This window comes from Xiphias gladius, unplaced genomic scaffold, assembly GCF_016859285.1.
Source record: "Xiphias gladius isolate SHS-SW01 ecotype Sanya breed wild unplaced genomic scaffold, ASM1685928v1 HiC_scaffold_582, whole genome shotgun sequence".
Taxonomy (NCBI): domain Eukaryota; kingdom Metazoa; phylum Chordata; class Actinopteri; order Istiophoriformes; family Xiphiidae; genus Xiphias; species Xiphias gladius.
In genome coordinates, this window is record NW_024402280.1 from 5,553 (window position 1) to 77,139 (window position 71,587).

Sequence of the window (71,587 nt, forward strand, 5' to 3'; positions counted from 1 at the left end):
CCTATTTCTCATTTTTAATTTAAGAAAATAAAAACAACCCCTAGGCCTCTTTTCAGCACTGTAGCCAGGCTGACAGAGTCGTAGCTGTAGGGATCCGTGTATTCCCGTAGCTCTCAGTAGTAACGACCTTGAGGCGCTCCCTTAATGATAAAACTCTTACTATTAGAGAAAAAAATTCACCACCTTCTGCCCTCAACCGGCACCGACTTATCTTCAAACACAGGAACCTTAGAAGCAGCTTTATGTGAGTGATGTATGTGTCCCGTGGCTTGTTTCAGAGTGATTTCACGGTTTACAGTTTGAGAGGTGAGAGATAAACCTACATTTGAAGTAGTTTGTGTTGTTGTGAGGTGATTGAAATACAAACAAAATGGAACCATTTCTAATTTTATGGAGACCCCTGGTGGTGGTGGAGGGACCCAAAAGAGTCATAGAAGGTACATTGTATCTGTTAGATGTTGAGTATTCTGAGACACACAAACACCAACTACTGGATTTAGAAACTAGTAAAGTACAGTACCTTTTAAACTTTAAGCTGCCATCAGTCTTCCCTACTGTAACTCACAGGTAGTACATGCACCAACACCATCATGCTTATATAGAATGTCAACTTAATGTCATACATAAATCATGGGTATAAATATCCTTCTGGTTTTACGGTAAGTGTAAGTTCTACCACTGCTGGTGGGTTAAGATTTATGTTGGAAGGGAGAGTTTAATGTCACTGCTGAGAGACAAGTTCTTCAGACGGGGACGGCCCGTCATAATGATTGAATCCCTGTTTTGTTGCTGTGATTGCAGTCTGTACAAATGACTGGGAACAGACATAAGGTGTGGTGGTGAAAAAGTCAGATGACTCATTCCGCCACGGGCCAGCTGAACTCATTACATTAGAGTAACTGCAACACAGTGTGTGTTGGATTATGGACTATGCAGCTATAGAAAAACAGGTGTATAAATGAGCAAAGGATCCGCCAAGAAATATGAAATGCTTCTGCTCACAGTGAAGGTCGACACCTTTGGATTCTACCCCGTTTTCCACCTCCATTTTCACAAAATTACTTACAAAATCCCATTTTGTTAACAAGATCAGTATATAAAAGAGACTGAAAATAAAGAATCAGCAAAGTCAATTTGCAGAGCACAAATTGAAAATTGTGTGGATTATCTGCTCTTAAAAATTGACAGCTACTACTATGTGTGTCGATAAGAACCCAATATAAAAAAATGTAACCGAACCGCATTTTTAAAGTACAGAAATATTTTCTTTCCAAGATGACAGCTACGCATAAAAAGTTCATTTAGAAAAGTTGCAAATGATTATGACAAACAATAGAAATGTACAGAAAGGCATGATCATTTCAGTAAAAGCACAGCCACAATTTAGCAAATTCATACATCTAGCAACTCTGCTGAGACATAATGCCAAGAAATTACAGTCAAGCCTTATGAGATTGAAACAGACAAACATTGAGTCTGACCCTGAAAGTGAAACTGAGAAGCGTGTCCAGCTGAACTTTGCTTGGACTATGCTTGGGTTTGAAAGTAGAGAAGTTTGCGGAGAAAGTTAAAGGAACCAGGCATTTGCTTGTAGAGCCCTTTAGCAGAGTTTTGGGAGACCTCATGATTAACCTGGAAATAAGCACATTTTATAATCAGAATCATCTACATTTAAATTTAAAAGCGCTAAATTATCAAGGGGATTTAATACAACCCCAGCTAATTTGACAGTTATAAGAGAAGCTCACCATCATCAACATTGTAACCAAGTCATCAGAGGCAGCATTTTCCTCAAGAATACGGTCCATTGTCTCAACGTACCAGGATCCCGACTGGGTGTCTCTCCAAGAAACATAACCTGTATATGTCACATGGTCAAAGTGGCATTAGGAAGACATACAGCACATAGCAAGTCAAGTCTATCTATAGCTCTGAATTGCATCCGAATGACTACATTTTTAATCGGAATAAACACAGATGCACGAATGCAACGCGCACACACACACACATTCAGACACGGACACACCAGGAAAAGTCGAGTAGGACACCAGAATGTCACTCGGTGTGGGCAGAGTGGCTCTGGCGTCTGGTTCATCGGACATGCTCAAAGAGTCGCTGCTGGATGACATCGGAATGGCGTCTGTCTGGTCATCTGCTCCACTGATGGATGGTTCGACTTCATCAGGGGACACTTCAAAGCCTGTGTCTCTTTCACCTCAAAGACAAAAGCGTTTTCCCTCTGAGAACACTTAAAGTGCATGTATAACCTTTAAATGTTGTAAGTAGGACTACGCATTTTATACATGACTAGTTACTTAATAACAGTATGTTCAGTGCTAGCTACCTCCTCCACATGCCTGGATGAAGAAAAGTTTGGGTTTGCCCTGTAAAGACGGGCAATGCTGGCCGTTGAGGTAGTTTGTGATATGCTGAACTGGGACATACTGTCCGTCCACACCATACACAGCGCCAGGGAAGCGGTTGTGACTCACCTGTAAACATAATTATGAACACACATCAGGTCTTACATTTCATCTGGATCAGAACTTGTGTAGGCCAAAGAGAGCTCTGGTAGGATTTTGTTAGAGTAGGTGTCAGCGAATGCGACACATTTTACGACTGCGGCCTCTCTGGACACAAAAACTGATATTTCAACAGTCACTGGCATATCATTAAACCATGAATAATTACAGTGACCGTTTGTCTAGTGATCTTAAGGTGATGCAACAACTTTTATTATAAATATGTGAAATATGTGAATTGCTCTGCTGTAAAAATAACGGGCAGGTCTTACCTCAGTCCCATGGGACAGCATGATAACCACACAGCAGTCATATTTTGAGTGGTCCTTCTTAGACAAAGCTGACAGTTCACGCTTGATTTGCTGAAATGTGAAGAGAACTCTTAGCTATACAAACAGGAACTCCAGGTTTTACATGTGGTTTGAGACACAGGGGCAGAAGAAATCATTCTTACTCTTTGTTTAAGATTTGTCTTGACTTCCACAATAAAGTTCAGTGCCTTGAATCTTCTCTCCAGCTTGTCACAGTCTATGTTGGACCCTCTGCGATTACTCAGCTCGCTCTGAGGTTCAAACTCCACATTGTTTATGATGAGGCAGTGTCCACATGGGCTGGCATCCATTTTATAGCTCTGACATAGACGTACACAGAAAAGGAAGCAAAGGCTGAGGCCTGATGTACACTAAATATGTCATCTGAGAATAAACAGATTCTACAGTGGCCTTTGTCTTTCTGCTGGTTGTAAAGTGCATCATAAATAAATGGTGCTTACCTGAATACTGTCCCGTCGTGTTCTGCCATGTGGCCTTGGTCTCACGTTCTCCCTTTCAGGTGCTGTGACATAAGCATCAGCATGTGTTAAACATTAAGGAACTTACCAGACTGTTACCAATATGTAAATTAACTGGATGGTTTACATGGACTGGGAGTAGTTCTTGGTCTCTGTATTGGATAGACAAGGACGTCATCTTTTCTTTGCTTATCAATATCCATTGGAGAGGCTATTAAAGAAACAAAGAACATACGTTTGAGTGACAAATGACACCAAATTGTTCACATTACAAGAGCTAGAAATGACCTTAACCATTTTCCTACAAAGTCCATCTTTAAAAACAGATATTAATACTCATGAGATATACCAAAGTAACACACACTTACAAACTGGCAGAGGCTGGACAACAGGGCGAACAACCTCGATGGGTGTTGCAGGCTGTAGATGAACTGTTGGAGCTCCATTTTGTAGGAGCTCTGCCAGACTGTGCTGATCTGTCTCTTGGAGGCACTCCAGAAATAATGGAAAGGCTCGACTCCCGCGGGTCTCTAGGTCTCGGACTAACTCCCTGGCCTGGTCACGTCTTGTCCCAGAGCTCTGAAAGGAGACACTGTGTCAACCTGAACCTCACCTCACAACCTGAACCTGAACGCCGTGACCTACATAGCTGTCCTACCTTAATCTCATCGATCATGTCTTGGGTGAAAACTCCTTTTTCAAGAAGGCCATCATAGAGGTTTGACGGGTCCAGGTCTTTCACCAGATTGGTCCTGTTGCGCTGAAGAATCTTCTTGTGTCTTTCCTCCATTCTCCATCCGACACTAACGACCTGAGTGAGGACGACAGAGGAGGTGTCATAAAAGCTGCAACTAACAAATTACGTGGCTGTTTCAGATTCAGTCGTTATCCTAAAGTGTGTGCAATGACCCAACTAGTTTGTACAGGGAAATGATACCTTGTTCGTGTACAAATGTTAGAAGCTTTTTTTTTTTTTTTTTTTAATTTCGTTTCTCTTATTTGGGTTCGGTTGCACTCGCCATTTCCTTGTTTACATCATCTCTGCCTGTGATTGGTCCACCGAGAGCGTAAAGACAGAAAAAAAAAACCCAGTGTGCATTTGATTTCCTTTACTGCGCGCCGCTGCCACGCGGCTACCGTACCGCAATACGTTCATTCTAAAAAATCGCGGCGCGACGAACATCAAACCAAAAGCACACAAACGAAGCAAAAGGTGTCACCAAATACTCAGACTCTCAAAATTGCTTTCGACACAGGGCGCCTCCCCCTCTACCTCCGCTTCGCGGCAGCAGGTTGTGAGCTTGCCCCGGAGGAGCTGTGGGATGCTGCTGAACACACCCTTCGCATTTCGTTGTCTTTTCACATCAGCGCTAGCCGAGACGCCGCGGAGCATCTAAACCTTTACCCAATATGTGGCGTAGTACCGGTTGACCGCATCCGCCTGAGGTGACGGGGAATGTAGAGCTGTTGCGTGCAGACAGCGAACCACTGTAGCGACGCAACTAACCCTAATGAAAAAAAAAAAAAACCTGCGTGAACGCTTTTGTCCTCGAGGAATAACGTTAATGCGACAGCCCAGTAACATGCCAGCAAGATTATGATGTGTATTAGTTAGCTGACATATATCACCTAGCCTGTCTAGCTTCTGGTTAGCAAGCTATAATGTAATTTTCACCATCTTATGCTGCCCGGTTGTCCTCATCATTTTGCATCACTACAAGGCTAACGTCAGTATGGTGGAAAGGCATTTTAAATTGGTTTTTAAACCAGCTAAAGGCTGCGTCGTTATTTCAGGTCTGTTCATCCTCAGATTTAGTCCACTCTAACTTGAAGGTGACAGTTCCTCTGATGTGTTAAAGGTAACTGTGATGGCAGGGTCAAAGATGTCTTTGCTGCTGGCTGTAGTGTTGGTCCTCTCAGTGCTGCTGACAGGAGCAACGCGTGCTGGGCCTGAAATGGACCCATACAAAGTCTTAGGAGTAACCAGGACTGCAAGCCAGGCTGAGATCAAGAAGGTCTACAAGCGTCTTGCAAAAGAATGGTAAATATTTTCACATGACAATGGCTTGTTATTACAAACCACATGCAGCTCTTAACTAACGAGCATCTTCTTCTCAAGGCATCCCGACAAAAACAAAAATCCAGGTGCTGAGGACATGTTTATCAAGATTACCAAATCTTATGAGGTTAGTCACATTTTAAAATGTGATTCATCAACTGCCTGTGCAACTGATGCATAGCCTTTAGTATCACGTGCATGACTTGAAGATGTTGTGTCTTATTGATGTTTGTTCCACCCGACATTTAGATCTTATCCAATGAAGACAAACGGGCCAATTATGACCGTTACGGGCAGACTGACGACACCCAGCCATATGGCAACGGTCGCTATGGTCATCGCCACGACGGCTTTTACTTTGACGAGTCTTTCTTCAACTTTCCCTTCAACAGCAAGAACCACAGAGATTTTGCTGACAGCAAGTACACATTGCACTTTAACCAGTATATCAGTGACGTGGTGCCTGAGAGCTACAAGAGACCCTACCTGATAAAGATCACCTCTGACTGGTGCTTCAGCTGCATCCACATCGAGCCTGTCTGGAAAGAGGTGGTGCAGGAGATGGAGACTCTAGGTTTGGAATGACATATAAGTCACTCAAATAATCCAACTGTTCTGCCCTCTTTGAAATTGCACAGAGCGAGTGGAACAGGTTGATGTGCGCATGTGTCTTTTCAGGTGTTGGAATAGGTGTGGTGGACGTTGGCTATGAGAGACGGTTAGCCAATCACCTCGGTGCTCATCGCACCCCATCAATACTTGGAGTCATCAATGGCAAAGTGACATTTTTCCATTATGCTGTTGCAAAGGAGCATCTGAGGCAGTTTGTAGAGGACCTTCTTCCTCAGAGACTTGTGGAGCGGGTAATTATCTGCCTGTCTTGTGATAAACATTGTATATGCAACATATTACAGGACAAAGGACATTGCTTTATCCGCAGAGGGATGAATTGCTTGCATATATCAAGATGAATGAAACAGTATTCATTCTTCAAATTCCAGGTCACTGACAAGAACGACCTGCAGTTCTTGAACAGCTGGCATGAGCTCAACAAGCCACACGTGCTTCTTTTCGATCAAGTGCCTGTAGTTCCTCTACTATACAAAGTAGGCTCTTGTCTTGCAGTTTTCTTTACGTGAAATGTACCTCAGGTACCACTGACTTAGTAACTGCATTACTAAAACAAACATATCAATAATTTGTCTGTGCATCTCCATAGCTGACAGCTTTTGCTTATAAGGACTACTTGCAGTTTGGCTATGTGGACCAGGGCCTTTCAGAGACCGCCAATCTGCAGAAACAGTTCAATATTAACACTTATGCTCCAACCATGCTGGTCTTCAAAGAGAACATTGACAAGCCTGCTGACATTATACAGGTAAATCACAGCAATCTGGAGCCAAAGGAAATAAAGTAGTTCCGCTCTCTTTTGCTTTGATCATTCACTGTTATTTATACAGTGATGTAGTTTCACTTATGTTCATCGAAACATCAGCTCACTCTTTTTTTGTGTGGTTATGTTGTTCTCTGCAGGCTAAAGGAATGAAAAAGCAAATTATTGATGAGTTCATGTCAAACAACAAATTTCTCCTTGCACCAAGACTGGTCAATCAAAAACTCTTTGATGAGCTCTGTCCTGTGAAACAGTTCCATAGACGTAGGAAGTAAGAGAATCTAACATTTTCTTTTTTAACAAGTCAGAGAAAATTGAAATATAAAACCAAACTGGATTAATTATTGGTTGTAAATCCCATATCTCATTTTATGTACTTTATGTCACGCAGTTTGTATTTACCTACGTACTGTAATGTCTGTTCTCTTCTCAGATACTGTGTCCTGCTGATCACACGCGACGAAGAGACCTTTTCTTTTGGGAACCAGGCGTTTCTCTCATTTGCCTCCACCAATACCAAGGAAGTTGTGAGATTTGCTTATGTGTACCAACGGCTACAGCAACCATTTTGTGACATCCTCATGCAGAACAAGGACAGTGCACATTCACCACCGCAGGTACACCCACACATGTACAGTACAACACTACAACTGCCAGTTCCCCTATGAATTTACCTTAGAGAGTTGGCATTGCTTTAGGATATGGAATATATGAAATTCATTTGTTTTAATATGTAGCAGAATAATCTATGAGTGCAAGGATTTGAGTAATGATTTCAAGGGTTATTCCTCACTGCCAAAACAAACAGCTGGGGAGGTTTTTGGAAAAACTATAGGACTAATTAAAAAACAAAAATAAAAAGGGGGAACTCAAATGCATTTTTTTCACATGCACTATGTATTTTTAGTTGTCAATGCTTGTCTGTACACTGTATAAAAGTCATTGTTTATTTTTTTTGTTTTTTTTTTTGTTTGGATTTGATTTGATATTTCCGTAAAAATTTTACTATTCAAGACTCATATTACTGGACTGAGTGCCTCTTTGAACATTTTTCTTTGTCCTGTATCACATCTTAAAGTCTCTCTGTTGTTTGTTTGTGTTGTGTGTGTGTGCAGGTGGTGATCCTGGAGAGGCGTAATGCTGCGGGGAAGGCCTTGTTTAAGCCTGCGACCACCTGGAATGGCAGTGAAGAGGACAAGCAGAATCTTCTGGAGGAGCTGGAGCGACTTCAGAAGGACCCGTCCATCCTCATCCATGATGCCATGCTGCCTGAGCTCAACAACGAGTTTGCCTCTGTATGTTCTCTTTGAGTTAAAATAGTGGGTTTGAACAATGCTTGGCTCTGCAACAAGCTGTGTAACCAATATTCTTATAACCAAGTACTGTTTGCTAAATGTCAACCATCACCAGTCCGGTTACTACATGTAATACTCTCACTCTATAGATGTTTGTAATCCGATGGATCTATGCATTTTACGATTACCTCTCTGAAGTCATCGATGATATTCTGCATAACAACTGGTAGGTATAAATCTTTTAACTTTCTAACTGACGTTTCATTCGGTTCAGCAACAGTACTTATTCTTCAAGCAAGCTTTCTTCTAACCGTTGTGGCAGAACACACTCTTGAGACATAAATACAGTGTGCTTCGTGCATTAAGACATCTGTGATGACTTGCAGGCGTGAGATGATGCCTCTTCTGTCCCTCATCTTCTCTGCTTTGTTCATCCTGTTTGGAACTGTGGTCATCCAGGCCTTTAGGTTGGTTGATTTGCCATACACGTTTCACTAGACCATCAAAACTGTGAGTATAGCAACCCCACTTTTCTTGGGATTGGTGTAAAACATAGTATAAAGACATCTTAAGACAAACCAAAGACAACAAAGTTATTATTTGCTATTAATATTACTTTGTTACACATACACATCCCCTCTGGGGGAAAAAAACTTTTTTTGTGTGTGTTTTCAGTGACTCAAATGAAGAAAAGCAGACAAAACCAAAGGCAAAGGATGGAACAAAAGCAGAAAATGGGTCACCAGGGACTGGTACTTCAAGGCAAGATTACATTTCAAATTTTAACTTTTTATTGAGTGCATGATTTATCATTGTCTTTTTAAGCTCTTTATTTTCTGGGTTTAGTCGGCCCCCCAAGAAGAATTTTGTGGAGGTGACAGAGCTGACAGATATCACTTACATGAGCAACCTGGTTAAGCTGAGGCCAGGACACATGAACATAGTGCTGGTGCTCACTGACGCCTCCAAGAACATCCTCCTTAGCAAGTTTGCCAAAGAGGTCTACTCCTTCACGGGGTAAGCTAAACCTTCTTTCAGGGAATAAATAAAGTCCATTATGAGTTATTTTGTGTGTATTAAACAATAGATACTTCGTCACATTCATTCTTTCAACTCTCTCTTAGGAGCCTGACGCTGCATTTCTCCTTCCTGAATATTGACAAGCACAGTGAGTGGATGAACACACTGCTGGAATATGCCCAGGACGCCATGCAGATCGATGCGGACAGGGACGACGGTGAAAACCACAAGATAGACTACACTGGCTACGTACTGGCACTTAATGGCCACAAAAAGTACCTTTGTCTGTTTAAGCCCGTCTAAACTGGGGAAGACCTTGACACTAAGTCATCTGAGGATGAAGGGGGCACTTCAGGGGGGAGAATGAGGTCCGGTTCCCGTGATGACCACCCACCACGCAAATCCAACCGATCCCGCAGCATATCCACCCTGCAGATCCACCACAAGCTGGACCGCCTGGGATTGTGGATGGAAAGACTCATGGAAGGCACTTTGCCTCGCTACTACATCCCATCCTGGCCGGGACTAGACAAGATCACCCCCTGTAAATAGATCGAGGCAAGTTCGGAGGGACTTGGTATTTATCTGCTGTCACACAAAAATGGTTCTCCTCGTTTTCTGCTGAAGTAAGGCTGGAGCTGGCTTTTTTGCACTTGAGATATTTATAGTTAAAGATGTTTTAAAGTTGAGTCTATAGTACAAACTTGGCTTTAGGGCAACTACTGTGGGACAGGTCCTTTAGCATACCCCTTTACACTCATCGCATGCTGTTTTCAACCGTTGGTAGTCTTATTTTATTCAGGCAAACGTGCAGCTACAGCCTTTTGAACAGAAAACAAAGTCACTGTGGCCACATATACTCTCTTGCCTTCATGACCATCAATCATTTTCACGTACTCTAAAGGAGGCAGGATAACTACCTTAGTCGTCATTGATGAAAACTGTGAGAGATGCATGTCTCTAAACACTAAATGACTTTGCCTTTTTATGCATCTGTCCACTTTTTTTTTTTAGGTTTTAGATTATCTCCTGAATGCTGACTAGCTCGTGCAATATAGCATACTGCTGTAATGCCAATGCCTTTTACCTCGACCTTAAGGGTTTCCCAGTGTTCTTCCTGATCATGTGATTGCAGAAAAAGAAAATACTTGTTTTGTGACATGGAAACTGTTTGGGCTGTGATTTAAAATGTGCTTCACTACAAATAAGAATTATTTAGCCCCCTTGGTCTATTTAATAACCTCAGTTAGCCAGTAGCTTTATGTAGCAAGCATAATGAACAGGCTGTCCATTTCATGGTCTGAATTTTTTCCAAATGGCCACGAATAACTGATACATTATCATTATGTCATCTTGAATTATGTAGACAAACACATGAAAGTGAGGTCTAACCTAGTGTGTACTTGCTTGGTTTATTAATGTGTAATGTCCACATTAAGTGTAAAAATCTCATTAATATAATTTAGTTTGTACTATGTTATGTAAATATTATGCTTAATCATGTTATCTATAGGACCTGTATTTTAAAGTATGTAACTTGAAAGATACGGTCAATGTTTTACATGGACTTATCTAAATGCTTTAGTTAAGTTTTTTTTTTTAGTTCTTTAGGTCAAATTTCCTTTTACAAGTTAGTGTAAAAAAATGATGTCTGCTACTGTCAGATGTTTCAGTTGGTCTTCAGTACTGCATTTATCCTCTTGTTGGTTGTGATAAAATGCGTAATGTTTATTAATTAAAGCATACATTTTTAATTGTTGCAGGATTTATTTTCCTTACCAGCTCATTCGGCAAGACAGCCTGGTCATCCTGCATTTAATGAGAAAAAACATGTTCCAAGTACCTGTGATGCCATAGGGTGGAGACACCTTCACTAGCTCAAATCCAACAAGATTTAGACCACAGCAGCCCCGAATAATCTCAATACCATAAATACAATCAACATAACAAAAATGATTACTCTATGAATATTGCATTGAGACAAGACTATAAACCAAGACAAATGAGTTGTGTTGTAAAACAAAAAGAAAACAAAAAGGTACATTTTGCCTTTGGTTTACCATTTTGCTGTTAACTGCTCCTATGTTGTTTCTTGACATATTTTATTATATTTATTTCCTAGTTTGGATTTTTAAAGAGAGTTTGGCAGTGTTTTGTCACACCGGGGGGAAAAAAATAATGTCCAAATTAGGAATGCCACTCTCACCTGAGCATCACCCTGGATGGTCATTTTCGCTTGCCATTATAGGAAAAGCATGTGTTTCTAATAACATAATAAACAATGGCTCTGTTTAGTTTGAGTGTCCCATTAAGCCATGACAGTGTGACGGTTAGCCAGCATGCGCAATAGGTAGAAGACATCTGGACATGTCACAATAGCACTGGAGTAATTAATAAAATTAGTGATGGCTGAACTCTATTTAGCTGCTTCAGTTCCAAGGTCCTGCAGGGACCCAGAATCTGTATGAATCCGACAAACAAAGCTGACATCTGTTTATCTGTAGGCACAAATTGTCAAAAAGAGAAAACGACGGAGAGGTAGGAAGAAAATTTTGTACAAAAATATGTGTAGTAAGTAATCTTACCAGACTGCAGGTTTGCCATAGATGCTGATGTTTAACGAGGCGAACTGACAAAGTAACTTGAATTACTTTAAACAACACTCATCGACATTTTTGCAGTTTTGCAGCTTTCATTATTATTTTCATGCAGACATGTGACTGACTTGCCGGGATACAAGTGTAGTTGGTCGGCAGGTGTTTAAAGATGGCACTGCAGCGATCGGTTAAAGATGTTTGAGTTTAGTTCACACAACGTCTCGCCATTACACCTGCATGGACAACGAAAATAACATATGTCCAACACCAACCAAAAAAAACAAGACCAGAAGATATAGTACCTGGATGTAACTCCAGTTCAATGAGTGTGTGCTTCACATAGACCTTCAACATGCTCTGCCTTGGCATCCTGAGGCAGAACTTCGCACTCACTGCCCATTAGGAGGTAGCAGGCCCTATAAAACGATCGTGACCCTGCTGTTCAGCTCCCTTTTGAGCTCAGCAACTGAAGACGGGGCTGGCTGGACATGTAGCCTGACACATGGGGGCCATGCAGAAAAGTGCCGCAGGGATGAGAACAAAAGCAGACGAAGAGGACATTCTTAAAGAGCATCTCAGTTTTGTGATGAGAAATGCCTAGTAGGCTTACTTCTCAAAATGCATACCTCATTTTAGGGATGTACACAGTGTTTTCTGTTAAGTTGTTCTGCATTGCCATTTATACTCTCCTCACATATGTATCAATTAGCTGCTCAGAAAATATACAAAAATAAATTATTAGTTCCAGAATACTTTATTTTTATATTTTGAATGTAAAATGTTCGTTGACTGAACTTAGTTTTTTTTTGTTGTTCAGTCAATATTATAATTTATGAAAGGAGTTTTACAGACTATTCAGTACCAACTCAGTTAAATTAACATTTTAAGGTGGTGATCACTCGTATGAAACAATCTTTTACGTTTATTACAGTATTCAAATTCTTACAGTGTACACTTTTTGCATTTTGCTCAATTACTCTGAGACTATTGACACTAGACCAACACAGTTCGAATGTATTAAACTCATATCTGTATCACCTACATCATTCAAATATGTCTACATATTTTGTGAACTCAATTTGATATTGGAAGAAAAGAAGTCTGTTGCAACTGACCCCATACCTTGGGACAGTTGGCACTGGCAGGCGCACATTTAAACCTCTCCTAAATTGCTAGGCTCGGCTGGCAGTGTGTTGGTAGTGCCTTTGTTAATTATCCACGGCACTGAGATTTAACTGTAACTGACCGTGCTGCTTTCAGCGAGCTGTTAAAGAAGATTCCAAATTTACACTAGCAGTGGACATTCTTCATTTACGGTACACAAGTTTCCAAACTCCACTTGGAGAGGTATATCTGTGAGTTGTCTGGCATAGCTGTTTGGCTATGCTCTTTATATCTACATATATGTGCTTTTGTTATGTCTGGTTTTGTTTGTTTTTCTTTCTCTGTGCTTGACTCTGGTGTCTCCAGCAAAAGATCTTTGATCTTAATGAGATGACCTGATTAAATAGAGTTTATACATACAGCCTATGTCCCCAGTGTTTTGAATTGTTACTGGAATGGTCCATGAGTTCCTCCCGTATTATCAAGGCCCCGAGAATTAGTTAATTATGAGTTACCTGTAGTGTTAGAATATGAACCAAGAGAAGTCTGTCAGTTTTTGATAATAGATATTCAATATTTTTTGTATTTAACATTACAAGTGCATTCCTTGTTGTATTGTTAAATTGCTATGAATTTGCTTTGAATTCTATTATTTAACATACAACCATTTTAGTTTTTTAAAAAATATATAATACAGAAATATATATATATATATATATATATATATATATATATATATATATATATATATATATATATATATACATCTTTAAAATATACTAAGGGCTAGTTAGACACTTATTGTCTAACTAAATCCACCTTTTTGAGTTAGTAAAGTATATATAACGTTTTCCGATGAAAATACAATAACTCTGTAATGTAGACAAAAAAACTGTGAAAAATCTATGATGTTGCCTTGTAAGCCACACCTCAAGGCAATGTTAATTCACCCATCCAACCCATCCACACCCCCAGAACAGAAATACAGAAATTAAATGACAGCATTGTGGAGAGTAGGAATGTAACACAGACACAGTTTGTGTATAATAACGTATCCCCTATTACACTATGTTTTAGTGTACATTTTACCATATACCATTGCCACATAACTGTGACCACTATGTAAGTCCAGACATTTTATATGATATATTTATTTTTTATTTATGTATTTCAATTATTGTTTCTTGAAAAGTGATATTTGTTTTTGTAAATTTAACACCCATTCTCACCACGACTCACGGGACCCTAACGACTCAAATTATGGCCGGATGGGTCCATGACTCACAGTAAGAACTGAGAAAGCCTTTCGAATGAGAGGTAAAATATTTGAAAGAACCTCAAGCAAGTCTTCTAACTTCTAAGAGAAAGGAATATTAGGAAACAATAATGGAAAGAAAAGGGAAAGAGAAGGACAATGTTGGAGGATAAGAAAGAGAAATGAGGTGGCAGGACAGGGCGGGAGTTGGGGAGATCAAGTTGGTCCAAATTATTTGGTGTTGGACCAGTGCTTGACTGAATTTCGGATGGGTGGAAGGCAAGTGTATGATTGTGCTGCTGAGGCTCGACGGGGCTTACAGACGGCTGGTACACAGGAGAGCCAGGTCTGTCGCGGGTCGATCATTTTTGTTTCTCCATATCTGAGGTCCAGGTTGTTGGTCTCCTGCTGTTTGGCTTTTGCTGCTTTCGAAATGGGTGGAAGGCAGGTTGGCCTCAGGTCGACCCTATTTGTATCTTTATGACTGCTTGTCAGTTTCTGGTGTTCCTGACGCCATGTATTGTCTACTGCCTTGTGAAGTTCCTGCTGAACATACTGCTGGAAGTGCTTCTCCCTCTCAATCTGTTCTGCATTCCTCACTGCAGCGTCACGTTCCTCCTGTTTCAGCTGCTGAAGCGAGCGAGCACGTTTTTCAGCTGCCATTGAAAAATTAAATTGGTTAATTTTATTTAAGTCGTTTTTGACCTTCTGAACCCTCAGTTTTTCATTTGTTATAGACAACTGGTCAGCCTCTTTCAGAGCCTGAAGCCAGTCGAAGCTGCTCTGTTTCTCAGCCTTTGCCTTCTGCTCTTTCTCATGAATCTTTTTTCTGTCTGAAGGCAGAGATAGAGTGAAGCTCTGCAGCCCTCTTTTCCTCCTTTTCCTTCTGCTGCTTTGCCATTGCAGCCTCTTTCCTAGCTACATCCTTGGCAAATCTCTGCTCCTCCCACAGAGCTGTAGTGGCAGCCTGCTGCTTGTTTGTGGCTGCCAGTTTGTCCCTAACAATCTCCTTTGGTATCTGGAGCTTCCTGAACCTTTCTGCCTGTTCAGCTTTTCGCTGCATCAGCATTTCTTCTGATTGAAGCTGAACAAGTTTGGTTTTCTGCTCCTCTATATTAAGTTCTTGAGCCCGTTCTTCTTTGTCGAGGTTTTGTCTGTAGATATCGTCCAGTAGCATTTTATGGTTAATTCTCTGTGACTGAACCTTTTTTCTGCCTCATATATTAGGTCTCGTGCATGCAGTTCATCCAGGTTCGGAGATATTCTCTGTGTTTCTTGTCCTCCAGTCTCTCCTTTTCTTTCAGGAGTTCCTTTTCTCTCCTTTGCCTTACCTGATATTCTACAAAGGCCTTGTTTTCAAGCCTTCTCTGATGGACCTTTTGCTGATCCCTTCTCAGAGCTTCTTTCCAATTAGCATGCATCTTCTCTTCAAGCTTCCGGTTTTCAACTTTGGCCAGTTTTTGTCGCCTTGCCTTCATTTCAGCCAGTGCCTGATTCTCCTGGTTTATTCGTGTCCTTAAGACTACACTGTTGAATTTTTTGACAGCGCTATTCTGATTAAAAAACCGACTATTGACATCTGTCCCTTCCACTGCCCACCAGTTATATATTTTAACATCAATAGGCTGTTTTTCTTTGGGCAGATTGGACCCACTCAGCCCTGGACAAAGTGTTCATGTTTGCTGAAGCCATCTCTATTTGTTGGTTGGTTTTGTATACTTGAGTAGTATTACAGTGCCTGCACAAAATGTACCTGTCTGTAGGGGCTGATTGCTAGATCTGTGGTAATCCAGGATATAATTTCTTGCAAAAGAACATCAGCTATGACATCAAAGTCCTTTATGACATCATCAAAGGAATCCTCCCTCTCAATTCAAAAGAAAACATCGTTACCATGGTAACAGATTGAGAAAGTGTTACAAATAGTCCTGTAGTACAATGTACAGTACTGTCCTACGGGAATCCTATAGACACCCAGACATTTATATTTCTCTGTAACATTTATTAAACAGATGTGCTATATTTCCCAGAAGCCTTTTAAATTAAAGGGATAAATCACTGCATACTGTGCATATTCTTTAGGAAAATATTGAAATGAAAACAATCAATATAAATTTAAAGTGTAGAATACCTGTTTTTTAATGATAAATGAACTTGTCTTGCCATGAACTATGTTCATATTGTTATATACAACATCAAATGGCACCCCTGTTTTTGAATTGAATGGATCTTAAGTCTATTTGCCCTCTGTTTAGTTGTAAAAGAAAAAGTACATTTTCCATTTTTAATGTAACCCTTGGTGTATCATTTTACTGTTAAATGCTCTACGTTGTTTTCTTGACTTCAATTTTATGATCTGTGTTTCCTGGTTTGGATGCTGGATCTTAAAAGTTTTCCAGTGTTCTGTCAAATGGTGGAAAAACACAGTGTCCAAATAGGGAACACCACTCTCACCTGAGCAACACCTTGGATGTGTGACTGACAGTCATAGGCCTCTTTCACAGCAGACATTTTGACTTGCCATTGTAGGAAAAGCCACGTGTTGCCAATGACATAAACAATGACACTGTTATATTTTAGTGTCCCACTAAGCCAAAAAAAAAAAAGAAAAATTTGTGAAAAATCTATGATGTTGCCTTGTAAGCCACACCTCAAGGCAATGTTAATTCACCCATCCAACCCATCCACCCCTGAACAGAAATACAGAAATTAAATGACAGCATTGTGGAGTGTAGGAATGTAACACAGACACAGTTTGTGTATAATAACATATCCCCTATTACACTATGTTTTAGTGTACATTTTACCATATACCATTGCCACATAACTGTGACCACTATGTAAGTCCAGACATTTTTTATTATTTATTTATTTTTTATTTATGCATTTTAATTATTGTTTCTGAAACTTGATATTTGTTTTTGTAAATTTAACACCCATTCTCACCACGACTCACGGGACCCTAACGACTCACATTATGGCCGGATGGGTCCATGACTCACAGTAAGAACTGAGAAAGCCTTTCAAATGAGAGGTAAAATATTTGAAAGAACCTCAAGCAAGTCTTCTAACTTCTAAGAGAAAGGAATCTTAGGAAACAATAATGGAAAAAAAAGGGAAAGAGAAGGACAATGTTGGAGGATACGAAAGGGAAATGAGGTGGCAGGACAGTGCAGGAGTTGGGGAGATCAGGTTGGTCCAAATAATTTGGTGTTGGACCAGTGCTTGACTGAATTTCGGATGGGTGGAAGGCAAGTTTATGATTGTGCTGCTGAGGCTCGACGGGGCTTACAGACGGCTGGTACACAGGAGAGCCAGGTCTGTCGCGGGTCGATCATTTTTGTTTCTCCATATCTGAGGTCCAGGTTGTTGGTCTCCTGCTGTTTGGCTTTTGCTGCTTTCGAAATGGGTGGAAGGCAGGTTGGCCTCAGGTCGACCCTATTTGTATCTTTATGACTGCTTGTCAGTTTCTGGTGTTCCTGACGCCATGTATTGTCTACTGCCTTGTGAAGTTCCTGCTGAACATACTGCTGGAAGTGCTTCTCCCTCTCAATCTGTTCTGCATTCCTCACTGCAGCGTCACGTTCCTCCTGTTTCAGCTGCTGAAGCGAGCGAGCACGTTTTTCAGCTGCCATTGAAAAATTAAATTGGTTAATTTTATTTAAGTCGTTTTTGACCTTCTGAACCCTCAGTTTTTCATTTGTTATAGACAACTGGTCAGCCTCTTTCAGAGCCTGAAGCCAGCCGAAGCTGCTCTGTTTCTCAGCCTTTGCCTTCTGCTCTTTCTCATGAATCTTTTTCTGTCTGAAGGCAGAGATAGAGTGAAGCTCTGCAGCCCTCTTTTCCTCCTTTTCCTTCTGCTGCTTTGCCATTGCAGCCTCTTTCCTAGCTACATCCTTGGCAAATCTCTGCTCCTCCCACAGAGCTGTAGTGGCAGCCTGCTGCTTGTTTGTGGCTGCCAGTTTGTCCCTAACAATCTCCTTTGGTATCTGGAGCTTCCTGAACCTTTCTGCCTGTTCAGCTTTTCGCTGCATCAGCATTTCTTCTGATTGAAGCTGAACAAGTTTGGTTTTCTGCTCCTCTATATTAAGTTTTTGAGCCCGTTCTTCTTTGTCGAGGTTTTGTCTGTAGATATCGTCCAGTAGCATTTTATGGTTAATTCTCTGTGACTGAACCTTTTTCTGCCTCATATATTAGGTCTCGTGCATGCAGTTCATCCAGGTTCGGAGATATTCTCTGTGTTTCTTGTCCTCCAGTCTCTCCTTTTCTTTCAGGAGTTCCTTTTCTCTCCTTTGCCTTACCTGATATTCTACAAAGGCCTTGTTTTCAAGCCTTCTCTGATGGACCTTTTGCTGATCCCTTCTCAGAGCTTCTTTCAATTAGCATGCATCTTCTCTTCAAGCTTCCGGTTTTCAACTTTGGCCAGTTTTTGTCGTCTTGCCTTCATTTCAGCCAGTGCCTGATTCTCCTGGTTTATTCGTGTCCTTAAGACTACACTGTTGAATTTTTTGACAGCGCTATTCTGATTAAAAAACCGACTATTGACATCTGTCCTTCCACTGCCCACCAGTTATATATTTTAACATCAATAGGCTGTTTTCTTTGGGCAGATTGGACCCACTCAGCCCTGGACAAAGTGTTCATGTTTGCTGAAGCCATCTCTATTTGTTGGTTGGTTTTGTATACTTGAGTAGTATTACAGTGCCTGCACAAAATGTACCTGTCTGTAGGGGCTGATTGCTAGATCTGTGGTAATCCAGGATATAATTTCTTGCAAAAGAACATCAGCTATGACATCAAAGTCCTTTATGACATCATCAAAGGAATCCTCCCTCTCAATTCAAAAGAAAACATCGTTACCATGGTAACAGATTGAGAAAGTGTTACAAATAGTCCTGTAGTACAATGTACAGTACTGTGTCTCACGGAATCCTATAGACACCCAGACATTTATATTTCTCTGTAACATTTATTAAACAGATGTGCTATATTTCCCAGAAGCCTTTTAAATTAAAAGGGATAAATCACTGCATACTGTGCATATTCTTTAGGAAAATATTGAAATGAAAACAATCAATATAAATTTAAAGTGTAGAATACCTGTTTTTTAATGATAAATGAACTTGTCTTGCCATGAACTATGTTCATATTGTTATGTACAACATCAAATGGCACCCCCTGTTTTTGAATTGAATGGATCTTAAGTCTATTTGCCCTCTGTTTAGTTGTAAAAAGAAAAAGTACATTTTCCATTTTTAATGTAACCCTTGGTGTATCATTTTACTGTTAAATGCTCCTACGTTGTTTTCTTGACTTCAATTTTATGATCTGTGTTTCCTGGTTTGGATGCTGGATCTTAAAAGAGTTTTCCAGTGTTCTGTCAAATGGTGGAAAAACACAGTGTCCAAATAGGGAACACCACTCTCACCTGAGCAACACCTTGGATGTGTGACTGACAGTCATAGGCCTCTTTCACAGCAGACATTTTGACTTGCCATTGTAGGAAAAGCCACGTGTTGCCAATGACATAAACAATGACACTGTTATATTTTAGTGTCCCACTAAGCCAAAAAAAAAAAAAGAAAAATTTGTGAAAAATCTATGATGTTGCCTTGTAAGCCACACCTCAAGGCAATGTTAATTCACCCATCCAACCCATCCACACCCCCTGAACAGAAATACAGAAATTAAATGACAGCATTGTGGAGTGTAGGAATGTAACACAGACACAGTTTGTGTATAATAACATATCCCCTATTACACTATGTTTTAGTGTACATTTTACCATATACCATTGCCACATAACTGTGACCACTATGTAAGTCCAGACATTTTTTATTATTTATTTATTTTTTATTTATGCATTTTAATTATTGTTTCTGAAACTTGATATTTGTTTTTGTAAATTTAACACCCATTCTCACCACGACTCACGGGACCCTAACGACTCACATTATGGCCGGATGGGTCCATGACTCACAGTAAGAACTGAGAAAGCCTTTCAAATGAGAGGTAAAATATTTGAAAGAACCTCAAGCAAGTCTTCTAACTTCTAAGAAAGGAATCTTAGGAAACAATAATGGAAAAAAAGGGAAAGAGAAGGACAATGTTGGAGGATACGAAAGGGAAATGAGGTGGCAGGACAGTGCAGGAGTTGGGGAGATCAGGTTGGTCCAAATTATTTGGTGTTGGACCAGTGCTTGACTGAATTTCGGATGGGTGGAAGGCAAGTGTATGATTGTGCTGCTGAGGCTCGACGGGGCTTACAGACGGCTGGTACACAGGAGAGCCAGGTCTGTCGCGGGTCGATCATTTTTGTTTCTCCATATCTGAGGTCCAGGTTGTTGGTCTCCTGCTGTTTGGCTTTTGCTGCTTTCGAAATGGGTGGAAGGCAGGTTGGCCTCAGGTCGACCCTATTTGTATCTTTATGACTGCTTGTCAGTTTCTGGTGTTCCTGACGCCATGTATTGTCTACTGCCTTGTGAAGTTCCTGCTGAACATACTGCTGGAAGTGCTTCTCCCTCTCAATCTGTTCTGCATTCCTCACTGCAGCGTCACGTTCCTCCTGTTTCAGCTGCTGAAGCGAGCGAGCACGTTTTTCAGCTGCCATTGAAAAATTAAATTGGTTAATTTTATTTAAGTCGTTTTTGACCTTCTGAACCCTCAGTTTTTCATTTGTTATAGACAACTGGTCAGCCTCTTTCAGAGCCTGAAGCCAGTCGAAGCTGCTCTGTTTCTCAGCCTTTGCCTTCTGCTCTTTCTCATGAATCTTTTTCTGTCTGAAGGCAGAGATAGAGTGAAGCTCTGCAGCCCTCTTTTCCTCCTTTTCCTTCTGCTGCTTTGCCATTGCAGCCTCTTTCCTAGCTACATCCTTGGCAAATCTCTGCTCCTCCCACAGAGCTGTAGTGGCAGCCTGCTGCTTGTTTGTGGCTGCCAGTTTGTCCCTAACAATCTCCTTTGGTATCTGGAGCTTCCTGAACCTTTCTGCCTGTTCAGCTTTTCGCTGCATCAGCATTTCTTCTGATTGAAGCTGAACAAGTTTGGTTTTCTGCTCCTCTATATTAAGTTTGCGAGCCCGTTCTTCTTTGTCGAGGTTTTGTCTGTAGATATCGTCCAGTAGCATTTTATGGTTAATTCTGTGACTGAACCTTTTTTTCTGCCTCATATATTAGGTCTCGTGCATGCAGTTCATCCAGGTTATGGAGATATTCTCTGTGTTTCTTGTCCTCCAGTCTCTCCTTTTCTTTCAGGAGTTCCTTTTCTCTCCTTTGCCTTACCTGATATTCTACAAAGGCCTTGTTTTCAAGCCTTCTCTGATGGACCTTTTGCTGATCCCTTCTCAGAGCTTCTTTCCAATTAGCATGCATCTTCTCTTCAAGCTTCCGGTTTTCAACTTGGCCAGTTTTTGTCGTCTTGCCTTCATTTCAGCCAGTGCCTGATTCTCCTGGTTTATTCGTGTCCTTAAGACTACACTGTTGAATTTTTGACAGCGCTATTCTGATTAAAAACCGACTATTGACATCTGTCCCTTCCACTGCCCACCAGTTATATATTTTAACATCAATAGGCTGTTTTCTTTGGGCAGATTGGACCCTCAGCCCTGGACAAAGTGTTCATGTTTGCTGAAGCCATCTCTATTTGTTGGTTGGTTTTTGTATACTTGAGTAGTATTACAGTGCCTGCACAAAATGTACCTGTCTGTAGGGGCTGATTGCTAGATCTGTGGTAATCCAGGATATAATTTCTTGCAAAAGAACATCAGCTATGACATCAAAGTCCTTTATGACATCATCAAAGGAATCCTCCCTCTCAATTCAAAAGAAAACATCGTTACCATGGTAACAGATTGAAAGTGTTACAAATAGTCCTGTAGTACAATGTACAGTACTGTCCTCACGAATCCTATAGACACCCCCCAGACATTTATTCTTCTCTATTTATTTTATTAGACAGTGCTATATATATTTCCCAGATTTTTTAATAAAAAAAAAAATACTGCACACTGTGCTGTGCATATTAAAATAAAAAAATGAAAATAATCAAATCAATATATATAAAATAGATTACCTGTTTTTAATTTTTTTAATGATAAATGAACTTGTCTTGCCATGTTCTATGTTCATATTGTTATATACAACATCAAATGGCACCCCTGTTTTTTGAATTGAATGGATCTTAAGTCTATTTGCCCTCTGTTTAGTTGTAAAAAGAAAAGTACATTTTCCATTTTAATGTAACCCTTGGTGTATCATTTTACTGTTAAATGCTCCCTCACGTACGTTGTTTTCTTGACTTCAATTTTATGATCTGTATTTCCTGGTTTGGATGCTGGATCTTAAAGAGTTTTTCCAGTGTTCTGTCAAATGGTGGAAAAACACAGTGTCCAAATAGGGAACACCACTCTCACCTGAGCAACACCTTGAATGTGTGACTGACAGTCATAGGCCTCTTTCACAGCAGACATTTTGACTTGCCATTGTAGGAAAAGCCACGTGTTGCCAATGACATAAACAATGACACTGTTATATTTTAGTGTCCCACTAAGCCAAAAAAAAAAAAAAGAAAAATTTGTGAAAAATCTATGATGTTGCCTTGTAAGCCACACCTCAAGGCAATGTTAATTCACCCATCCAACCCATCCCCCTACAGAAACCCCAGAACAGTACAGAAATTAAATGACAGCATTGTGGAGTGTAGGAATGTAACACAGACACAGTTTGTGTATAATAATATCCTATTACACTATGTTTTAGTGTACATTTTACCATATACCATTGCCACATAACTGTGACCACTATGTAAGTCCAGACATTTTTTATTATTTATTTATTTTTTATTTATGCATTTTAATTATTGTTTCTGAAACTTGATATTTGTTTTTGTAAATTTAACACCCATTCTCACCACGACTCACGGGACCCTAACGACTCACATTATGGCCGGATGGGTCCATGACTCACAGTAAGAACTGAGAAAGCCTTTCAAATGAGAGGTAAAATATTTGAAAGAACCTCAAGCAAGTCTTCTAACTTCTAAGAGAAAGGAATCTTAGGAAACAATAATGGAAAAAAAAGGGAAAGAGAAGGACAATGTTGGAGGATACGAAAGAGAAATGAGGTGGCAGGACAGTGCAGGAGTTGGGGAGATCAGGTTGGTCCAAATTATTTGGTGTTGGACCAGTGCTTGACTGAATTTCGGATGGGTGGAAGGCAAGTGTATGATTGTGCTGCTGAGGCTCGACGGGGCTTACAGACGGCTGGTACACAGGAGAGCCAGGTCTGTCGCGGGTCGATCATTTTTGTTTCTCCATATCTGAGGTCCAGGTTGTTGGTCTCCTGCTGTTTGGCTTTTGCTGCTTTCGAAATGGGTGGAAGGCAGGTTGGCCTCAGGTCGACCCTATTTGTATCTTTATGACTGCTTGTCAGTTTCTGGTGTTCCTGACGCCATGTATTGTCTACTGCCTTGTGAAGTTCCTGCTGAACATACTGCTGGAAGTGCTTCTCCCTCTCAATCTGTTCTGCATTCCTCACTGCAGCGTCACGTTCCTCCTGTTTCAGCTGCTGAAGCGAGCGAGCACGTTTTTCAGCTGCCATTGAAAAATTAAATTGGTTAATTTTATTTAAGTCGTTTTTGACCTTCTGAACCCTCAGTTTTTCATTTGTTATAGACAACTGGTCAGCCTCTTTCAGAGCCTGAAGCCAGCCAAGCTGCTCTGTTTCTCAGCCTTTGCCTTCTGCTCTTTCTCATGAATCTTTTTCTGTCTGAAGGCAGAGATAGAGTGAAGCTCTGCAGCCCTCTTTTCCTCCTTTTCCTTCTGCTGCTTTGCCATTGCAGCCTCTTTTCCTAGCTACATCCTTGGCAAATCTCTGCTCCTCCCACAGAGCTGTAGTGGCAGCCTGCTGCTTGTTTGTGGCTGCCAGTTTGTCCCTAACAATCTCCTTTGGTATCTGGAGCTTCCTGAACCTTTCTGCCTGTTCAGCTTTTCGCTGCATCAGCATTTCTTCTGATTGAAGCTGAACAAGTTTGGTTTTCTGCTCCTCTATATTAAGTTTGAGCCCGTTCTTCTTTGTCGAGGTTTTGTCTGTAGATATCGTCCAGTAGCATTTTATGGTTAATTCTCTGTGACTGAACCTTTTTTTCTGCCTCATATATTAGGTCTCGTGCATGCAGTTCATCCAGGTTGCGGAGATATTCTCTGTGTTTCTTGTCCTCCAGTCTCTCTTTTCTTTCAGGAGTTCCTTTTCTCTCCTTTGCCTTACCTGATATTCTACAAAGGCCTTTGTTTTCAAGCCTTCTCTGATGGACCTTTTGCTGATCCTTCTCAGAGCTTCTTTCCAATTAGCATGCATCTTCTCTTCAAGCTTCCGGTTTTCAACTTGGCCAGTTTTTGTCGTCTTGCCTTCATTTCAGCCAGTGCCTGATTCTCCTGGTTTATTCGTGTCCTTAAGACTACACTGTTGAATTTTTGACAGCGCTATTCTGATTAAAAACCGACTATTGACATCTGTCCCTTCCACTGCCCACCAGTTATATATTTTAACATCAATAGGCTGTTTTCTTTGGGCAGATTGGACCCACTCAGCCCTGGACAAAGTGTTCATGTTTGCTGAAGCCATCTCTATTTGTTGGTTGGTTTTGTATACTTGAGTAGTATTACAGTGCCTGCACAAAATGTACCTGTCTGTAGGGGCTGATTGCTAGATCTGTGGTAATCCAGGATATAATTTCTTGCAAAAGAACATCAGCTATGACATCAAAGTCCTTTATGACATCATCAAAGGAATCCTCCCTCTCAATTCAAAAGAAAACATCGTTACCATGGTAACAGATTGAAAGTGTTACAAATAGTCCTGTAGTACAATGTACAGTACTGTCCTACGGGAATCCTATAGACACCCAGACATTTATATTTCTCTGTAACATTTATTAAACAGATGTGCTATATTTCCCAGAAGCCTTTTAAATTAAAAGGGATAAATCACTGCATACTGTGCATATTCTTTAGGAAAATATTGAAATGAAAACAATCAATATAAATTTAAAGTGTAGAATACCTGTTTTTTAATGATAAATGAACTTGTCTTGCCATGAACTATGTTCATATTGTTATGTACAACATCAAATGGCACCCCCTGTTTTTGAATTGAATGGATCTTAAGTCTATTTGCCCTCTGTTTAGTTGTAAAAAGAAAAAGTACATTTTCCATTTTTAATGTAACCCTTGGTGTATCATTTTACTGTTAAATGCTCCTACGTTGTTTTCTTGACTTCAATTTTATGATCTGTATTTCCTGGTTTGATGCTGGATCTTAAAAGAGTTTTCCAGTGTTCTGTCAAATGGTGGAAAAACACAGTGTCCAAATAGGGAACACCACTCTCACCTGAGCAACACCTTGAATGTGTGACTGACAGTCATAGGCCTCTTTCACAGCAGACATTTTGACTTGCCATTGTAGGAAAAGCCACGTGTTGCCAATGACATAAACAATGACACTGTTATATTTTAGTGTCCCACTAAGCCAAAAAAAAAAAGAAAAATTTGTGAAAAATCTATGATGTTGCCTTGTAAGCCACACCTCAAGGCAATGTTAATTCACCCATCCAACCCATCCACACCCCCTGAACAGAAATACAGAAATTAAATGACAGCATTGTGGAGTGTAGGAATGTAACACAGACACAGTTTGTGTATAATAACATATCCCCTATTACACTATGTTTTAGTGTACATTTTACCATATACCATTGCCACATAACTGTGACCACTATGTAAGTCCAGACATTTTTTATTATTTATTTATTTTTTATTTATGCATTTTAATTATTGTTTCTGAAACTTGATATTTGTTTTTGTAAATTTAACACCCATTCTCACCACGACTCACGGGACCCTAACGACTCACATTATGGCCGGATGGGTCCATGACTCACAGTAAGAACTGAGAAAGCCTTTCAAATGAGAGGTAAAATATTTGAAAGAACCTCAAGCAAGTCTTCTAACTTAAGAGAAAGGAATCTTAGGAAACAATAATGGAAAAAAAAGGGAAAGAGAAGGACAATGTTGGAGGATACGAAAGGGAAATGAGGTGGCAGGACAGTGCAGGAGTTGGGGAGATCAGGTTGGTCCAAATTATTTGGTGTTGGACCAGTGCTTGACTGAATTTCGGATGGGTGGAAGGCAAGTGTATGATTGTGCTGCTGAGGCTCGACGGGGCTTACAGACGGCTGGTACACAGGAGAGCCAGGTCTGTCGCGGGTCGATCATTTTTGTTTCTCCATATCTGAGGTCCAGGTTGTTGGTCTCCTGCTGTTTGGCTTTTGCTGCTTTCGAAATGGGTGGAAGGCAGGTTGGCCTCAGGTCGACCCTATTTGTATCTTTATGACTGCTTGTCAGTTTCTGGTGTTCCTGACGCCATGTATTGTCTACTGCCTTGTGAAGTTCCTGCTGAACATACTGCTGGAAGTGCTTCTCCTCTCAATCTGTTCTGCATTCCTCACTGCAGCGTCACGTTCTCCTGTTTCAGCTGCTGAAGCGAGCGAGCACGTTTTTCAGCTGCCATTGAAAAATTAAATTGGTTAATTTTATTTAAGTCGTTTTTGACCTTCTGAACCCTCAGTTTTTCATTTGTTATAGACAACTGGTCAGCCTCTTTCAGAGCCTGAAGCCAGCCGAAGCTGCTCTGTTTCTCAGCCTTTGCCTTCTGCTCTTTCTCATGAATCTTTTTCTGTCTGAAGGCAGAGATAGAGTGAAGCTCTGCAGCCCTCTTTTCCTCCTTTTCCTTCTGCTGCTTTGCCATTGCAGCCTCTTTCCTAGCTACATCCTTGGCAAATCTCTGCTCCTCCCACAGAGCTGTAGTGGCAGCCTGCTGCTTGTTTGTGGCTGCCAGTTTGTCCCTAACAATCTCCTTTGGTATCTGGAGCTTCCTGAACCTTTCTGCCTGTTCAGCTTTTCGCTGCATCAGCATTTCTTCTGATTGAAGCTGAACAAGTTTGGTTTTCTGCTCCTCTATATTAAGTTTGCGAGCCCGTTCTTCTTTGTCGAGGTTTTGTCTGTAGATATCGTCCAGTAGCATTTTATGGTTAATTCTCTGTGACTGAACCTTTTTTTCTGCCTCATATATTAGGTCTCGTGCATGCAGTTCATCCAGGTTGCGGAGATATTCTCTGTGTTTCTTGTCCTCCAGTCTCTCCTTTTCTTTCAGGAGTTCCTTTTCTCTCCTTTGCCTTACCTGATATTCTACAAAGGCCTTGTTTTCAAGCCTTCTCTGATGGACCTTTTGCTGATCCCTTCTCAGAGCTTCTTTCCAATTAGCATGCATCTTCTCTTCAAGCTTCCGGTTTTCAACTTTGGCCAGTTTTTGTCGTCTTGCCTTCATTTCAGCCAGTGCCTGATTCTCCTGGTTTATTCGTGTCCTTAAGACTACACTGTTGAATTTTTTGACAGCGCTATTCTGATTAAAAAACCGACTATTGACATCTGTCCCTTCCACTGCCCACCAGTTATATATTTTAACATCAATAGGCTGTTTTCTTTGGGCAGATTGGACCCACTCAGCCCTGGACAAAGTGTTCATGTTTGCTGAAGCCATCTCTATTTGTTGGTTGGTTTTTGTATACTTGAGTAGTATTACAGTGCCTGCACAAAATGTACCTGTCTGTAGGGGCTGATTGCTAGATCTGTGGTAATCCAGGATATAATTTCTTGCAAAAGAACATCAGCTATGACATCAAAGTCCTTTATGACATCATCAAAGGAATCCTCCCTCTCAATTCAAAAGAAAACATCGTTACCATGGTAACAGATTGAGAAAGTGTTACAAATAGTCCTGTAGTACAATGTACAGTACTGTCCTACGGGAATCCTATAGACACCCAGACATTTATATTTCTCTGTAACATTTATTAAACAGATGTGCTATATTTCCCAGAAGCCTTTTAAATTAAAAGGGATAAATCACTGCATACTGTGCATATTCTTTAGGAAAATATTGAAATGAAAACAATCAATATAAATTTAAAGTGTAGAATAACTGTTTTTAATGATAAATGAACTTGTCTTGCCATGAACTATGTTCATATTGTTATGTACAACATCAAATGGCACCCCTGTTTTTGAATTGAATGGATCTTAAGTCTATTTGCCCTCTGTTTAGTTGTAAAAAGAAAAAGTACATTTTCCATTTTTAATGTAACCCTTGGTGTATCATTTTACTGTTAAATGCTCCTACGTTGTTTTCTTGACTTCAATTTTATGATCTGTGTTTCCTGGTTTGGATGCTGGATCTTAAAAGAGTTTTCCAGTGTTCTGTCAAATGGTGGAAAAACACAGTGTCCAAATAGGGAACACCACTCTCACCTGAGCAACACCTTGGATGTGTGACTGACAGTCATAGGCCTCTTTCACAGCAGACATTTTGACTTGCCATTGTAGGAAAAGCCACGTGTTGCCAATGACATAAACAATGACACTGTTATATTTTAGTGTCCCACTAAGCCAAAAAAAAAAAGAAAAATTTGTGAAAAATCTATGATGTTGCCTTGTAAGCCACACCTCAAGGCAATGTTAATTCACCCATCCAACCCATCCACACCCCCTGAACAGAAATACAGAAATTAAATGACAGCATTGTGGAGTGTAGGAATGTAACACAGACACAGTTTGTGTATAATAACATATCCCCTATTACACTATGTTTTAGTGTACATTTTACCATATACCATTGCCACATAACTGTGACCACTATGTAAGTCCAGACATTTTTATTATTTATTTATTTTTTATTTATGCATTTTAATTATTGTTTCTGAAACTTGATATTTGTTTTTGTAAATTTAACACCCATTCTCACCTCGACTCACGGGACCCTAACGACTCACATTATGGCCGGATGGGTCCATGACTCACAGTAAGAACTGAGAAAGCCTTTCAAATGAGAGGTAAAATATTTGAAAGAACCTCAAGCAAGTCTTCTAACTTCTAAGAGAAAGGAATCTTAGGAAACAATAATGGAAAAAAAAGGGAAGAGAAGGACAATGTTGGAGGATACGAAAGGGAAATGAGGTGGCAGGACAGTGCAGGAGTTGGGGAGATCAGGTTGGTCCAAATAATTTGGTGTTGGACCAGTGCTTGACTGAATTTCGGATGGGTGGAAGGCAAGTGTATGATTGTGCTGCTGAGGCTCGACGGGGCTTACAGACGGCTGGTACACAGGAGAGCCAGGTCTGTCGCGGGTCGATCATTTTTGTTTCTCCATATCTGAGGTCCAGGTTGTTGGTCTCCTGCTGTTTGGCTTTTGCTGCTTTCGAAATGGGTGGAAGGCAGGTTGGCCTCAGGTCGACCCTATTTGTATCTTTATGACTGCTTGTCAGTTTCTGGTGTTCCTGACGCCATGTATTGTCTACTGCCTTGTGAAGTTCCTGCTGAACATACTGCTGGAAGTGCTTCTCCCTCTCAATCTGTTCTGCATTCCTCACTGCAGCGTCACGTTCCTCCTGTTTCAGCTGCTGAAGCGAGCGAGCACGTTTTTCAGCTGCCATTGAAAAATTAAATTGGTTAATTTTATTTAAGTCGTTTTTGACCTTCTGAACCCTCAGTTTTTCATTTGTTATAGACAACTGGTCAGCCTCTTTCAGAGCCTGAAGCCAGCCGAAGCTGCTCTGTTTCTCAGCCTTTGCCTTCTGCTCTTTCTCATGAATCTTTTTCTGTCTGAAGGCAGAGATAGAGTGAAGCTCTGCAGCCCTCTTTTCCTCCTTTTCCTTCTGCTGCTTTGCCATTGCAGCCTCTTTCCTAGCTACATCCTTGGCAAATCTCTGCTCCTCCCACAGAGCTGTAGTGGCAGCCTGCTGCTTGTTTGTGGCTGCCAGTTTGTCCCTAACAATCTCCTTTGGTATCTGGAGCTTCCTGAACCTTTCTGCCTGTTCAGCTTTTCGCTGCATCAGCATTTCTTCTGATTGAAGCTGAACAAGTTTGGTTTTCTGCTCCTCTATATTAAGTTTGCGAGCCCGTTCTTCTTTGTCGAGGTTTTGTCTGTAGATATCGTCCAGTAGCATTTTATGGTTAATTCTCTGTGACTGAACCTTTTTTTCTGCCTCATATATTAGGTCTCGTGCATGCAGTTCATCCAGGTTATGGAGATATTCTCTGTGTTTCTTGTCCTCCAGTCTCTCCTTTTCTTTCAGGAGTTCCTTTTCTCTCCTTTGCCTTACCTGATATTCTACAAAGGCCTTGTTTTCAAGCCTTCTCTGATGGACCTTTTGCTGATCCCTTCTCAGAGCTTCTTTCCAATTAGCATGCATCTTCTTCAAGCTTCCGGTTTTCAACTTTGGCCAGTTTTTGTCGTCTTGCCTTCATTTCAGCCAGTGCCTGATTCTCCTGGTTTATTCGTGTCCTTAAGACTACACTGTTGAATTTTTGACAGCGCTTATTCTGATTAAAAACCGACTATTGACATCTGTCCCTTCCACTGCCCACCAGTTATATATTTTAACATCAATAGGCTGTTTTCTTTGGGCAGATTGGACCCACTCAGCCCTGGACAAAGTGTTCATGTTTGCTGAAGCCATCTCTATTTGTTGGTTGGTTTTGTATACTTGAGTAGTATTACAGTGCCTGCACAAAATGTACCTGTCTGTAGGGGCTGATTGCTAGATCTGTGGTAATCCAGGATATAATTTCTTGCAAAAGAACATCAGCTATGACATCAAAGTCCTTTATGACATCATCAAAGGAATCCTCCCTCTCAATTCAAAAGAAAACATCGTTACCATGGTAACAGATTGAGAAAGTGTTACAAATAGTCCTGTAGTACAATGTACAGTACTGTCCTACGGGAATCCTATAGACACCCAGACATTTATATTTCTCTGTAACATTTATTAAACAGATGTGCTATATTTCCCAGAAGCCTTTTAAATTAAAAGGGATAAATCACTGCATACTGTGCATATTCTTTAGGAAAATATTGAAATGAAAACAATCAATATAAATTTAAAGTGTAGAATACCTGTTTTTTAATGATAAATGAACTTGTCTTGCCATGAACTATGTTCATATTGTTATGTACAACATCAAATGGCACCCCCTGTTTTTGAATTGAATGGATCTTAAGTCTATTTGCCCTCTGTTTAGTTGTAAAAAGAAAAAGTACATTTTCCATTTTTAATGTAACCCTTGGTGTATCATTTTACTGTTAAATGCTCCTACGTTGTTTTCTTGACTTCAATTTTATGATCTGTGTTTCCTGGTTTGGATGCTGGATCTTAAAAGAGTTTTCCAGTGTTCTGTCAAATGGTGGAAAAACACAGTGTCCAAATAGGGAACACCACTCTCACCTGAGCAACACCTTGATGTGTGACTGACAGTCATAGGCCTCTTTCACAGCAGACATTTTGACTTGCCATTGTAGGAAAAGCCACGTGTTGCCAATGACATAAACAATGACACTGTTATATTTTAGTGTCCCACTAAGCCAAAAAAAAAAAAGAAAAATTTGTGAAAAATCTATGATGTTGCCTTGTAAGCCACACCTCAAGGCAATGTTAATTCACCCATCCAACCCATCCACACCCCCTGAACAGAAATACAGAAATTAAATGACAGCATTGTGGAGTGTAGGAATGTAACACAGACACAGTTTGTGTATAATAACATATCCCCTATTACACTATGTTTTAGTGTACATTTTACCATATACCATTGCCACATAACTGTGACCACTATGTAAGTCCAGACATTTTTTATTATTTATTTATTTTTTATTTATGCATTTTAATTATTGTTTCTGAAACTTGATATTTGTTTTTGTAAATTTAACACCCATTCTCACCACGACTCACGGGACCCTAACGACTCACATTATGGCCGGATGGGTCCATGACTCACAGTAAGAACTGAGAAAGCCTTTCAAATGAGAGGTAAAATATTTGAAAGAACCTCAAGCAAGTCTTCTAACTTCTAAGAGAAAGGAATCTTAGGAAACAATAATGGAAAAAAAAGGGAAAGAGAAGGACAATGTTGGAGGATACGAAAGGGAAATGAGGTGGCAGGACAGTGCAGGAGTTGGGGAGATCAGGTTGGTCCAAATTATTTGGTGTTGGACCAGTGCTTGACTGAATTTCGGATGGGTGGAAGGCAAGTGTATGATTGTGCTGCTGAGGCTCGACGGGGCTTACAGACGGCTGGTACACAGGAGAGCCAGGTCTGTCGCGGGTCGATCATTTTTGTTTCTCCATATCTGAGGTCCAGGTTGTTGGTCTCCTGCTGTTTGGCTTTTGCTGCTTTCGAAATGGGTGGAAGGCAGGTTGGCCTCAGGTCGACCCTATTTGTATCTTTATGACTGCTTGTCAGTTTCTGGTGTTCCTGACGCCATGTATTGTCTACTGCCTTGTGAAGTTCCTGCTGAACATACTGCTGGAAGTGCTTCTCCCTCTCAATCTGTTCTGCATTCCTCACTGCAGCGTCACGTTCCTCCTGTTTCAGCTGCTGAAGCGAGCGAGCACGTTTTTCAGCTGCCATTGAAAAATTAAATTGGTTAATTTTATTTAAGTCGTTTTTGACCTTCTGAACCCTCAGTTTTTCATTTGTTATAGACAACTGGTCAGCCTCTTTCAGAGCCTGAAGCCAGTCGAAGCTGCTCTGTTTCTCAGCCTTTGCCTTCTGCTCTTTCTCATGAATCTTTTTCTGTCTGAAGGCAGAGATAGAGTGAAGCTCTGCAGCGCCCTCTTTTCCTCCTTTTCCTTCTGCTGCTTTGCCATTGCAGCCTCTTTCCTAGCTACATCCTTGGCAAATCTCTGCTCCTCCCACAGAGCTGTAGTGGCAGCCTGCTGCTTGTTTGTGGCTGCCAGTTTGTCCCTAACAATCTCCTTTGGTATCTGGAGCTTCCTGAACCTTTCTGCCTGTTCAGCTTTTCGTTGCATCAGCATTTCTTCTGATTGAAGCTGAACAAGTTTGGTTTTCTGCTCCTCTATATTAAGTTTGCGAGCCCGTTCTTCTTTGTCGAGGTTTTGTCTGTAGATATCGTCCAGTAGCATTTTATGGTTAATTCTCTGTGACTGAACCTTTTTTTCTGCCTCATATATTAGGTCTCGTGCATGCAGTTCATCCAGGTTGCGGAGATATTCTCTGTGTTTCTTGTCCTCCAGTCTCTCCTTTTCTTTCAGGAGTTCCTTTTCTCCTTTTGCTTACCTGATATTCTACAAAGGCCTTGTTTTCAAGCCTTCTCTGATGGACCTTTTGCTGATCCCTTCTCAGAGCTTCTTTCCAATTAGCATGCATCTTCTCTTCAAGCTTCCGGTTTTCAACTTTGGCCAGTTTTTGTCGTCTTGCCTTCATTTCAGCCAGTGCCTGATTCTCCTGGTTTATTCGTGTCCTTAAGACTACACTGTTGAATTTTTTGACAGCTTATTCTGATTAAAAACCGACTATTGACATCTGTCCCTTCCACTGCCCACCAGTTATATATTTTAACATCAATAGGCTGTTTTCTTTGGGCAGATTGGACCCACTCAGCCCTGGACAAAGTGTTCATGTTTGCTGAAGCCATCTCTATTTGTTGGTTGGTTTTTGTATACTTGAGTAGGATTACAGTCCCTTCACAAAATGTACCTGTCTGTAGGGGCTGATTGCTAGATCTGTGGTAATCCAGGATATAATTTCTTGCAAAAGAACATCAGCTATGACATCAAAGTCCTTTATGACATCATCAAAGGAATCCTCCCTCTCAATTCAAAAGAAAACATCGTTAACATGGTAACAGATTGAGAAAGTGTTACAAATAGTCCTGTAGTACAATGTACAGTACTGTCCTACGGGAATCCTATAGACACCCAGACATTTATATTTCTCTGTAACATTTATTAAACAGATGTGCTATATTTCCCAGAAGCCTTTTAAATTAAAAGGATAAATCACTGCATACTGTGCATATTCTTTGGGAAAATATTGAAATGAAAACAATCAATATAAATTTAAAGTGTAGAATACCTGTTTTTAATGATAAATGAACTTGTCTTGCCATGAACTATGTTCATATTGTTATGTACAACATCAAATGGCACCCCTGTTTTTGAATTGAATGGATCTTAAGTCTATTTGCCCTCTGTTTAGTTGTTGTAAAAGAAAAAGTACATTTTCCATTTTTAATGTAACCCTTGGTGTATCATTTTACTGTTAAATGCTCCTACGTTGTTTTCTTGACTTCAATTTTATGATCTGTATTTCCTGGTTTGGATGCTGGATCTTAAAAGAGTTTTCCAGTGTTCTGTCAAATGGTGGAAAAACACAGTGTCCAAATAGGGAACACCACTCTCACCTGAGCAACACCTTGGATGTGTGACTGACAGTCATAGGCCTCTTTCACAGCAGACATTTTGACTTGCCATTGTAGGAAAAGCCACGTGTTGCCAATGACATAAACAATGACACTGTTATATTTTAGTGTCCCACTAAGCCAAAAAAAAAAAAAGAAAAATTTGTGAAAAATCTATGATGTTGCCTTGTAAGCCACACCTCAAGGCAATGTTAATTCACCCATCCAACCCATCCACACCCCCAGAACAGAAATACAGAAATTAAATGACAGCATTGTGGAGTGTAGGAATGTAACACAGACACAGTTTGTGTATAATAACCTATCCCCTATTACACTATGTTTTAGTGTACACTTTACCATATACCATAGCCACATAACTGTGACCACTATGTAAGTCCAGACATTTTATATTATTTATTTATTTTTTATTTATGTATTTCAATTATTGTTTCTTGAAAAGTGATATTTGTTTTTGTAAATTTAACACCCATTCTCACCACGACTCACGGGACCCTAACGACTCAAATTATGGCCGGATGGGTCCATGACTCACAGTAAGAACTGAGAAAGCCTTTCGAATGAGAGGTAAAATATTTGAAAGAACCTCAAGCAAGTCTTCTAACTTCTAAGAGAAAGGAATATTAGGAAACAATAATGGAAAGAAAAGGGAAAGAGAAGGACAATGTTGGAGGAGACGAAAGGGAAATGAGGTGGCAGGACAGTGCGGGAGTTGGGGAGATCAGGTTGGTCCAAATTATTTGGTGTTGGACCAGTGCTTGACTGAATTTCGGATGGGTGGAAGGCAAGTGTATAATGGTGCTGCTGAGGCTCGACGGGGCTTACAGACGGCTGGTGCACAGGAGAGCCAGGTCTGTCGCGGGTCGATCATTTTTGTTTCTCCATATCTGAGGTCCAGGTTGTTGGTCTCCTGCTGTTTGGCTTTTGCTGCTTTCGAAATGGGTGGAAGGCAGGTTGGCCTCAGGTCGACCCTATTTGTATCTTTATGACTGCTTGTCAGTTTCTGGTGTTCCTGACGCCATGTATTGTCTACTGCCTTGTGAAGTTCCTGCTGAACATACTGCTGGAAGTGCTTCTCCCTCTCAATCTGTTCTGCATTCCTCACTGCAGCGTCACGTTCCTCCTGTTTCAGCTGCTGAAGCGAGCGAGCACGTTTTTCAGCTGCCATTGAAAAATTAAATTGGTTAATTTTATTTAAGTCGTTTTTGACCTTCTGAACCCTCAGTTTTTCATTTGTTATAGACAACTGGTCAGCCTCTTTCAGAGCCTGAAGCCAGTCGAAGCTGCTCTGTTTCTCAGCCTTTGCCTTCTGCTCTTTCTCATGAATCTTTTTCTGTCTGAAGGCAGAGATAGAGTGAAGCTCTGCAGCCCTCTTTTCCTCCTTTTCCTTCTGCTGCTTTGCCATTGCAGCCTCTTTCCTAGCTACATCCTTGGCAAATCTCTGCTCCTCCCACAGAGCTGTAGTGGCAGCCTGCTGCTTGTTTGTGGCTGCCAGTTTGTCCCTAACAATCTCCTTTGGTATCTGGAGCTTCCTGAACCTTTCTGCCTGTTCAGCTTTTCGTTGCATCAGCATTTCTTCTGATTGAAGCTGAGCAAGTTTGGTTTTCTGCTCCTCTATATTAAGTTTATGCAGCCGTTCTTCTTTGTCGAGGTTTTGTCTGTAGATATCGTCCAGTAGCATTTTATGGTTAATTCTCTGTGACTGAACTTTTTTTTCTGCCTCATATATTAGGTCTCGTGCATGCAGTTCATCCAGGTTGCGGAGATATTCTCTATGTTTCTTGTCCTCCAGTCTCTCCTTTTCTTTCCGGAGTTCCTTTTCTCTCCTTTGCCTTACCTGATATTCTACAAAGGCCTTGTTTTCAAGCCTTCTCTGATGGACCTTTTGCTGATCCCTTCTCAGAGCTTCTTTCCAATTAGCATGCATCTTCTCTTCAAGCTTCCGGTTTTCATCTTCGGCCAGTTTTTGTCGTCTTGCCTTCATTTCAGCCATTGCCTGATTCTCCCGGTTTATACGTTTCCTTAAGACTACACTGTTGAATTTTTTGACAGCGCTATTCTGATTAAAAAACCGACTATTGACATCTGTCCCTTCCACTGCCCACCAGTTATATATTTTAACATCAATAGGCTGTTTTCTTTGGGCAGATTGGACCCATTCAGCCCTGGACAAAGTGTTCATGTTTTCTGAAGCCATCTCTATTTGTTGGTTGGTTTTTGTATACTTGAGTAGTATTACAGTGCCTGTACAAAATGTACCTGTCTGTAGGGGCTGATTGCTAGATCTGTGGTAATCCAGCATATAATTTCTTGCAAAATGACATCAGCTATGACATCAGAGTCCTTTATGACATCATCAAAAGAATCCTCCCTCTCAATTCGAAAGAAAACATTGTTACCATGGTAACAGATTGTGTAAGTGTTACAAATAGTCCTGTAGTACAATGTATTGTCCTGCGGGACAATACAATGTATTATAGTGTAGTGTATTGTAGCGACATTTATATTTCTCTGGAACATTTATTAAACAGATGTGCTATATTTCCCAGAAGCCATTTAAATTCATATGGGTTAATCACTGCATACTGTACATATTCTCTGGAAAGATATTCAAAAGAAAACAATCAATATAAATTCAAATAAATGCTAGAGGACACGTAGAATACCTTTTTTTAAAAAACAATAAATGAACTTGTCTTGCCATTAGCAATTGTCATATCATATTGTTATAACGTATCATCAAACTGCACCCCCTTTTTTTGCATTGAATGAATCTTAAGTCTATTTCCCTTCAGTTTAGCGGTAAAGAAACAGTATTCCCTGCGTGAACCACGGAGGTCTTGAGGATCGGCACTGATAGAGTGGATTTTTGCACTTTCTATAAGTTGAACTTCACCTGAGATTCCAATCACCCGAGAGCACCGAGGGACACAAATCTGTTTATCTGTCTCAAAATGTTATATGCCGGCTTCAGGCACTGGGGTCTTTAAAGACATAGGTCACCTCACCGCCATAATCTACAAAAGACCTGATTGCCACAACAAGCCCATAATGGGTAATTACCACATGAATCGTGTTTTACATGTTTTCATCTGCTTTGAATGAATGAGATTGCCATTACCAATGGTTCTGTGCTCAAATTTGCATGTGTCGTTATAAATAATAGCCTTCTCCTAAAGTAAGAAAGGTTCTCTTTTGGATATACATTATCAAACTTGGCAATGCTATTTCCATGTGCTTCAGATAGTCATGACCTTTTTACTGGTAACTATGTATCTTTGTAATGAGATCATTCAAACACAAAAATTGGGGGGAGGTTTATTTCTCATGCAGAGTTTTCCTTAGCATTAAGAGACTTGGGCACAGGGCTTAAGCATTTTTCCAAAAAATCCGTCCAAAAAACTTCTCAGTTGACACAGCACTTCTGTGGGTGCTCAGAAATACACCGGCAAAGTTTGAAGTCGATCGGATGAGCGGTTGTCAAGAAAATCGATGTAGGGAAAGACAGACAGACAGAGATTCCTCCATTTATATTTAGATTGTATAGGTGTTACATATTGGCCTGTAGTATAATGTATTGTCCTGCAGGAATCTTCTATAGCTGTACCACAGGAAAGTTCTCTGTTCTTAGGAAATCTGTATGTCCTGCAGGATTAGCTCCTGTTTGATACTAGCTGTCCTTCAGAACATGTTGTAAGGTCCTTCTGGAGTGTTCATTGTCCTGTAACGTAACTCTGCATCTTACAGGACGTGATTCTGTAGCCTAGTTCTGCAGGACATGACAATTCCTGTAAGATTCTGATATGGGAGGATTATTTCCTGTTGGACTGCTGGCTATCCCTGCAGGACGTTCTCATTTTGCAGGATACAGTGAATCAGCAGGATCTACACTTTCATGTTTCCCCAATTAAACACCTTTTAGAAGTTCTGTACTCTATTTGTATGACTTCATTATTGCTGCACAAATTAGAAAAAAATGCTGGCATTGAAATTTTTTCCTTTTAAATAAATGAAAATTACTCTGAAAAACAGAAAATGAGGTGTATTTCTCTTGCAGGGTTTTCCCTGCCATTATTAGACTTGGGCAAAGCGAATAAGCATTTTTGCACTGCGTGTAACCCAGATGAACAGACAAAACTATGTTTAGACACAATTTTTTTCCGACAAATTAGGTTTGAAAAATGGGGCTTTTCTTATACAGCTCTGGAGAAAATGAAGAGACCACTGCAAAATGATCAGTTTCTCTGATTTTACTATTTATAGTTATGTGTTTGAGTAAAATGAACGTTTTTGTTTTAATCTATAAACTACTGACAACATCTCTCCCAAATTCCAAATAAAAATATTGTCCTTCAGAGCATTTATTTGCACAAAATGACAAATGGTCAAAATAACAAAAAAGTGTTTTCAGACCTCAAATAATGCAAAGAAAACAAGTTCTGTACTCTATGTGTATGAATTCATTATTGCTGCACAAATTAGATAAAAAATGCAGGCATTGAAAATGTTTATTTATAATTAAATGACATTTACTTTGAAAAACCACCCAGACATTTATATTTCTCTGTAACATTTATTAAACAGATGTGCTATATTTCCCAGAAGCCTTTTAGATTAAAAGGGATACATCACTGCATACTGTGCATATTCTTTGGGAAAATATTGAAATGAAAACAATCAATATAAATTCAACTATATGCCAGAGCAAATGTAGAATAACTGTTTTTTAATGATAAATGAACTTGTCTTGCCATGAACTATGTTCATATTGTTTTGTACAACATCAAATGGCACCCCTGTTTTTGAATTGAATGGATCTTAAGTCTATTTGCCCTCTGTTTAGCTGTAAAAAGAAAAAGTACATTTTCCATTTTTAATGTAACCTTTGCTGTATCATTTGACTGTTAAATGCTCCTCGTTGTTTTCTTGACTTCAATTTTATGATCTGTATTTCCTGGTTTGGATGCTGGATCTTGAAAGAGTTTTCCAGTGTTCTGTCAAATGGTGGAAAAACATAGTGTCCAAATAGGGAACACCACTCTCACCTGAGCAACACCTTGGATGTGTGACCGACAGTCATAGGCCTCTTTCACAGCAGACATTTTGACTTGCCATTGTAGGAAAAGCCACGTGTTGCCAATGACATAAACAATGACTCTGTTATATTTTAGTGTCCCACTAAGCCAAAAAAAAAAAAAAGAAAAGAAAATATGTTGTATGTTCTCTTTGAGTTAAAATAGTGGGTTTGACTTTTTATTGAGTGCATGATTTATCATTGTATTTTTAAGCTCTTTATTTTTTGGGTTTAGTCGGCCCCCAAGAAGAATATTGTGGAGGTGACAGAGCTGACAGATATCACACGAGCAACCTGGTTAAGCTGAGGCCAGGACACATGAACATAGTGCTGGTGCTCACTGACGCCTCCAAGAACATCCTCCTTAGCAAGTTTGCCAAAGAGGTCTACTCCTTCACGGGGTAAGCTAAACCTTCTTTCAGGGAATAAATAAAGTCCATTATGAGTTATTTTGTGTGTATTAAACAATAGATACTTCGTCACATTCATTCTTTCAACTCTCTCTTAGGAGCCTGACGCTGCATTTCTCCTTCCTGAATATTGACAAGCACAGTGAGTGGATGAACACACTGCTGGAATATGCCCAGGACGCCATGCAGATCGATGCGGACAGGGACGACGGTGAAAACCACAAGATAGACTACACTGGCTACGTACTGGCACTTAATGGCCACAAAAAGTACCTTTGTCTGTTTAAGCCCGTCTACACTGGGGAAGACCTTGACACGTTTTCTCCTGAAGTAAGGCTGGAGCTGGCTTTTTTGCACTTGAGATATTTATAGTTAAAGATGTTTTAAAAGTTGAGTCTATAGTACAAACTTGGCTTTAGGGCAACTACTGTGGGACAGGTCCTTTAGCATACCCCTTTTACACTCATCGCATGCTGTTTTCAACCGTTGGTAGTCTTATTTTATTCAGGCAAACGTGCAGCTACAGCCTTTTGAACAGAAAACAAAGTCACTGTGGCCACATATACTCTCTTGCCTTCATGACCATCAATCATTTTCACGTACTCTAAAGGAGGCAGGATAACTACCTTAGTCGTCATTGATGAAAACTGTGAGAGATGCATGTCTCTAAACACTAAATGACTTTGCCTTTTTATGCATCTGTCCACTTTTTTTTTTTAGGTTTTAGATTATCTCCTGAATGCTGACTAGCTCGTGCAATATAGCATACTGCTGTAATGCCAATGCCTTTTACCTCGACCTTAAGGGTTTCCCAGTGTTCTTCCTGATCATGTGATTGCAGAAAAAGAAAATACTTGTTTTGTGACATGGAAACTGTTTGGGCTGTGATTTAAAATGTGCTTCACTACAAATAAGAATTATTTAGCCCCCTTGGTCTATTTAATAACCTCAGTTAGCCAGTAGCTTTATGTAGCAAGCATAATGAACAGGCTGTCCATTTCATTGTCTGAATTTTTTCCAAATGGCCACGAATAACTGATACATTATCATTATGTCATCTTGAATTATGTAGACAAACACATGAAAGTGAGGTCTAACCTAGTGTGTACTTGCTTGGTTTATTAATGTGTAATGTCCACATTAAGTGTAAAAATCTCATTAATATAATTTAGTTTGTACTATGTTATGTAAATATTATGCTTAATCATGTTATCTATAGGACCTGTATTTCAAAGAGTATGTAACTTGAAAGATACGGTCAATGTTTTACATGGACTTATCTAAATGCTTTAGTTAAGTTTTTTTTTTTAGTTCTTTAGGTCAAATTTCCTTTTACAAGTTAGTGTAAAAAAATGATGTCTGCTACTGTCAGATGTTTCAGTTGATCTTCAGTACTGCATTTATCCTCTTGTTGGTTGTGATAAAATGCGTAATGTTTATTAATTAAAGCATACATTTTTAATTGTTGCAGGATTTATTTTCCTTACCAGCTCATTCGGCAAGACAGCCTGGTCATCCTGCATTTAATGAGAAAAAACATGTTCCAAGTACCTGTGATGCCATAGGGTGGAGACACCTTCACTAGCTCAAATCCAACAAGATTTAGACCACAGCAGCCCCGAATAATCTCAATACCATAAATACAATCAACATAACAAAAATGATTACTCTATGAATATTGCATTGAGACAAGACTATAAACCAAGACAAATGAGTTGTGTTGTAAAACAAAAAGAAAACAAAAAGGTACATTTTGCCTTTGGTTTACCATTTTGCTGTTAACTGCTCCTATGTTGTTTCTTGACATATTTTATTATATTTATTTCCTAGTTTGGATTTTTAAAGAGAGTTTGGCAGTGTTTTGTCACACCGGGGGGAAAAAAATAATGTCCAAATTAGGAATGCCACTCTCACCTGAGCATCACCCTGGATGGTCATTTTCGCTTGCCATTATAGGAAAAGCATGTGTTTCTAATAACATAATAAACAATGGCTCTGTTTAGTTTGAGTGTCCCATTAAGCCATGACAGTGTGACGGTTAGCCAGCATGCGCAATAGGTAGAAGACATCTGGACATGTCACAATAGCACTGGAGTAATTAATAAAATTAGTGATGGCTGAACTCTATTTAGCTGCTTCAGTTCCAAGGTCCTGCAGGGACCCAGAATCTGTATGAATCCGACAAACAAAGCTGACATCTGTTTATCTGTAGGCACACATTGTCAAAAAGAGAAAACGACGGAGAGGTAGGAAGAAAATTTTGTACAAAAATATGTGTAGTAAGTAATCTTACCAGACTGCAGGTTTGCCATAGATGCTGATGTTTAACGAGGCGAACTGACAAAGTAACTTGAATTATTAATTAAACAACACTCATCGACATTTTTGCAGTTTTGCAGCTTTCATTATTATTTTCATGCAGACATGTGACTGACTTGCCGGGATACAAGTGTAGTTGGTCGGCAGGTGTTTAAAGATGGCACTGCAGCGATCGGTTAAAGATGTTTGAGTTTAGTTCACACAACGTCTCGCCATTACACCTGCATGGACAACGAAAATAACATATGTCCAACACCAACCAAAAAAAACAAGACCAGAAGATATAGTACCTGGATGTAACTCCAGTTCAATGAGTGTGTGCTTCACATAGACCTTCAACATGCTCTGCCTTGGCATCCTGAGGCAGAACTTCGCACTCACTGCCCATTAGGAGGTAGCAGGCCCTATAAAACGATCGTGACCCTGCTGTTCAGCTCCCTTTTGAGCTCAGCAACTGAAGACGGGGCTGGCTGGACATGTAGCCTGACACATGGGGGCCATGCAGAAAAGTGCCGCAGGGATGAGAACAAAAGCAGACGAAGAGGACATTCTTAAAGAGCATCTCAGTTTTGTGATGAGAAATGCCTAGTAGGCTTACTTCTCAAAATGCATACCTCATTTTAGGGATGTACACAGTGTTTTCTGTTAAGTTGTTCTGCATTGCCATTTATACTCTCCTCACATATGTATCAATTAGCTGCTCAGAAAATATACAAAAATAAATTATTAGTTCCAGAATACTTTATTTTTATATTTTGAATGTAAAATGTTCGTTGACTGAACTTAGTTTTTTTTTGTTGTTCAGTCAATATTATAATTTATGAAAGGAGTTTTACAGACTATTCAGTACCAACTCAGTTAAATTAACATTTTAAGGTGGTGATCACTCGTATGAAACAATCTTTTACGTTTATTACAGTATTCAAATTCTTACAGTGTACACTTTTGCATTTTGCTCAATTACTCTGAGACTATTGACACTAGACCAACACAGTTCGAATGTATTAAACTCATATCTGTATCACCTACATCATTCAAATATGTCTACATATTTTGTGAACTCAATTTGATATTGGAAGAAAGAAGTCTGTTGCAACTGACCCCATACCTTGGGACAGTTGGCACTGGCAGGAGCGCACATTTAAACCTCTCCTAAATTGCTAGGCTCGGCTGGCCGAGTGTGTTGGTAGTGCCTTTGTTAATTATCCACGGCACTGAGATTTAACTGTAACTGACCGTGCTGCTTTCAGCGAGCTGTTAAAGAAGATTCCAAATTTACACTAGCAGTGGACATTCTTCATTTACGGTACACAAGTTTCCAAACTCCACTTGGAGAGGTATATCTGTGAGTTGTCTGGCATAGCTGTTTGGCTATGCTCTTTATATCTACATATATGTGCTTTTGTTATGTCTGGTTTTGTTTGTTTTTCTTTCTCTGTGCTTGACTCTGGTGTCTCCAGCAAAAGATCTTTGATCTTAATGAGATGACCTGATTAAATAGAGTTTATACATACAGCCTATGTCCCCAGTGTTTTGAATTGTTACTGGAATGGTCCATGAGTTCCTCCCGTATTATCAAGGCCCCGAGAATTAATTAATTATGAGTTACCTGTAGTGTTAGAATATGAACCAAGAGAAGTCTGTCACTTTTTGATAATAGATATTCAATATTTTTTGTATTTAACATTACAAGTGCATTCCCTGTTGTATTGTTAAATTGCTATGAATTTGCTTTGAATTCTATTATTTAACATACAACCATTTTAGTTTTTAAAAAAAAATATAATACAGAAATATATATATATATATATATATATATATATATACATCTTTAAAATATACTAAGGGCTAGTTAGACACTTATTGTCTAACTAAATCCACCTTTTTGAGTTAGTAAAGTATATATAACGTTTTCCGATGAAAATACAATAACTCTGTAATGTAGACAAAAAAACTGTGAAAAATCTATGATGTTGCCTTGTAAGCCACACCTCAAGGCAATGTTAATTCACCCATCCAACCCATCCACACCCCCAGAACAGAAATACAGAAATTAAATGACAGCATTGTGGAGAGTAGGAATGTAACACAGACACAGTTTGTGTATAATAACGTATCCCCTATTGCACTATGTTTTATTGTACATTTTACCATATACCATAGCCACATAACTGTGACCACTATGTAAGTCCAGACATTTTATATTATTTATTTATTTTTTATTTATGTATTTCAATTATTGTTTCTTGAAAAGTGATATTTGTTTTTGTAAATTTAACACCCATTCTCACCACGACTCACGGGACCCTAACGACTCAAATTATGGCCGGATGGGTCCATGACTCACAGTAAGAACTGAGAAAGCCTTTCGAATGAGAGGTAAAATATTTGAAAGAACCTCAAGCAAGTCTTCTAACTTCTAAGAGAAAGGAATATTAGGAAACAATAATGGAAAGAAAAGGGAAAGAGAAGGACAATGTTGGAGGATACGAAAGAGAAATGAGGTGGCAGGACAGGGCGGGAGTTGGGGAGATCAGGTTGGTCCAAATAATTTGGTGTTGGACCTGTGCTTGACTGAATTTCGGATGGGTGGAAGGCAAGTGTATAATGGTGCTGCTGAGGCTCGACGGGGCTTACAGACGGCTGGTGCACAGGAGAGCCAGGTCTGTGGCGGGTCGATCATTTTGTTTCTCCATATCTGAGGTCCAGGTTGTTGGTCTCCTGCTGTTTGGCTTTGCGGCTTTTCAAATGGGTGGAAGGCAGGTTGGCCTCAGGTCGACCCTATTTGTCTCTTTATGACTGCTTGTCAGGTTCTGGTGTTCCTGACGCCATGTATTGTCTACTGCCTTGTGAAGTTCCTGCTGAACATACTGCTGGAAGTGCTTCTCCTCTCAATCTGTTCTGCATTCCTCACTGCAGCGTCACGTTCCTCCTGTTTCAGCTGCTGAAGCGAGCGAGCACGTTTTTCAGCTGCCATTGAAAAGTTGAATTGGTTAATTTTATTTAAGTCGTTTTTGACCTTCTGAACCCTCAGTTTTTCATTTGTTATAGACAACTGGTCAGCCTCTTTCAGAGCCTGAAGCCAGTCGAAGCTGCTCTGTTTCTCAGCCTTTGCCTTCTGCTCTTTCTCATGAATCTTTTTCTGTCTGAAGGCAGAGATAGAGTGAAGCTCTGCAGCCCTCTTTTCCTCCTTTTTCCTTCTGCTGCTTTGCCATTGCAGCCTCTTTCCTAGCTACATCCTTGGCAAATCTCTGCTCCTCCCACAGAGCTGTAGTGGCAGCCTGCTGCTTGTTTGTGGCTGCCAGTTTGTCCCTAACAATCTCCTTTGGTATCTGGAGCTTCCTGAACCTTTCTGCCTGTTCAGCTTTTCGTTGCATCAGCATTTCTTCTGATTGAAGCTGAGCAAGTTTGGTTTTCTGCTCCTCTATATTAAGTTTGCGAGCCCGTTCTTCTTTGTCGAGGTTTTGTCTGTAGATATCGTCCAGTAGCATTTTATGGTTAATTCTCTGTGACTGAACTTTTTTCTGCCTCATATATTAGGTCTCGTGCATGCAGTTCATCCAGGTTATGGAGATATTCTCTATGTTTCTTGTCCTCCAGTCTCTCCTTTTCTTTCCGGAGTTCCTTTTCTCTCCTTTGCCTTACCTGATATTCTACAAAGGCCTTGTTTTCAAGCCTTCTCTGATGGACCTTTTGCTGATCCCTTCTCAGAGCTTCTTTCCAATTAGCATGCATCTTCTCTTCAAGCTTCCGGTTTTCATCTTCGGCCAGTTTTTGTCGCCTTGCCTTCATTTCAGCCAGTGCCTGATTCTCCTGGTTTATACGTTTCCTTAAGACTAAACTGTTGAATTTTTTGACAGCGTTATTCTGATTAAAAAACCGACTATTGACATCTGTCCCTTCCACTGCCTCCCAGTTATATAGTTTAACATCAATAGGCTGTTTTCTTTGGGCAGATTGGACCCATTCAGCCCTGGACAAAGTGTTCATGTTTGATGAAGCCATCTCTATTTGTTGGTTGATTTTGTATACTTGAGTAGTATTACAGTGCCTGTACAAAATGTACCTGTCTGTAGGGGCTGATTGCTAGATCTGTGGTAATCCAGCATATAATTTCTTGCAAAATGACATCAGCTATGACATCAGAGTCCTTTATGACATCAGAGTCCTTTATGACATCAGAGTCCTTTATGACATCATCAAAAGAATCCTCCCTCTCAATTCGAAAGAAAACATCGTTACCATGGTAACAGATTGTGTAAGTGTTACAAATAGTCCTGTAGTACAATGTATTGTCCTGCGGGACAATACAATGCATTGTAGTGTCCTACGGGAATCCTATAGACACGCAGACATTTATATTTCTCTGGAACATTTATTAAACAGATGTGCTATATTTCCCAGAAGCCATTTAAATTCATATGGGTTAATCACTGCATACTGTACATATTCTCTGGAAAGATATTCAAAAGAAAACAATCAATATAAATTCAAATAAATGCTAGAGAACACGTAGAATACCTTTTTTTAAAAATAATAAATGAACCTTTCTTGCCATTAGCAATTGTCATATCATATTGTTATAACGTATCATCAAACTGCACCCCCTTTTTTTGCATTGAATGAATCTTAAGTCTATTTCCCATCAGTTTAGCGGTAAAGAAACAGTATTCCCTGCGTGAACCACGGAGGTCTTGAGGATTGGCACTGATAGAGTGGATTTTTGCACTTTCTATAAGTTGAACTTCACCTGAGATTCCAATCACCCCGAGAGCACCCGAGGGGACACAAATCTGTTTATCTGTCTCAAAATGTTATATGCCCGGCTTCAGGCACTGGGGTCTTTAAAGACATAGGTCACCTCACCGCCATAATCTACAAAAGACCTGATTGCCACAACAAGCCCATAATGGGTAATTACCACATGAATCGTGTTTTTACATGTTTTCATCTGCTTTGAATGAATGAGATTGCCATTACCAATGGTTCTGTGCTCAAATTTGCATGTGTCGTTATAAATAATAGCCTTCTCCTAAAGTAAGAAAGGTTCTCTTTGGATATACATTATCAAACTTGGCAATGCTATTTCCATGTGCTTCAGATAGTCATGACCTTTTTACTGGTAACTATGTATCTTTGTAATGAGATCATTCAAACACAAAAATTGGGGGGAGGTTTATTTCTCATGCAGAGTTTTCCTTAGCATTAAGAGACTTGGGCACAGGGCTTAAGCATTTTTCCAAAAAATCCGTCCAAAAAACTTCTCAGTTGACACAGCACTTCTGTGGGTGCTCAGAAATACACCGGCAAAGTTTGAAGTCGATCGGATGAGCGGTTGTCAAGAAAATCGATGTAGGGAAAGACAGACAGACAGAGATTCCTCCATTTATATTTAGATTGTATAGGTGTTACATATTGGCCTGTAGTATAATGTATTGTCCTGCAGGAATCTTCTATAGCTGTACCACAGGAAAGTTCTCTGTTCTAAGGAAATCTGTATGTCCTGCAGGATTAGCTCCTGTTTGATACTAGCTGTCCTTCAGAACATGTTGTAAGGTCCTTCTGGAGTGTTCATTGTCCTGTAACGTAACTCTGCATCTTACAGGACGTGATTCTGTAGCCTAGTTCTGCAGGACATGACAATTCCTGTAAGATTCTGATATGGGAGGATTATTTCCTGTTGGACTGCTGGCTATCCCTGCAGGACGTTCTCATTTTGCAGGATACAGTGAATCAGCAGGATCTACACTTTCATGTTTCCCCAATTAAACACCTTTTAGAAGTTCTGTACTCTATTTGTATGACTTCATTATTGCTGCACAAATTAGAAAAAAATGCTGGCATTGAAATTTTTCCTTTTAAATAAATGAAAATTACTCTGAAAAACAGAAAATGAGGTGTATTTCTCTTGCAGGGTTTTCCCTGCCATTATTAGACTTGGGCAAAGCGAATAAGCATTTTTGCACTGCGTGTAACCCAGATGAACAGACAAAACTATGTTTAGACACAATTTTTTTCCGACAAATTAGGTTTGAAAAATGGGCTTTTTCTTATACAGCTCTGGAGAAAATGAAGAGACCACTGCAAAATGATCAGTTTCTCTGATTTTACTATTTATAGTTATGTGTTTGAGTAAAATGAACGTTTTTGTTTTAATCTATAAACTACTGACAACATCTCTCCCAAATTCCAAATAAAAATATTGTCCTTCAGAGCATTTATTTGCACAAAATGACAAATGGTCAAAATAACAAAAAAGTGTTTTCAGACCTCAAATAATGCAAAGAAAACAAGTTCTGTACTCTATGTGTATGAATTCATTATTGCTGCACAAATTAGATAAAAAATGCAGGCATTGAAAATGTTTTTTTATAATTAAATGACATTTACTTTGAAAAACCACCCAGACATTTATATTTCTCTGTAACATTTATTAAACAGATGTGCTATATTTCCCAGAAGCCTTTTAGATTAAAAGGGATACATCACTGCATACTGTGCATATTCTTTGGGAAAATATTGAAATGAAAACAATCAATATAAATTCAACTATATGCCAGAGCAAATGTAGAATAACTGTTTTTTAATGATAAATGAACTTGTCTTGCCATGAACTATGTTCATATTGTTTTGTACAACATCAAATGGCACCCCCTGTTTTTGAATTGAATGGATCTTAAGTCTATTTGCCCTCTGTTTAGCTGTAAAAAGAAAAAGTACATTTTCCATTTTTAATGTAACCTTTGCTGTATCATTTGACTGTTAAATGCTCCTACGTTGTTTTCTTGACTTCAATTTTATGATCTGTATTTCCTGGTTTGGATGCTGGATCTTGAAAGAGTTTTCCAGTGTTCTGTCAAATGGTGGAAAAACATAGTGTCCAAATAGGGAACACCACTCTCACCTGAGCAACACCTTGGATGTGTGACCGACAGTCATAGGCCTCTTTCACAGCAGACATTTTGACTTGCCATTGTAGGAAAAGCCACGTGTTGCCAATGACATAAACAATGACTCTGTTATATTTTAGTGTCCCACTAAGCCAAAAAAAAAAAAAAGAAAAGAAAATATGTTGTATGTTCTCTTTGAGTTAAAATAGTGGGTTTGACTTTTTATTGAGTGCATGATTTATCATTGTATTTTTAAGCTCTTTATTTTTTGGGTTTAGTCGGCCCCCAAGAAGAATATTGTGGAGGTGACAGAGCTGACAGATATCACACGAGCAACCTGGTTAAGCTGAGGCCAGGACACATGAACATAGTGCTGGTGCTCACTGACGCCTCCAAGAACATCCTCCTTAGCAAGTTTGCCAAAGAGGTCTACTCCTTCACGGGGTAAGCTAAACCTTCTTTCAGGGAATAAATAAAGTCCATTATGAGTTATTTTGTGTGTATTAAACAATAGATACTTCGTCACATTCATTCTTTCAACTCTCTCTTAGGAGCCTGACGCTGCATTTCTCCTTCCTGAATATTGACAAGCACAGTGAGTGGATGAACACACTGCTGGAATATGCCCAGGACGCCATGCAGATCGATGCGGACAGGGACGACGGTGAAAACCACAAGATAGACTACACTGGCTACGTACTGGCACTTAATGGCCACAAAAAGTACCTTTGTCTGTTTAAGCCCGTCTACACTGGGGAAGACCTTGACACTAAGTCATCTGAGGATGAAGGGGCACTTCAGGGGAGAATGAGGTCCGGTTCCGTGATGACCACCCATCACGCAAATCCAACCGATCCCGCAGCATATCCACCCTGCAGATCCACCACAAGCTGGACCGCCTGGGATTGTGGATGGAAAGACTCATGGAAGGCACTTTGCCTCGCTACTACATCCCATCCTGGCCGGGACTAGACAAGATCACCCCCTGTAAATAGATCGAGGCAAGTTCGGAGGGACTTGGTATTTATCTGCTGTCACACAAAAATGGTTCTTCTCGTTTTCTGCTGAAGTAAGGCTGGAGCTGGCTTTTTTGCACTTGAGATATTTATAGTTAAAGATGTTTTAAAAGTTGAGTCTATAGTACAAACTTGGCTTTAGGGCAACTACTGTGGGACAGGTCCTTTAGCATACCCCTTTTACACTCATCGCATGCTGTTTTCAACCGTTGGTAGTCTTATTTTATTCAGGCAAACGTGCAGCTACAGCCTTTTGAACAGAAAACAAAGTCACTGTGGCCACATATACTCTCTTGCCTTCATGACCATCAATCATTTTCACGTACTCTAAAGGAGGCAGGATAACTACCTTAGTCGTCATTGATGAAAACTGTGAGAGATGCATGTCTCTAAACACTAAATGACTTTGCCTTTTTATGCATCTGTCCACTTTTTTTTTTTAGGTTTTAGATTATCTCCTGAATGCTGACTAGCTCGTGCAATATAGCATACTGCTGTAATGCCAATGCCTTTTACCTCGACCTTAAGGGTTTCCCAGTGTTCTTCCTGATCATGTGATTGCAGAAAAAGAAAATACTTGTTTTGTGACATGGAAACTGTTTGGGCTGTGATTTAAAATGTGCTTCACTACAAATAAGAATTATTTAGCCCCCTTGGTCTATTTAATAACCTCAGTTAGCCAGTAGCTTTATGTAGCAAGCATAATGAACAGGCTGTCCATTTCATTGTCTGAATTTTTTCCAAATGGCCACGAATAACTGATACATTATCATTATGTCATCTTGAATTATGTAGACAAACACATGAAAGTGAGGTCTAACCTAGTGTGTACTTGCTTGGTTTATTAATGTGTAATGTCCACATTAAGTGTAAAAATCTCATTAATATAATTTAGTTTGTACTATGTTATGTAAATATTATGCTTAATCATGTTATCTATAGGACCTGTATTTTAAAGAGTATGTAACTTGAAAGATACGGTCAATGTTTTACATGGACTTATCTAAATGCTTTAGTTAAGTTTTTTTTTTTAGTTCTTTAGGTCAAATTTCCTTTTACAAGTTAGTGTAAAAAAATGATGTCTGCTACTGTCAGATGTTTCAGTTGATCTTCAGTACTGCATTTATCCTCTTGTTGGTTGTGATAAAATGCGTAATGTTTATTAATTAAAGCATACATTTTTAATTGTTGCAGGATTTATTTTCCTTACCAGCTCATTCGGCAAGACAGCCTGGTCATCCTGCATTTAATGAGAAAAAACATGTTCCAAGTACCTGTGATGCCATAGGGTGGAGACACCTTCACTAGCTCAAATCCAACAAGATTTAGACCACAGCAGCCCCGAATAATCTCAATACCATAAATACAATCAACATAACAAAAATGATTACTCTATGAATATTGCATTGAGACAAGACTATAAACCAAGACAAATGAGTTGTGTTGTAAAACAAAAAGAAAACAAAAAGGTACATTTTGCCTTTGGTTTACCATTTTGCTGTTAACTGCTCCTATGTTGTTTCTTGACATATTTTATTATATTTATTTCCTAGTTTGGATTTTTAAAGAGAGTTTGGCAGTGTTTTGTCACACCGGGGGGAAAAAAATAATGTCCAAATTAGGAATGCCACTCTCACCTGAGCATCACCCTGGATGGTCATTTTCGCTTGCCATTATAGGAAAAGCATGTGTTTCTAATAACATAATAAACAATGGCTCTGTTTAGTTTGAGTGTCCCATTAAGCCATGACAGTGTGACGGTTAGCCAGCATGCGCAATAGGTAGAAGACATCTGGACATGTCACAATAGCACTGGAGTAATTAATAAAATTAGTGATGGCTGAACTCTATTTAGCTGCTTCAGTTCCAAGGTCCTGCAGGGACCCAGAATCTGTATGAATCCTACAAACAAAGCTGACATCTGTTTATCTGTAGGCACACATTGTCAAAAAGAGAAAACGACGGAGAGGTAGGAAGAAAATTTTGTACAAAAATATGTGTAGTAAGTAATCTTACCAGACTGCAGGTTTGCCATAGATGCTGATGTTTAACGAGGCGAACTGACAAAGTAACTTGAATTATTAATTAAACAACACTCATCGACATTTTTGCAGTTTTGCAGCTTTCATTATTATTTTCATGCAGACATGTGACTGACTTGCCGGGATACAAGTGTAGTTGGTCGGCAGGTGTTTAAAGATGGCACTGCAGCGATCGGTTAAAGATGTTTGAGTTTAGTTCACACAACGTCTCGCCATTACACCTGCATGGACAACGAAAATAACATATGTCCAACACCAACCAAAAAAAACAAGACCAGAAGATATAGTACCTGGATGTAACTCCAGTTCAATGAGTGTGTGCTTCACATAGACCTTCAACATGCTCTGCCTTGGCATCCTGAGGCAGAACTTCGCACTCACTGCCCATTAGGAGGTAGCAGGCCCTATAAAACGATCGTGACCCTGCTGTTCAGCTCCCTTTTGAGCTCAGCAACTGAAGACGGGGCTGGCTGGACATGTAGCCTGACACATGGGGGCCATGCAGAAAAGTGCCGCAGGGATGAGAACAAAAGCAGACGAAGAGGACATTCTTAAAGAGCATCTCAGTTTTGTGATGAGAAATGCCTAGTAGGCTTACTTCTCAAAATGCATACCTCATTTTAGGGATGTACACAGTGTTTTCTGTTAAGTTGTTCTGCATTGCCATTTATACTCTCCTCACATATGTATCAATTAGCTGCTCAGAAAATATACAAAAATAAATTATTAGTTCCAGAATACTTTATTTTTATATTTTGAATGTAAAATGTTCGTTGACTGAACTTAGTTTTTTTTTGTTGTTCAGTCAATATTATAATTTATGAAAGGAGTTTTACAGACTATTCAGTACCAACTCAGTTAAATTAACATTTTAAGGTGGTGATCACTCGTATGAAACAATCTTTTACGTTTATTACAGTATTCAAATTCTTACAGTGTACACTTTTTGCATTTTGCTCAATTACTCTGAGACTATTGACACTAGACCAACACAGTTCGAATGTATTAAACTCATATCTGTATCACCTACATCATTCAAATATGTCTACATATTTTGTGAACTCAATTTGATATTGGAAGAAAAGAAGTCTGTTGCAACTGACCCCATACCTTGGGACAGTTGGCACTGGCAGGAGCGCACATTTAAACCTCTCCTAAATTGCTAGGCTCGGCTGGCCGAGTGTGTTGGTAGTGCCTTTGTTAATTATCCACGGCACTGAGATTTAACTGTAACTGACCGTGCTGCTTTCAGCGAGCTGTTAAAGAAGATTCCAAATTTACACTAGCAGTGGACATTCTTCATTTACGGTACACAAGTTTCCAAACTCCACTTGGAGAGGTATATCTGTGAGTTGTCTGGCATAGCTGTTTGGCTATGCTCTTTATATCTACATATATGTGCTTTTGTTATGTCTGGTTTTGTTTGTTTTTCTTTCTCTGTGCTTGACTCTGGTGTCTCCAGCAAAAGATCTTTGATCTTAATGAGATGACCTGATTAAATAGAGTTTATACATACAGCCTATGTCCCCAGTGTTTTGAATTGTTACTGGAATGGTCCATGAGTTCCTCCCGTATTATCAAGGCCCCGAGAATTAATTAATTATGAGTTACCTGTAGTGTTAGAATATGAACCAAGAGAAGTCTGTCACTTTTTGATAATAGATATTCAATATTTTTTGTATTTAACATTACAAGTGCATTCCCTGTTGTATTGTTAAATTGCTATGAATTTGCTTTGAATTCTATTATTTAACATACAACCATTTTAGTTTTTAAAAAAAAATATAATACAGAAATATATATATATATATATATATATATATATATATACATCTTTAAAATATACTAAGGGCTAGTTAGACACTTATTGTCTAACTAAATCCACCTTTTTGAGTTAGTAAAGTATATATAACGTTTTCCGATGAAAATACAATAACTCTGTAATGTAGACAAAAAAACTGTGAAAAATCTATGATGTTGCCTTGTAAGCCACACCTCAAGGCAATGTTAATTCACCCATCCAACCCATCCACACCCCCAGAACAGAAATACAGAAATTAAATGACAGCATTGTGGAGAGTAGGAATGTAACACAGACACAGTTTGTGTATAATAACGTATCCCCTATTGCACTATGTTTTATTGTACATTTTACCATATACCATAGCCACATAACTGTGACCACTATGTAAGTCCAGACATTTTATATTATTTATTTATTTTTTATTTATGTATTTCAATTATTGTTTCTTGAAAAGTGATATTTGTTTTTGTAAATTTAACACCCATTCTCACCACGACTCACGGGACCCTAACGACTCAAATTATGGCCGGATGGGTCCATGACTCACAGTAAGAACTGAGAAAGCCTTTCGAATGAGAGGTAAAATATTTGAAAGAACCTCAAGCAAGTCTTCTAACTTCTAAGAGAAAGGAATATTAGGAAACAATAATGGAAAGAAAAGGGAAAGAGAAGGACAATGTTGGAGGATACGAAAGAGAAATGAGGTGGCAGGACAGGGCGGGAGTTGGGGAGATCAGGTTGGTCCAAATAATTTGGTGTTGGACCTGTGCTTGACTGAATTTCGGATGGGTGGAAGGCAAGTGTATAATGGTGCTGCTGAGGCTCGACGGGGCTTACAGACGGCTGGTGCACAGGAGAGCCAGGTCTGTGGCGGGTCGATCATTTTTGTTTCTCCATATCTGAGGTCCAGGTTGTTGGTCTCCTGCTGTTTGGCTTTTGCGGCTTTCGAAATGGGTGGAAGGCAGGTTGGCCTCAGGTCGACCCTATTTGTCTCTTTATGACTGCTTGTCAGGTTCTGGTGTTCCTGACGCCATGTATTGTCTACTGCCTTGTGAAGTTCCTGCTGAACATACTGCTGGAAGTGCTTCTCCCTCTCAATCTGTTCTGCATTCCTCACTGCAGCGTCACGTTCCTCCTGTTTCAGCTGCTGAAGCGAGCGAGCACGTTTTTCAGCTGCCATTGAAAAGTTGAATTGGTTAATTTTATTTAAGTCGTTTTTGACCTTCTGAACCCTCAGTTTTTCATTTGTTATAGACAACTGGTCAGCCTCTTTCAGAGCCTGAAGCCAGTCGAAGCTGCTCTGTTTCTCAGCCTTTGCCTTCTGCTCTTTCTCATGAATCTTTTTCTGTCTGAAGGCAGAGATAGAGTGAAGCTCTGCAGCCCTCTTTTCCTCCTTTTCCTTCTGCTGCTTTGCCATTGCAGCCTCTTTCCTAGCTACATCCTTGGCAAATCTCTGCTCCTCCCACAGAGCTGTAGTGGCAGCCTGCTGCTTGTTTGTGGCTGCCAGTTTGTCCCTAACAATCTCCTTTGGTATCTGGAGCTTCCTGAACCTTTCTGCCTGTTCAGCTTTTCGTTGCATCAGCATTTCTTCTGATTGAAGCTGAGCAAGTTTGGTTTTCTGCTCCTCTATATTAAGTTTGCGAGCCCGTTCTTCTTTGTCGAGGTTTTGTCTGTAGATATCGTCCAGTAGCATTTTATGGTTAATTCTCTGTGACTGAACTTTTTTTTCTGCCTCATATATTAGGTCTCGTGCATGCAGTTCATCCAGGTTGCGGAGATATTCTCTATGTTTCTTGTCCTCCAGTCTCTCCTTTTCTTTCCGGAGTTCCTTTTCTCTCCTTTGCCTTACCTGATATTCTACAAAGGCCTTGTTTTCAAGCCTTCTCTGATGGACCTTTTGCTGATCCCTTCTCAGAGCTTCTTTCCAATTAGCATGCATCTTCTCTTCAAGCTTCCGGTTTTCATCTTCGGCCAGTTTTTGTCGCCTTGCCTTCATTTCAGCCAGTGCCTGATTCTCCTGGTTTATACGTTTCCTTAAGACTAAACTGTTGAATTTTTTGACAGCGTTATTCTGATTAAAAAACCGACTATTGACATCTGTCCCTTCCACTGCCTCCCAGTTATATAGTTTAACATCAATAGGCTGTTTTCTTTGGGCAGATTGGACCCATTCAGCCCTGGACAAAGTGTTCATGTTTGATGAAGCCATCTCTATTTGTTGGTTGATTTTGTATACTTGAGTAGTATTACAGTGCCTGTACAAAATGTACCTGTCTGTAGGGGCTGATTGCTAGATCTGTGGTAATCCAGCATATAATTTCTTGCAAAATGACATCAGCTATGACATCAGAGTCCTTTATGACATCAGAGTCCTTTATGACATCAGAGTCCTTTATGACATCATCAAAAGAATCCTCCCTCTCAATTCGAAGAAAAACATCGTTACCATGGTAACAGATTGTGTAAGTGTTACAAATAGTCCTGTAGTACAATGTATTGTCCTGCGGGACAATACAATGCATTGTAGTGTCCTACGGGAATCCTATAGACACGCAGACATTTATATTTCTCTGGAACATTTATTAAACAGATGTGCTATATTTCCCAGAAGCCATTTAAATTCATATGGGTTAATCACTGCATACTGTACATATTCTCTGGAAAGATATTCAAAAGAAAACAATCAATATAAATTCAAATAAATGCTAGAGAACACGTAGAATACCTTTTTTAAAAATAATAAATGAACCTTTCTTGCCATTAGCAATTGTCATATCATATTGTTATAACGTATCATCAAACTGCACCCCCTTTTTTTGCATTGAATGAATCTTAAGTCTATTTCCCATCAGTTTAGCGGTAAAGAAACAGTATTCCCTGCGTGAACCACGGAGGTCTTGAGGATTGGCACTGATAGAGTGGATTTTTGCACTTTCTATAAGTTGAACTTCACCTGAGATTCCAATCACCCGAGAGCACCCGAGGGGACACAAATCTGTTTATCTGTCTCAAAATGTTATATGCCCGGCTTCAGGCACTGGGGTCTTTAAAGACATAGGTCACCTCACCGCCATAATCTACAAAAGACCTGATTGCCACAACAAGCCCATAATGGGTAATTACCACATGAATCGTGTTTTTACATGTTTTCATCTGCTTTGAATGAATGAGATTGCCATTACCAATGGTTCTGTGCTCAAATTTGCATGTGTCGTTATAAATAATAGCCTTCTCCTAAAGTAAGAAAGGTTCTCTTTTGGATATACATTATCAAACTTGGCAATGCTATTTCCATGTGCTTCAGATAGTCATGACCTTTTTACTGGTAACTATGTATCTTTGTAATGAGATCATTCAAACACAAAAATTGGGGGGAGGTTTATTTCTCATGCAGAGTTTTCCTTAGCATTAAGAGACTTGGGCACAGGGCTTAAGCATTTTTCCAAAAAATCCGTCCAAAAAACTTCTCAGTTGACACAGCACTTCTGTGGGTGCTCAGAAATACACCGGCAAAGTTTGAAGTCGATCGGATGAGCGGTTGTCAAGAAAATCGATGTAGGGAAAGACAGACAGACAGAGATTCCTCCATTTATATTTAGATTGTATAGGTGTTACATATTGGCCTGTAGTATAATGTATTGTCCTGCAGGAATCTTCTATAGCTGTACCACAGGAAAGTTCTCTGTTCTTAAGGAAATCTGTATGTCCTGCAGGATTAGCTCCTGTTTGATACTAGCTGTCCTTCAGAACATGTTGTAAGGTCCTTCTGGAGTGTTCATTGTCCTGTAACGTAACTCTGCATCTTACAGGACGTGATTCTGTAGCCTAGTTCTGCAGGACATGACAATTCCTGTAAGATTCTGATATGGGAGGATTATTTCCTGTTGGACTGCTGGCTATCCCTGCAGGACGTTCTCATTTTGCAGGATACAGTGAATCAGCAGGATCTACACTTTCATGTTTCCCCAATTAAACACCTTTTAGAAGTTCTGTACTCTATTTGTATGACTTCATTATTGCTGCACAAATTAGAAAAAAATGCTGGCATTGAAATTTTTCCTTTTTAAATAAATGAAAATTACTCTGAAAAACAGAAAATGAGGTGTATTTCTCTTGCAGGGTTTTCCCTGCCATTATTAGACTTGGGCAAAGCGAATAAGCATTTTTGCACTGCGTGTAACCCAGATGAACAGACAAAACTATGTTTAGACACAATTTTTTTCCGACAAATTAGGTTTGAAAAATGGGGCTTTTCTTATACAGCTCTGGAGAAAATGAAGAGACCACTGCAAAATGATCAGTTTCTCTGATTTTACTATTTATAGTTATGTGTTTGAGTAAAATGAACGTTTTTGTTTTAATCTATAAACTACTGACAACATCTCTCCCAAATTCCAAATAAAAATATTGTCCTTCAGAGCATTTATTTGCACAAAATGACAAATGGTCAAAATAACAAAAAAGTGTTTTCAGACCTCAAATAATGCAAAGAAAACAAGTTCTGTACTCTATGTGTATGAATTCATTATTGCTGCACAAATTAGATAAAAAATGCAGGCATTGAAAATGTTTTTTTATAATTAAATGACATTTACTTTGAAAAACCACCCAGACATTTATATTTCTCTGTAACATTTATTAAACAGATGTGCTATATTTCCCAGAAGCCTTTTAGATTAAAAGGGATACATCACTGCATACTGTGCATATTCTTTGGGGAAAATATTGAAATGAAAACAATCAATATAAATTCAACTATATGCCAGAGCAAATGTAGAATAACTGTTTTTAATGATAAATGAACTTGTCTTGCCATGAACTATGTTCATATTGTTTTGTACAACATCAAATGGCACCCCTGTTTTTGAATTGAATGGATCTTAAGTCTATTTGCCCTCTGTTTAGCTGTAAAAAGAAAAAGTACATTTTCCATTTTTAATGTAACCTTTGCTGTATCATTTGACTGTTAAATGCTCCTACGTTGTTTTCTTGACTTCAATTTTATGATCTGTATTTCCTGGTTTGGATGCTGGATCTTGAAAGAGTTTTCCAGTGTTCTGTCAAATGGTGGAAAAACATAGTGTCCAAATAGGGAACACCACTCTCACCTGAGCAACACCTTGGATGTGTGACCGACAGTCATAGGCCTCTTTCACAGCAGACATTTTGACTTGCCATTGTAGGAAAAGCCACGTGTTGCCAATGACATAAACAATGACTCTGTTATATTTTAGTGTCCCACTAAGCCAAAAAAAAAAAAAAGAAAAGAAAATATGTTGTATGTTCTCTTTGAGTTAAAATAGTGGGTTTGACTTTTTATTGAGTGCATGATTTATCATTGTATTTTTAAGCTCTTTATTTTTTGGGTTTAGTCGGCCCCCAAGAAGAATATTGTGGAGGTGACAGAGCTGACAGATATCACACGAGCAACCTGGTTAAGCTGAGGCCAGGACACATGAACATAGTGCTGGTGCTCACTGACGCCTCCAAGAACATCCTCCTTAGCAAGTTTGCCAAAGAGGTCTACTCCTTCACGGGGTAAGCTAAACCTTCTTTCAGGGAATAAATAAAGTCCATTATGAGTTATTTTGTGTGTATTAAACAATAGATACTTCGTCACATTCATTCTTTCAACTCTCTCTTAGGAGCCTGACGCTGCATTTCTCCTTCCTGAATATTGACAAGCACAGTGAGTGGATGAACACACTGCTGGAATATGCCCAGGACGCCATGCAGATCGATGCGGACAGGGACGACGGTGAAAACCACAAGATAGACTACACTGGCTACGTACTGGCACTTAATGGCCACAAAAAGTACCTTTGTCTGTTTAAGCCCGTCTACACTGGGGAAGACCTTGACACTAAGTCATCTGAGGATGAAGGGGGCACTTCAGGGGGGAGAATGAGGTCCGGTTCCCGTGATGACCACCCATCACGCAAATCCAACCGATCCCGCAGCATATCCACCCTGCAGATCCACCACAAGCTGGACCGCCTGGGATTGTGGATGGAAAGACTCATGGAAGGCACTTTGCCTCGCTACTACATCCCATCCTGGCCGGGACTAGACAAGATCACCCCCTGTAAATAGATCGAGGCAAGTTCGGAGGGACTTGGTATTTATCTGCTGTCACACAAAAATGGTTCTTCTCGTTTTCTGCTGAAGTAAGGCTGGAGCTGGCTTTTTTGCACTTGAGATATTTATAGTTAAAGATGTTTTAAAAGTTGAGTCTATAGTACAAACTTGGCTTTAGGGCAACTACTGTGGGACAGGTCCTTTAGCATACCCCTTTTACACTCATCGCATGCTGTTTTCAACCGTTGGTAGTCTTATTTTATTCAGGCAAACGTGCAGCTACAGCCTTTTGAACAGAAAACAAAGTCACTGTGGCCACATATACTCTCTTGCCTTCATGACCATCAATCATTTTCACGTACTCTAAAGGAGGCAGGATAACTACCTTAGTCGTCATTGATGAAAACTGTGAGAGATGCATGTCTCTAAACACTAAATGACTTTGCCTTTTTATGCATCTGTCCACTTTTTTTTTTTAGGTTTTAGATTATCTCCTGAATGCTGACTAGCTCGTGCAATATAGCATACTGCTGTAATGCCAATGCCTTTTACCTCGACCTTAAGGGTTTCCCAGTGTTCTTCCTGATCATGTGATTGCAGAAAAAGAAAATACTTGTTTTGTGACATGGAAACTGTTTGGGCTGTGATTTAAAATGTGCTTCACTACAAATAAGAATTATTTAGCCCCCTTGGTCTATTTAATAACCTCAGTTAGCCAGTAGCTTTATGTAGCAAGCATAATGAACAGGCTGTCCATTTCATTGTCTGAATTTTTTCCAAATGGCCACGAATAACTGATACATTATCATTATGTCATCTTGAATTATGTAGACAAACACATGAAAGTGAGGTCTAACCTAGTGTGTACTTGCTTGGTTTATTAATGTGTAATGTCCACATTAAGTGTAAAAATCTCATTAATATAATTTAGTTTGTACTATGTTATGTAAATATTATGCTTAATCATGTTATCTATAGGACCTGTATTTTAAAGAGTATGTAACTTGAAAGATACGGTCAATGTTTTACATGGACTTATCTAAATGCTTTAGTTAAGTTTTTTTTTTTAGTTCTTTAGGTCAAATTTCCTTTTACAAGTTAGTGTAAAAAAATGATGTCTGCTACTGTCAGATGTTTCAGTTGATCTTCAGTACTGCATTTATCCTCTTGTTGGTTGTGATAAAATGCGTAATGTTTATTAATTAAAGCATACATTTTAATTGTTGCAGGATTTATTTTCCTTACCAGCTCATTCGGCAAGACAGCCTGGTCATCCTGCATTTAATGAGAAAAAACATGTTCCAAGTACCTGTGATGCCATAGGGTGGAGACACCTTCACTAGCTCAAATCCAACAAGATTTAGACCACAGCAGCCCCGAATAATCTCAATACCATAAATACAATCAACATAACAAAAATGATTACTCTATGAATATTGCATTGAGACAAGACTATAAACCAAGACAAATGAGTTGTGTTGTAAAACAAAAAGAAAACAAAAAGGTACATTTTGCCTTTGGTTTACCATTTTGCTGTTAACTGCTCCTATGTTGTTTCTTGACATATTTTATTATATTTATTTCCTAGTTTGGATTTTTAAAGAGAGTTTGGCAGTGTTTTGTCACACCGGGGGGAAAAAAATAATGTCCAAATTAGGAATGCCACTCTCACCTGAGCATCACCCTGGATGGTCATTTTCGCTTGCCATTATAGGAAAAGCATGTGTTTCTAATAACATAATAAACAATGGCTCTGTTTAGTTTGAGTGTCCCATTAAGCCATGACAGTGTGACGGTTAGCCAGCATGCGCAATAGGTAGAAGACATCTGGACATGTCACAATAGCACTGGAGTAATTAATAAAATTAGTGATGGCTGAACTCTATTTAGCTGCTTCAGTTCCAAGGTCCTGCAGGGACCCAGAATCTGTATGAATCCGACAAACAAAGCTGACATCTGTTTATCTGTAGGCACACATTGTCAAAAAGAGAAAACGACGGAGAGGTAGGAAGAAAATTTTGTACAAAAATATGTGTAGTAAGTAATCTTACCAGACTGCAGGTTTGCCATAGATGCTGATGTTTAACGAGGCGAACTGACAAAGTAACTTGAATTATTAATTAAACAACACTCATCGACATTTTTGCAGTTTTGCAGCTTTCATTATTATTTTCATGCAGACATGTGACTGACTTGCCGATACAAGTGTAGTTGGTCGGCAGGTGTTTAAAGATGGCACTGCAGCGATCGGTTAAAGATGTTTGAGTTTAGTTCACACAACGTCTCGCCATTACACCTGCATGGACAACGAAAATAACATATGTCCAACACCAACCAAAAAAAACAAGACCAGAAGATATAGTACCTGGATGTAACTCCAGTTCAATGAGTGTGTGCTTCACATAGACCTTCAACATGCTCTGCCTTGGCATCCTGAGGCAGAACTTCGCACTCACTGCCCATTAGGAGGTAGCAGGCCCTATAAAACGATCGTGACCCTGCTGTTCAGCTCCCTTTTGAGCTCAGCAACTGAAGACGGGGCTGGCTGGACATGTAGCCTGACACATGGGGGCCATGCAGAAAAGTGCCGCAGGGATGAGAACAAAAGCAGACGAAGAGGACATTCTTAAAGAGCATCTCAGTTTTGTGATGAGAAATGCCTAGTAGGCTTACTTCTCAAAATGCATAAAGTGTTTTCTGTTAAGTTGTTCTGCATTGCCATTTATACTCTCCTCACATATGTATCAATTAGCTGCTCAGAAAATATACAAAAATAAATTATTAGTTCCAGAATACTTTATTTTTATATTTTGAATGTAAAATGTTCGTTGACTGAACTTAGTTTTTTTTTGTTGTTCAGTCAATATTATAATTTATGAAAGGAGTTTTACAGACTATTCAGTACCAACTCAGTTAAATTAACATTTTAAGGTGGTGATCACTCGTATGAAACAATCTTTTACGTTTATTACAGTATTCAAATTCTTACAGTGTACACTTTTTGCATTTTGCTCAATTACTCTGAGACTATTGACACTAGACCAACACAGTTCGAATGTATTAAACTCATATCTGTATCACCTACATCATTCAAATATGTCTACATATTTTGTGAACTCAATTTGATATTGGAAGAAAAGAAGTCTGTTGCAACTGACCCCATACCTTGGGACAGTTGGCACTGGCAGGAGCGCACATTTAAACCTCTCCTAAATTGCTAGGCTCGGCTGGCCGAGTGTGTTGGTAGTGCCTTTGTTAATTATCCACGGCACTGAGATTTAACTGTAACTGACCGTGCTGCTTTCAGCGAGCTGTTAAAGAAGATTCCAAATTTACACTAGCAGTGGACATTCTTCATTTACGGTACACAAGTTTCCAAACTCCACTTGGAGAGGTATATCTGTGAGTTGTCTGGCATAGCTGTTTGGCTATGCTCTTTATATCTACATATATGTGCTTTTGTTATGTCTGGTTTTGTTTGTTTTTCTTTCTCTGTGCTTGACTCTGGTGTCTCCAGCAAAAGATCTTTGATCTTAATGAGATGACCTGATTAAATAGAGTTTATACATACAGCCTATGTCCCCAGTGTTTTGAATTGTTACTGGAATGGTCCATGAGTTCCTCCGTATTATCAAGGCCCCGAGAATTAATTAATTATGAGTTACCTGTAGTGTTAGAATATGAACCAAGAGAAGTCTGTCAGTTTTTGATAATAGATATTCAATATTTTTTGTATTTAACATTACAAGTGCATTCCTTGTTGTATTGTTAAATTGCTATGAATTTGCTTTGAATTCTATTATTTAACATACAACCATTTTAGTTTTAAAAAAAATATAATACAGAAATATATATATATATATATATATATATATATATATACATCTTTAAAATATACTAAGGGCTAGTTAGACACTTATTGTCTAACTAAATCCACCTTTTTGAGTTAGTAAAGTATATATAACGTTTTCCGATGAAAATACAATAACTCTGTAATGTAGACAAAAAAACTGTGAAAAATCTATGATGTTGCCTTGTAAGCCACACCTCAAGGCAATGTTAATTCACCCATCCAACCCATCCACACCCCCAGAACAGAAATACAGAAATTAAATGACAGCATTGTGGAGAGTAGGAATGTAACACAGACACAGTTTGTGTATAATAACGTATCCCCTATTGCACTATGTTTTATTGTACATTTTACCATATACCATAGCCACATAACTGTGACCACTATGTAAGTCCAGACATTTTATATTATTTATTTATTTTTTATTTATGTATTTCAATTATTGTTTCTTGAAAAGTGATATTTGTTTTTGTAAATTTAACACCCATTCTCACCACGACTCACGGGACCCTAACGACTCAAATTATGGCCGGATGGGTCCATGACTCACAGTAAGAACTGAGAAAGCCTTTCGAATGAGAGGTAAAATATTTGAAAGAACCTCAAGCAAGTCTTCTAACTTCTAAGAGAAAGGAATATTAGGAAACAATAATGGAAAGAAAAGGGAAAGAGAAGGACAATGTTGGAGGATACGAAAGAGAAATGAGGTGGCAGGACAGGGCGGGAGTTGGGGAGATCAGGTTGGTCCAAATAATTTGGTGTTGGACCTGTGCTTGACTGAATTTCGGATGGGTGGAAGGCAAGTGTATAATGGTGCTGCTGAGGCTCGACGGGGCTTACAGACGGCTGGTGCACAGGAGAGCCAGGTCTGTGGCGGGTCGATCATTTTGTTTCTCCATATCTGAGGTCCAGGTTGTTGGTCTCCTGCTGTTTGGCTTTTGCGGCTTTCGAAATGGGTGGAAGGCAGGTTGGCCTCAGGTCGACCCTATTTGTCTCTTTATGACTGCTTGTCAGGTTCTGGTGTTCCTGACGCCATGTATTGTCTACTGCCTTGTGAAGTTCCTGCTGAACATACTGCTGGAAGTGCTTCTCCCTCTCAATCTGTTCTGCATTCCTCACTGCAGCGTCACGTTCCTCCTGTTTCAGCTGCTGAAGCGAGCGAGCACGTTTTTCAGCTGCCATTGAAAAGTTGAATTGGTTAATTTTATTTAAGTCGTTTTTGACCTTCTGAACCCTCAGTTTTTCATTTGTTATAGACAACTGGTCAGCCTCTTTCAGAGCCTGAAGCCAGTCGAAGCTGCTCTGTTTCTCAGCCTTTGCCTTCTGCTCTTTCTCATGAATCTTTTTCTGTCTGAAGGCAGAGATAGAGTGAAGCTCTGCAGCCCTCTTTTCCTCCTTTTCCTTCTGCTGCTTTGCCATTGCAGCCTCTTTCCTAGCTACATCCTTGGCAAATCTCTGCTCCTCCCACAGAGCTGTAGTGGCAGCCTGCTGCTTGTTTGTGGCTGCCAGTTTGTCCCTAACAATCTCCTTTGGTATCTGGAGCTTCCTGAACCTTTCTGCCTGTTCAGCTTTTCGTTGCATCAGCATTTCTTCTGATTGAAGCTGAGCAAGTTTGGTTTTCTGCTCCTCTATATTAAGTTTGCGAGCCCGTTCTTCTTTGTCGAGGTTTTGTCTGTAGATATCGTCCAGTAGCATTTTATGGTTAATTCTCTGTGACTGAACTTTTTTTTCTGCCTCATATATTAGGTCTCGTGCATGCAGTTCATCCAGGTTGCGGAGATATTCTCTATGTTTCTTGTCCTCCAGTCTCTCCTTTTCTTTCAGGAGTTCCTTTTCTCCTTTGCCTTACCTGATATTCTACAAAGGCCTTGTTTTCAAGCCTTCTCTGATGGACCTTTTGCTGATCCCTTCTCAGAGCTTCTTTCCAATTAGCATGCATCTTCTCTTCAAGCTTCCGGTTTTCATCTTCGGCCAGTTTTTGTCGCCTTGCCTTCATTTCAGCCAGTGCCTGATTCTCCTGGTTTATACGTTTCCTTAAGACTAAACTGTTGAATTTTTTGACAGCGTTATTCTGATTAAAAAACCGACTATTGACATCTGTCCCTTCCACTGCCTCCCAGTTATATAGTTTAACATCAATAGGCTGTTTTCTTTGGGCAGATTGGACCCATTCAGCCCTGGACAAAGTGTTCATGTTTGATGAAGCCATCTCTATTTGTTGGTTGATTTTGTATACTTGAGTAGTATTACAGTGCCTGTACAAAATGTACCTGTCTGTAGGGGCTGATTGCTAGATCTGTGGTAATCCAGCATATAATTTCTTGCAAAATGACATCAGCTATGACATCAGAGTCCTTTATGACATCAGAGTCCTTTATGACATCAGAGTCCTTTATGACATCATCAAAAGAATCCTCCCTCTCAATTCGAAAGAAAACATCGTTACCATGGTAACAGATTGTGTAAGTGTTACAAATAGTCCTGTAGTACAATGTATTGTCCTGCGGGACAATACAATGCATTGTAGTGTCCTACGGGAATCCTATAGACACGCAGACATTTATATTTCTCTGGAACATTTATTAAACAGATGTGCTATATTTCCCAGAAGCCATTTAAATTCATATGGGTTAATCACTGCATACTGTACATATTCTCTGGAAAGATATTCAAAAGAAAACAATCAATATAAATTCAAATAAATGCTAGAGAACACGTAGAATACCTTTTTTTAAAAATAATAAATGAACCTTTCTTGCCATTAGCAATTGTCATATCATATTGTTATAACGTATCATCAAACTGCACCCCCTTTTTTTGCATTGAATGAATCTTAAGTCTATTTCCCATCAGTTTAGCGGTAAAGAAACAGTATTCCCTGCGTGAACCACGGAGGTCTTGAGGATTGGCACTGATAGAGTGGATTTTTGCACTTTCTATAAGTTGAACTTCACCTGAGATTCCAATCACCCCGAGAGCACCCGAGGGGACACAAATCTGTTTATCTGTCTCAAAATGTTATATGCCCGGCTTCAGGCACTGGGGTCTTTAAAGACATAGGTCACCTCACCGCCATAATCTACAAAAGACCTGATTGCCACAACAAGCCCATAATGGGTAATTACCACATGAATCGTGTTTTTACATGTTTTCATCTGCTTTGAATGAATGAGATTGCCATTACCAATGGTTCTGTGCTCAAATTTGCATGTGTCGTTATAAATAATAGCCTTCTCCTAAAGTAAGAAAGGTTCTCTTTTGGATATACATTATCAAACTTGGCAATGCTATTTCCATGTGCTTCAGATAGTCATGACCTTTTTACTGGTAACTATGTATCTTTGTAATGAGATCATTCAAACACAAAAATTGGGGGGAGGTTTATTTCTCATGCAGAGTTTTCCTTAGCATTAAGAGACTTGGGCACAGGGCTTAAGCATTTTTCCAAAAAATCCGTCCAAAAAACTTCTCAGTTGACACAGCACTTCTGTGGGTGCTCAGAAATACACCGGCAAAGTTTGAAGTCGATCGGATGAGCGGTTGTCAAGAAAATCGATGTAGGAAAGACAGACAGACAGAGATTCCTCCATTTATATTTAGATTGTATAGGTGTTACATATTGGCCTGTAGTATAATGTATTGTCCTGCAGGAATCTTCTATAGCTGTACCACAGGAAAGTTCTCTGTTCTATGAAATCTGTATGTCCTGCAGGATTAGCTCCTGTTTGATACTAGCTGTCCTTCAGAACATGTTGTAAGGTCCTTCTGGAGTGTTCATTGTCCTGTAACGTAACTCTGCATCTTACAGGACGTGATTCTGTAGCCTAGTTCTGCAGGACATGACAATTCCTGTAAGATTCTGATATGGGAGGATTATTTCCTGTTGGACTGCTGGCTATCCCTGCAGGACGTTCTCATTTTGCAGGATACAGTGAATCAGCAGGATCTACACTTTCATGTTTCCCCAATTAAACACCTTTTAGAAGTTCTGTACTCTATTTGTATGACTTCATTATTGCTGCACAAATTAGAAAAAATGCTGGCATTGAAATTTTTCCTTTAAAATAAATGAAAATTACTCTGAAAAACAGAAAATGAGGTGTATTTCTCTTGCAGGGTTTTCCCTGCCATTATTAGACTTGGGCAAAGCGAATAAGCATTTTTGCACTGCGTGTAACCCAGATGAACAGACAAAACTATGTTTAGACACAATTTTTTTCCGACAAATTAGGTTTGAAAAATGGGGCTTTTCTTATACAGCTCTGGAGAAAATGAAGAGACCACTGCAAAATGATCAGTTTCTCTGATTTTACTATTTATAGTTATGTGTTTGAGTAAAATGAACGTTTTTGTTTTAATCTATAAACTACTGACAACATCTCCCAAATTCCAAATAAAAATATTGTCCTTCAGAGCATTTATTTGCACAAAATGACAAATGGTCAAAATAACAAAAAAGTGTTTTCAGACCTCAAATAATGCAAAGAAAACAAGTTCTGTACTCTATGTGTATGAATTCATTATTGCTGCACAAATTAGATAAAAAATGCAGGCATTGAAAATGTTTTTTTATAATTAAATGACATTTACTTTGAAAACCACCCAGACATTTATATTTCTCTGTAACATTTATTAAACAGATGTGCTATATTTCCCAGAAGCCTTTTAGATTAAAAGGATACATCACTGCATACTGTGCATATTCTTTGGGAAAATATTGAAATGAAAACAATCAATATAAATTCAACTATATGCCAGAGCAAATGTAGAATAACTGTTTTTTAATGATAAATGAACTTGTCTTGCCATGAACTATGTTCATATTGTTTTGTACAACATCAAATGGCACCCCTGTTTTTGAATTGAATGGATCTTAAGTCTATTTGCCCTCTGTTTAGCTGTAAAAAGAAAAAGTACATTTTCCATTTTTAATGTAACCTTTGCTGTATCATTTGACTGTTAAATGCTCCTACGTTGTTTTCTTGACTTCAATTTTATGATCTGTATTTCCTGGTTTGGATGCTGGATCTTGAAAGAGTTTTCCAGTGTTCTGTCAAATGGTGGAAAAACATAGTGTCCAAATAGGGAACACCACTCTCACCTGAGCAACACCTTGGATGTGTGACCGACAGTCATAGGCCTCTTTCACAGCAGACATTTTGACTTGCCATTGTAGGAAAAGCCACGTGTTGCCAATGACATAAACAATGACTCTGTTATATTTTAGTGTCCCACTAAGCCAAAAAAAAAAAAAAGAAAAGAAAATATGTTGTATGTTCTCTTTGAGTTAAAATAGTGGGTTTGACTTTTTATTGAGTGCATGATTTATCATTGTATTTTTAAGCTCTTTATTTTTTGGGTTTAGTCGGCCCCCAAGAAGAATATTGTGGAGGTGACAGAGCTGACAGATATCACACGAGCAACCTGGTTAAGCTGAGGCCAGGACACATGAACATAGTGCTGGTGCTCACTGACGCCTCCAAGAACATCCTCCTTAGCAAGTTTGCCAAAGAGGTCTACTCCTTCACGGGTAAGCTAAACCTTCTTTCAGGGAATAAATAAAGTCCATTATGAGTTATTTTGTGTGTATTAAACAATAGATACTTCGTCACATTCATTCTTTCAACTCTCTCTTAGGAGCCTGACGCTGCATTTCTCCTTCCTGAATATTGACAAGCACAGTGAGTGGATGAACACACTGCTGGAATATGCCCAGGACGCCATGCAGATCGATGCGGACAGGGACGACGGTGAAAACCACAAGATAGACTACACTGGCTACGTACTGGCACTTAATGGCCACAAAAAGTACCTTTGTCTGTTTAAGCCCGTCTACACTGGGGAAGACCTTGACACTAAGTCATCTGAGGATGAAGGGGGCACTTCAGGGGGGAGAATGAGGTCCGGTTCCCGTGATGACCACCCATCACGCAAATCCAACCGATCCCGCAGCATATCCACCCTGCAGATCCACCACAAGCTGGACCGCCTGGGATTGTGGATGGAAAGACTCATGGAAGGCACTTTGCCTCGCTACTACATCCCATCCTGGCCGGGACTAGACAAGATCACCCCCTGTAAATAGATCGAGGCAAGTTCGGAGGGACTTGGTATTTATCTGCTGTCACACAAAAATGGTTCTTCTCGTTTTCTGCTGAAGTAAGGCTGGAGCTGGCTTTTTTGCACTTGAGATATTTATAGTTAAAGATGTTTTAAAAGTTGAGTCTATAGTACAAACTTGGCTTTAGGGCAACTACTGTGGGACAGGTCCTTTAGCATACCCCTTTTACACTCATCGCATGCTGTTTTCAACCGTTGGTAGTCTTATTTTATTCAGGCAAACGTGCAGCTACAGCCTTTTGAACAGAAAACAAAGTCACTGTGGCCACATATACTCTCTTGCCTTCATGACCATCAATCATTTTCACGTACTCTAAAGGAGGCAGGATAACTACCTTAGTCGTCATTGATGAAAACTGTGAGAGATGCATGTCTCTAAACACTAAATGACTTTGCCTTTTTATGCATCTGTCCACTTTTTTTTTTTAGGTTTTAGATTATCTCCTGAATGCTGACTAGCTCGTGCAATATAGCATACTGCTGTAATGCCAATGCCTTTTACCTCGACCTTAAGGGTTTCCCAGTGTTCTTCCTGATCATGTGATTGCAGAAAAAGAAAATACTTGTTTTGTGACATGGAAACTGTTTGGGCTGTGATTTAAAATGTGCTTCACTACAAATAAGAATTATTTAGCCCCCTTGGTCTATTTAATAACCTCAGTTAGCCAGTAGCTTTATGTAGCAAGCATAATGAACAGGCTGTCCATTTCATTGTCTGAATTTTTTCCAAATGGCCACGAATAACTGATACATTATCATTATGTCATCTTGAATTATGTAGACAAACACATGAAAGTGAGGTCTAACCTAGTGTGTACTTGCTTGGTTTATTAATGTGTAATGTCCACATTAAGTGTAAAAATCTCATTAATATAATTTAGTTTGTACTATGTTATGTAAATATTATGCTTAATCATGTTATCTATAGGACCTGTATTTTAAAGAGTATGTAACTTGAAAGATACGGTCAATGTTTTATGGACTTATCTAAATGCTTTAGTTAAGTTTTTTTTTAGTTCTTTAGGTCAAATTTCCTTTTACAAGTTAGTGTAAAAAAATGATGTCTGCTACTGTCAGATGTTTCAGTTGGTCTTCAGTACTGCATTTATCCTCTTGTTGGTTGTGATAAAATGCGTAATGTTTATTAATTAAAGCATACATTTTTAATTGTTGCAGGATTTATTTTCCTTACCAGCTCATTCGGCAAGACAGCCTGGTCATCCTGCATTTAATGAGAAAAAACATGTTCCAAGTACCTGTGATGCCATAGGGTGGAGACACCTTCACTAGCTCAAATCCAACAAGATTTAGACCACAGCAGCCCCGAATAATCTCAATACCATAAATACAATCAACATAACAAAAATGATTACTCTATGAATATTGCATTGAGACAAGACTATAAACCAAGACAAATGAGTTGTGTTGTAAAACAAAAGAAAACAAAAAGGTACATTTTGCCTTTGGTTTACCATTTTGCTGTTAACTGCTCCTATGTTGTTTCTTGACATATTTTATTATATTTATTTCCTAGTTTGGATTTTTAAAGAGAGTTTGGCAGTGTTTTGTCACACCGGGGGGAAAAAAATAATACGTAACCGGGAACGAAGTAATACCGG

The 71,587-nt window shown here is 39.4% G+C and overlaps 2 protein-coding genes and 4 pseudogenes across 4 annotated transcripts in view; 5 read left to right on the forward strand and 1 right to left on the reverse strand.

Moving 5' to 3' along the window:
- casp9 (caspase 9, apoptosis-related cysteine peptidase) overlaps positions 1 to 4,759 on the reverse strand; it is a 5,487-nt gene extending 728 nt beyond the window's left edge. The window contains exons 1-11 of one of the 3 annotated variants that reach the window (XM_040123341.1): positions 4,718 to 4,759; positions 3,971 to 4,123; positions 3,681 to 3,891; positions 3,440 to 3,523; positions 3,295 to 3,356; positions 2,977 to 3,153; positions 2,795 to 2,884; positions 2,345 to 2,492; positions 2,027 to 2,215; positions 1,749 to 1,858; positions 1 to 1,632 (exon numbers count right to left, since the gene is read on the reverse strand). The exon at positions 1 to 1,632 is cut by the window's left edge and continues 728 nt beyond it. In XM_040123341.1, the coding sequence (XP_039979275.1) occupies positions 1,528 to 1,632; positions 1,749 to 1,858; positions 2,027 to 2,215; positions 2,345 to 2,492; positions 2,795 to 2,884; positions 2,977 to 3,153; positions 3,295 to 3,356; positions 3,440 to 3,523; positions 3,681 to 3,891; positions 3,971 to 4,102 (1,308 nt within the window). In that variant the 5' untranslated portion in view covers positions 4,103 to 4,123; positions 4,718 to 4,759 and the 3' untranslated portion in view covers positions 1 to 1,527. Of the gene's footprint in view, positions 1,633 to 1,748; positions 1,859 to 2,026; positions 2,216 to 2,344; positions 2,493 to 2,794; positions 2,885 to 2,976; positions 3,154 to 3,294; positions 3,357 to 3,439; positions 3,524 to 3,680; positions 3,892 to 3,970; positions 4,124 to 4,249; positions 4,369 to 4,650 lie in introns of those variants that run through there. The other 2 variants (XM_040123339.1, XM_040123340.1) reach the window with 2 other exon arrangements.
- Positions 4,447 to 9,737, forward strand: dnajc16 (DnaJ (Hsp40) homolog, subfamily C, member 16). The gene is given in 15 exon segments (XM_040123338.1): positions 4,447 to 4,525; positions 5,172 to 5,353; positions 5,432 to 5,498; positions 5,621 to 5,945; positions 6,050 to 6,234; positions 6,373 to 6,477; positions 6,591 to 6,749; positions 6,905 to 7,035; positions 7,198 to 7,381; positions 7,880 to 8,059; positions 8,209 to 8,285; positions 8,446 to 8,526; positions 8,735 to 8,821; positions 8,906 to 9,076; positions 9,184 to 9,737. Coding segments are annotated over 14 exon segments (2,373 nt in total). The 5' UTR covers positions 4,447 to 4,525; positions 5,172 to 5,180; the 3' UTR covers positions 9,632 to 9,737.
- Positions 9,738 to 36,762: 27,025 nt separating this feature from the next.
- LOC120787749 lies at positions 36,763 to 42,556 on the forward strand (annotated as a pseudogene).
- A 3,852-nt stretch (positions 42,557 to 46,408) lies between these two features.
- LOC120787750 lies at positions 46,409 to 50,782 on the forward strand (annotated as a pseudogene).
- Positions 50,783 to 56,364: 5,582 nt separating this feature from the next.
- Positions 56,365 to 60,742, forward strand: LOC120787751 (annotated as a pseudogene).
- Positions 60,743 to 66,295: 5,553 nt separating this feature from the next.
- On the forward strand, positions 66,296 to 70,665 carry LOC120787752 (annotated as a pseudogene).
- The last annotated feature ends 922 nt before the right edge of the window (positions 70,666 to 71,587 follow it).